The sequence below is a fragment of the Cyphomyrmex costatus genome, unplaced genomic scaffold (assembly GCF_001594065.2).
Source record: "Cyphomyrmex costatus isolate MS0001 unplaced genomic scaffold, Ccosl1.0 scaffold72, whole genome shotgun sequence".
NCBI lineage: Eukaryota > Metazoa > Arthropoda > Insecta > Hymenoptera > Formicidae > Cyphomyrmex > Cyphomyrmex costatus.
The window spans coordinates 174,373-246,461 of NW_017280289.1; the positions used below are offsets into that span (position 1 = coordinate 174,373).

At 36.9% G+C, this 72,089-nt stretch overlaps 4 protein-coding genes across 4 annotated transcripts; 2 read left to right on the top strand and 2 right to left on the bottom strand.

Moving 5' to 3' along the window:
• Nucleotides 1-5,654: 5,654 nt before the first annotated feature.
• Nucleotides 5,655-29,834, bottom strand: poe (E3 ubiquitin-protein ligase-like protein poe). The gene is made up of 43 exons (XM_018548460.1): nt 29,713-29,834; nt 29,439-29,536; nt 28,397-28,848; nt 27,675-28,199; nt 27,333-27,496; nt 26,100-26,337; nt 25,898-26,015; nt 25,280-25,458; nt 24,930-25,098; nt 24,573-24,799; nt 24,341-24,464; nt 23,849-24,075; nt 23,261-23,470; nt 18,475-22,986; nt 18,234-18,391; nt 17,985-18,128; nt 17,855-17,902; nt 17,261-17,462; nt 16,999-17,188; nt 16,537-16,920; nt 15,942-16,396; nt 15,685-15,807; nt 15,362-15,565; nt 14,504-14,680; nt 14,243-14,417; nt 14,025-14,175; nt 13,508-13,736; nt 13,275-13,424; nt 12,895-13,197; nt 12,576-12,802; nt 10,658-12,425; nt 10,402-10,563; nt 9,609-10,233; nt 9,330-9,520; nt 9,064-9,240; nt 8,505-8,921; nt 8,034-8,429; nt 7,818-7,952; nt 7,391-7,732; nt 6,721-7,175; nt 6,318-6,642; nt 6,080-6,239; nt 5,655-5,919 (listed from the first exon to the last, which is right to left on the bottom strand). The coding sequence occupies exons 1-43, from the start codon at nt 29,832-29,834 to the stop codon at nt 5,855-5,857; spliced, it is 15,903 nt and encodes a 5,300-aa protein (XP_018403962.1). The 3' UTR covers nt 5,655-5,854.
• Nucleotides 29,835-31,144: 1,310 nt separating this feature from the next.
• Als2 (Amyotrophic lateral sclerosis 2) lies at nt 31,145-38,122 on the top strand. Its single transcript, XM_018548339.1, has 14 exons — nt 31,145-31,485; nt 31,945-33,264; nt 33,344-33,913; nt 34,533-34,902; nt 35,011-35,212; nt 35,315-35,495; nt 35,660-35,826; nt 35,955-36,064; nt 36,152-36,363; nt 36,495-37,049; nt 37,144-37,320; nt 37,451-37,619; nt 37,718-37,900; nt 38,012-38,122. Exons 1-14 carry the CDS (start codon nt 31,145-31,147, stop codon nt 38,057-38,059), a joined length of 4,605 nt encoding a protein of 1,534 aa, XP_018403841.1. The 3' UTR covers nt 38,060-38,122.
• A 2,360-nt stretch (nt 38,123-40,482) lies between these two features.
• holn1 (CD2 antigen cytoplasmic tail-binding protein 2 homolog holn1) lies at nt 40,483-43,143 on the top strand. The gene is made up of 7 exons (XM_018548340.1): nt 40,483-40,955; nt 41,129-41,303; nt 41,443-41,606; nt 41,796-41,976; nt 42,041-42,228; nt 42,556-42,667; nt 42,791-43,143. The coding sequence occupies exons 2-7, from the start codon at nt 41,171-41,173 to the stop codon at nt 43,024-43,026; spliced, it is 1,014 nt and encodes a 337-aa protein (XP_018403842.1). The 5' UTR covers nt 40,483-40,955; nt 41,129-41,170; the 3' UTR covers nt 43,027-43,143.
• Nucleotides 43,144-50,626: 7,483 nt separating this feature from the next.
• LOC108780612 (protein artichoke) lies at nt 50,627-54,505 on the bottom strand. Its single transcript, XM_018548376.1, has one exon. It carries the CDS (start codon nt 54,503-54,505, stop codon nt 52,565-52,567), a length of 1,941 nt encoding a protein of 646 aa, XP_018403878.1. The 3' UTR covers nt 50,627-52,564.
• Nucleotides 54,506-72,089: the final 17,584 nt, after the last annotated feature.

The following is a 72,089-nucleotide window of genomic DNA, read 5'->3' on the forward strand; positions in this document are numbered from 1 at the left end:
TGCCTGGAGCAATGATTACTCGTATACGCTCTTCTTAAGACTCAAGATTCTGCTAGATCGCTCCACATCCGGCGCTTTCTCTCTCAAGCGAAACGAGACGTCGGTTTCGTATCAGGCCCCGGGCTTACAATCGCAAAGCGTACGTAAACAGAAACACGTATAGGTAGGTCAAGGCATGTAATCGATGTCAACTCGTGACAATACACACTAGGAATTCAATGCCTTCTGAAATGCCTTCCAAACGCGGCGTTCGGCACGCCAAATCAAGTATACAAAGAGGAACCGGACGACGGAGCTCTCTCGGTCGGTTCCTCGAGTTTGACTCTTTAACTGCAACACGTGTGATCGTTTTCTTTCAAAAAGACTTTCAAAAAGACTTTTCTGATGAGACGGGAATGATGACGCACAACAAAATATCACGACATTTCTTTAATGCGATCAAATATTTATCATTTCTACAGTCCACATTAACATACGTTGAATAACATATCGAAAGTATCAAATTAATTGTGAAAATTTCAATTAATTTCGTATTTTGCCTTTTTTGTACTCGCTTTCTCATCACATAATTCTCAATTATAAATCAGACATACGATATATGTACGCGCACAACTAAAGAATTAATAATTATCCGCGATTTCGTCGTTCCATTTGTTTCTTATCCCAAATAAATGTCTGTATTGAAAAAAGGTTTGGTAATAGCTATCAAATGTATTTTGTTTAATTAGTGCAACGTCGGATAAATATTATGAAACGTAATAATAAGAATAAGTAATCAGTTATTTATAATAATAAGAAAAATAAGATAATATTTGAAAAAGTAAAATTAGCGTTTTGTTCATTAGGTTATATTAACTAATTAAAATTACATTTCATTGAAATAATTTCTCCAAACTTTAATACGTTTTTTTAATTATTATTAGACTTTTTCAGTATGCATTTAAACAGCGATGAACGGATTGCGTGAACTGTTCACTTGTGTGATGTATTTCATCATGACGATCGAGAAATAATCGTGAATATACAATTTTCTCAACAGCGTTCCGTTTCGTTTTATGCATCCAGACAGACGTATCGCAGCATGAGTATACTCGGAATCGTTTTACATCGTTATCAGGACAAAGCATTTCGTTTCGTGATGCGATGCATAACAAAGAATGGCGATGCATTTCAAACGCGCGGAATTGTGATTGCTGATCAGAAACCGATATAGGTAGGATTAATTACATAGTGTAGTCGGATGTAAAATATATATAAACGAAACTTCGCCCAAGTTTTCGAGCCTTGGCGTACGAGATTGACGTTCACATTCATTTTAGTCGAAATTTAGTGATTAGGGATTTAAAGATCAGGGTAGTCATTTTGTGTTTTACGTGCATCTATAGGAAGAGACTGAAACGCGTGTCCCTCATCCACTGGGATCCAACCGGGACTGATTTCTGAATGGGAATACTTCGCTTGGCGTTTTTACTACATTTCTATACCATCGAAAGAATGCAAAACCCATCTACACAGAAATCGAACAATAGGTCTGTTCTTTTTAATTGAACTTGCACAGTTTATTTTTCTTCCTTTCCTTTTACGTTGGAAAGAAAAAGAGAAAAGATGAATTGTACGAGTTCAGTTAAAAAGGACAAATCTTATGCAATTCGCATATAACATCACGAGCAAATTCTTTCCTTTAAATCCGATGGAAACCATTATTAAAAAAATTACAAGATATAGCTGTAGAGTCGTTAACGATTTATGAGATAGAAGCGTATTCGCAGATTAAATTTATCTTCGGCTTAATTTCTCAAGTCTTTAAATTTTAACATCAATTTCAATCTCAAGCTCGGTAATCAAACTCAATTTAATCTCGAATGTCAAATGTTTTAATAAATTATCATCCTTCTATCGTTCTTTCGTAAAAATCATTTTTCGTGAAAACGGATAATCTTAACGTTTCAAATGCAAATTATCCTACAACAAGCACAAACTCGTTTTTGAAAGCCAATCGAATTATTCGCGATCGGAAACAGTTCCAGAAAATCTCATTAGTTCCTCCTTTTTTTTTTTGTAGCGTTGTACGATTGCGAAATGACGTCGCGGCTCGGTTAGCTCTTCTTTCCTGTCTTCATCAAAAAATCCGATGTGGTTAATTGATCGCCTTCTTGTAAGGAATTGATCCGTGATTTTATATCGATACGAGGAAATTAAGCGGCTGAACCGGCGGCGTTATTAGTTGTTTGTTAGTATGTAAGTATGTGTGTGTGTGTGTGTGTGTGTGTGTGTGTATTGTCGCGATTAATTAATTGCGTGACAGTACGTGCGTGTGTGTGGAAAATCCGCGTGTGTAATTAGTGTATCGAAGAGCAGCAACATCGTTATGAAAGAAAAAAATAAAGATAAAATAACGATCGCACCGGATTAATCGAGAGAATGATTAGCATACTTCATCGCATACAACGATTCGTCAGTAAAATACTGCCGCAAGCAGAGTAGTTCTTCTCTTATGTCGCGTCCGATGCGTAATAATTTAAGAAACTGCTATTTACCGATTTGTAAAAGTGCGTATATTTATAAGCAAGTCACCGTCACACGGCGGTATTCATAGCTCATCAAATGCCATCGCACTCTTGTAGATAACATCCTTACCGTCATTATTGTCATGCTATTAATACTACTATTAATTTCTTATCATTATTATAATTAACATCATTATTGTATAATCGACATTTGTTCTTTTTTGATCGAACTAAGCACACCTAGATGTCAAGGCTCTATAGCATAGCATAAGTCACTGCGATGTTACATATTCATCCCGTGTGTGACGAAATTCAATGAAATCCGCGATCAAATTGTCTCTAACGAATTTCTGAAGAAACTTTTTGAACCAGAGATTCACGTAAAGTTCTTTTTAAAACTGTTAACTTAGTCCAAAACGAGTATAATTCCTGCGTATATGTATATAATATATAATATGACAATAATCTTTCATTTCTTTAATAAAATCAAAAGAGCATACAGCCACAGCGCTAGTTATAATGAGCGAATGTCCTTTATTCAAATTATACATTAAATTTGTCTAGATATTTCGGTCTATTTTAGACCATCATCAGTAAAAACTATTACAATTAAAAATATTACAAAGTGATATTATAATCTCTAACGCAAATCTTGCATTAAATACGACTGAAACGTCTAGACAAATTTAACGTATAAAGGACATTCGCTCATTATAACTAGCGCTGTGGCTGTATGCTCTTTGTTTTGATTTTATTTTATATTCTAAGAGCCACATAACATATATTATTTTCATTTCTTTTTTTTTCAATTCTGCAAACATAATTGGCAAATTAAACGTTCCAAGAAAAAAAGTTGTTCGATTTAAACCCAATTACAATCTTTCTTTCGACATGCGAAATACAAAACGAAGCAACAGGTATCAGATTTAGACGTTACAATCACACGATATGCGATTGTTCAAATTACCTGCGTTCACCGTCTCGTTTAATGGCTTTTTGGTCTCGGCTAAACCGCACGGTTCGCTGCACGACGAATTCCACGCTTGTATATTACATTTGTTTATAAGATACGACGATAGTATCTCATAAAGAGTACGAAATATTATAATAATCGTTGAGGAAGTAGCCTTAAAGTAACTTATTTGAAGTAGATTGTTGACGTAAAGGTATAACGATTTAGACGCAGCAGCGCGTACACGTAGCTTGCCAGTACGAGTAGTATTAAGGGATTTCTCACGGCTCGATCTTTTGTATAATCAAGATATTTGAGACTCGAACTAACAAATATTGTTCGCTAAGTCGATACGAAGTACATTGCGAGTCAATATGACGAAAAAAATTGCGTACAACGCAGATTTGTTGTAAAATATGCCCTGTTAAATTCGAAGTCGCGAAAGATTAGTTTTTCAATTCGCAATAAAAGCGCGAGTTGCAAAAACGTTAAATAAATAATGAGTAACGTAACATACATCGGACATCAGCGTATATTAGTTTATAAACAATTGTTTATTTTGACGTGATAATTTTGTAATGGTGATAATCGTACATACATTGGATTTATATTAATTTACAAATCGGACGTCGAATGTAATATGGGCATATATGTTTGTACCACATATGTTCATCTCCACGTTAAGGGGTAACGCCACTGTAAAGCTCGAAAAAAAGATGGTCTTTTGATCATTTTTCACGGAGATACAATAAAGAAAATGGGAAATCTGTTTATAGGAGTTTATTATACATGTTCTGTGAAATAAATAAAAAAAATTTTTTATTAACATTTTTAAACAAAATGACGGTAATGTGACATGAAACTTGAAACTGCTTCTCGCCGAAGGCCTTCACGGCCGGATTCTCCCACAATTTTCAATCTGGAATAAAACAAATTTTTTGAAAACTATATATGATTGGCTATAGAAATGTGTAGGGAATTTTGAAAATATTAAATTTGGAAAAATAGTGCTTACCTGAAAGAAAATTCATTTTTCGGTAAAACAATTTCACCGTAAATTGTTTATAACGAAAAAAATTGACAAAATATCAAAAAAAATTCCTACGTACTTCTGTGTAAAATCTAATTATGATAATTACTGTCCAAATTTAGAATGAATCGGTCAAAAACTGTTTGAATTCTGTTTCCGGCAAACTCGAAAAACATTGTTCCGAGAAAAACGCGTTTAAAGTTTTAAGTACTAAAAAAAAGTATAAATTTTTTTCATATATATATCTCTAGTCGGCAATGCGCCTGCACCATAGATTTCACCTTCCATATTCAAGTTCTCCTGCTCTGTGCGTCTTTTCTGGCTGAATTGCTAGAAATTCGGGACACCCCACCCATCGGGTTATAGACCGAGCGGTGACGCACCGTAAAGTGGTAGTTTCGGTTTCAAAATAAATATTTAAAATTTTTTCCGCGCTACGGTATCAAGTGTACCTCATTTTTAAGACTAAGACATCATTTAAACACAAAAAATTCGATTTTTTTTTATTCTAGGGTAGCGTTACCCCTTAAGTGAAAGAAAATTTACTCAATTTTGATATTGTTTTTTACATTTCGCCTATGAAATCGGTTTCACTGCCAAAAGGTATAATATTACGCCGTTGCGTCGTGAATTTATTATTAATATTTGAGAGCAAAACCTTTATTATGAAATAAAATAGGGCGTACGAAATAAATTTTTCGAGAAAACGGAGGCTATACAACGTAGACAATAGTGTTAACAATAGTGTAAGTAGTATTTTAGCGGTAATGTCATTAATGGTATAGAATATAGTTATTATTAATAGCGAGCAAAAGAAACATTTATACAAATGATCGTGCGTTGTCCGATCGTACACCATTCCTATATAATGTATCGTAACAGTATTTGCTATTATATTAATGATAGTAAACAGGAAAAATTGTTAGTATTAAATTGTATTTTATTTTTTATTGACTTATCCCATCCTAATGACCCCTAAAGAAAAAAATGTAAAATGATATCAATGGTAATAAGTAATTTTAAAAAATCAATGTGCATATTTAAACACTCTTTTATTTAGTCGCATTTTATTAAAGCATAAGTTTTTTTCATATACACATTTGTCTACAAATAAAGATTTATAGCAGAAATGAAGAATAATTTATAATCTTTTATCACACATTATATTCAATGTTCACTTTGAAAACAGTTCCGATTGTGTTGGATTTATTATCGTTGAATCAATTTTTAATATAGAACACGAAAATCCTTTCGACAGAAAAGTCTTGAAAAGGATTATATCGATTGGATGAAAGAACAGAAAGGAAAACCAATTTGCCGGAAACAACAATGCAGTAAGCTACACAATGAGAATTTCCAGTATCCTCAAGCAAGGCGTCGCAAAACATCAGTAATGTATGCAGAAGGATTTCTTATATCTTCTAATAAGCCTGCAATGTAACATATTTACATTTCAATCGGATCAAAGATGAATTATTAAAAGATTTAATACAAAAATTAAGTCCTTACAAATCTTTTCGTTACAAAAAAATAATTTTGAAAATATTTTAGTTACTAAATTCTTCGATTTCTTATATTTACAAAACTTACCAACAATATCGCAAAATTCCTCGAATGATGTGCACGGTAATAATTCATCACGATACGACGAAAGCACACGTTCCGAGGCTTTTAGCATGGCTTCGTCATTATGCCTGATATATTCAGCCAGAACTGAAGGCCACTGGTCGTCGGATAAAACATTTACTTTCTGTAAACATGGAAAGCATGATTTAGGTAGAAACATAACTGTTATAAATAGTTAATAATTATTAAAATGACTTCGAACCTTGAAGAAGTTTGCATAAATAGAATCCACTAGACTGAAGAAGATTAAAATATTTTTGTAAATAGCGTAATCCTTGGCGCTTGGTTCCATAATAGTCTTCGTAGTGGCTGAAGGGGACACATAACGTTGATGTGCAAGGACGAGTAATCGATTGAGGTGTGTAAGTCTATGAGATTTCCAACGAGAAGGTGTAAGTAAAAGTAGCGAAAGTGTACACTGATACAATGGACCCTCTGCTTCGTAACAACTATCAAGCCACGTAGAGCCTGGCGGTACTTCTAGGTAAGTCATTAGAGCTTTATCCTCTCTGGTTGCTGATCGCGTTCTATAAAAACAAATATCAAAAAATTGATAACATTAATAATATAAAACTTTTATATTAACATTATCAAAATATACTCACGTATTAACGACATACAGAGCCATATGTATTAAATACGGTACTATGTGCATATTTGATTGAGGACCTCCACCACCGGTATCTTCGTGGAAACTCTTCTCCTGAGCAAATCGCAAAAGAAGCAGCTTCAGATCATGAACGGTTGATGAGTAAGATATATCACGATGACTAGTGCATTCTTGCAAATATGTATTATGCCTAGCTAAACAACTGGCAAATCCAGACTCTGTAACTTGCGGACCCCACAACGGCAGTAATCCATTACATTTCGTATTAGCGTTCTGTAACGCCGCACTTTCCCACTCGTCTCTAGCGCGTGCTAACCGTACCGCCGACATATGGCAATCTACGTGAACCACGTTGAAATGCGTGACGGTCGTATAGCCTACAGTTTTTCGTTGTTTTGTCTCAAATTCTTCTACGTTGCAGCGCTTCGTGAATGTATAAACACCTAACACCTGTAACAAAATAACGATAAAGAAAATCATCATTAAATAAAATAAATATGCAAAAAGATATTTGTTATATATAAAATGCTTCTATTAATATAAATTACATAATGCTGATATATTATCGTTAATAATCAATTCCAAATTTCTAAAAAAAAAAAAAAAGCAGTAAACATTCATGACCCTAATTCTAAGATATGTAATAAAAAGAATAAGATATATACCATAGTTGGTTTAAATTTATATCCTTCGCGACAGATGACACAAATCAATCCAGTCTCATCACCTAGGTCCTCCATCTGCTGAAGAATCGTTCCGCTAGCGGTGACTTGACCCTTATCATTAGTTTGCATACCAAGTGCGCCCAATTGTCTCTCACGCATTGCCATAGCTAAGCGTTTCTTCTCGCTGCGAGTGTGCTGTCGAGCCTCTTCAATAAGTTCGGCTACACGTTTATTGGTACACAATGCTTCTAATAAATTCTCAGCTAGTGAGCCAACGTGTTCGTTTGAAGACACTTGTTCTAATCGATGGATGATACTAATAGTTATTTGCGAAACCGTCAACTACAATAAAGTAAAAGAACAATCAATTATTTCAATGTCATTTATTAGTAAAACAATGATAAAGACATTATACTGTCTATATTACCTGAGTTGGCTCATGATCCGTAGCTAATCCTGTGAGGAATCGTAGAATATATTTTAGAGCTGGTTTGGATATAAATTCCTTCAATTCATCACTATCTGTGCGTAATAACGTAGGTTTAACGCATGGGGCATGCACCTGCAAAAACGTAGAAAAATATTCATTAACCGTATAACATATTCTTATACTTATCTCATACTTGTATCGTTTTATACTCACAGTGATGTACTCAAAGGCATCTTTTACTATGCCCATACTTATAATATAATCTTTCAGTGTATTTCCAATGGCATTTCGTTCGATGCCTTGAGTGAGTATACAGAACAGTTCTAACTTCTGTTCGTCCTCAGGCGTGTGTTCAAAATCGAATTTATAAAAGTTTAATACAGGTTTGAAGTAATCGCATAGGAGTGCCATTTTCTCTTTATTGCCGTAAGTCAACGCCGCCAAGACTCTCGCAAGGTGTGCAAGTACGCTAGCACTTTGCCTAACTGCTGTAGACTGTGTACAGGATAGGAGGGCCTTGATATGTTCAGGACCACCGAGAGTACGCGAAAATGCTTCGAATGCGCTGAATGGTTGCGACGCTGCATTCGCCAATATCGTTTCCATAATCTAAAATCAATGTCAAACATTTACGTATCGCTTATAGCAGTCAACAAAAATTATCTTCTTCGTCATTATACTCACGTCTAATAATTGCTCAGTAATTTTTGCTTGAGAATTTTCCGACTCTGTGACAAGACAACGTTGGAGAACGTCTAAAAATACAGTTACGGCTCCCAATTCAGGTTTGCTGAGAACTTCTTGATTTTTCTTGACCTTCACACACAATCTGAACAATTTCAATAACACTTGAAGAAGAGGTCTCGCGCGATTCACGTCGTGTATTGCCGCCAATCTGTCCAACATAACTTGAAGACCGCCGCAGTCTGCTAGCACATTAGCCATTTTGTAAACTTCCTCATTGTTCACCTCCTGTTCGCTATTGGCATTCAAAGTTTCGACAAATTCTTCAGTTGCGTCTCCAAGCAGGCCACGCATACGATATATTACGCGCATGGCATCACATTCACCGCCTTCTAGCACCCAAACCTTCTTATAAACCTGAATAAAAAAAAATGAAAATATTATAATCTCTCATACAATACAATATAATTCTTTTTAATTAACTATATTTTTTTGTATAAAGACAGAAATAAATATTTCAAGATGAATTTTATATTTTTTCCAAAAACTGTAGTCTTACCTCTTTGACAGGAAGATCCAGACTAATAATTTTGTTATTGACAAGAAGTTCCATTCCATTATCATCTTCTAAAAGTGCGACCAACTCGCAATCTTGACAAATCTTATTTTTTACATCTCTCATAAGTGGACCAAGGCCGGGTTCTAAACTGCTATAAGGATTTCCTAACATTCTTCCCTACAAAAGTATAAAAAAATAGAGATATTCTTTACATAATTATAAAGATTTTATTTGGAAATGGACACGTGGAAGAAATAGACACTTACCTGTAAGAAATCTTCCTGTTGTGGATCCTTCTCAAGCGTTAAGAAGAATTCTCCGATATCATTTTCCTCCGGATAAATAATCGAACATAATCTTTCAAATATGAACACTGGAGTACGAACATCTTGAGGATTCTGCTTTTGTATCGTTTCAACGCAAATTGCCATGAATGCCTTAGTTTCCTCTTCGGTACCTAATACACAAGACAAATATTTTATTCTCGTGTACACGAGCAAAGATTATTGAAAACATTTAAACGCAAAAAATGTCAAGATTATTACCGGTAGTCATTTCTTCTAAAAGTTCTAATAGCTTTTCTTGCGTATCATCAATTAATCTAGTGCGCTGAACAACGAGTCTCCTAAGTGATAGGTAACCGTTTAACACCGCACCGACTAGTCGGCCCTTATATTGCTGCTTGATATTCTCTTGTTCTAAGAAAGTTGCCAAAAGTTCCGTAAGCATTTTCAATGAGTACCCTTGAGCAAGATCGCTAGTTAAAGTAGTCTCCTCCAATCTGTGTAATTCTTCTATTTCTCGGGTCAAGAGATCCGCCAACAAAGTCATTACACCGCGTATTGCCAAGAATTGCTTCCAAGGCGATTGTCTAATTAAACTTTGATACAATGTAAGAAACTCTGTGCTACTCTCGCCGGCGACACGTAGTTCTTCCAAGTAACATGTCAGCAAAACCAGAACTTCCTTTTTTCTCTCTATGCCTTGGCAAAGGCTCTCGATCATGTTACATGCTACTTGGCGTGCCAAACGAGAACTGGGATTGAAGAGAACTTCCTTTAACCAAGCACCATCGGACAGTTTCAGCGGTTGAACGCCTTGATGTCTCATGCAACGCTGATGCCACCTGTGCCCGTATTTTTCCATTAGATACAACACGCGAGTCTCCTCCTGAAACAAAGAATCGATGAAGAGAAACAAATCAAAATATTTCCAATTTTTTTATCTTTTCGTGATGAAATCATATATGTAATTAAACAATACAATAATTATGACTTTATAATTATTTTATTTTCATTCACTGGAAGGTTAATTTAATTACTTTACTTTGCAACTAACCTTTTTAAGAGATTTAGCTGTTGATGGTTCTGTCTTCTTAGCTGGCATACGGCGAAGCCATTCGGAATATGAATGTTTGGGATCGCCGCTGATCCATTTACCTACATCAATACTGACGTCTTCCGGTGGCTGTACAGTTGCTAGAGATTCGATGGTTTTATCCTGCGATTGCGTAAAAATTACATGAAAAAAAAAAAATACATTACACATATTACAACAAAAAAAAGCTACGTGCTACATTCGGTAGAATACTTACTTTATTTTTTTTCGATACCGGTTGATCTGGTTTGATAAGGCCTTGTAAAATTTTCAAACACGGCAATATGATACTTTCCATTACGACAGGACTTTTCGATTCCTTACAAGCCATTAAAAATAGCTGCATGACGCATCGCAATTTCTGTTCCCAACATGAGTCCTCTTTTTGTACAAGTGCTGCGAGAAGAGCCATTTCGTGACGTACGGCGACCGAGAGATTGGGGGTAGCAACTCGTCCGCGAAGTGTTAATGTGATTCGATTAGTTAGAAGTGAGCATATTTCTTTAGTCGATTGTGCGTTATCCCTTGTAACGAGGCACAACAATTGTCGGACGTCTTCTTGCATCTGTACTGTACCCTTTCGCAAATTGTGTTCCACGAGCTCCTGGATTAATCCTTGTTTGCACAAAACATCTCTAGCTACACTTTTGGTAGCTAATGCGCGTAATAGTATCAGGCAATGTTCCGTTGCAGCGGAAGCACATCCATAACAACGTCCAACCGGCGAAACTATCGTTTCGTCTTTCATGACGTCGTTTGCATTGGCTCCACCGTACGACAACTGCGAGCTACTTTGACCACGTTGATTTCTGTCATACGCAACGAGCTCCCTGCGACAGGCTAGAACGCGTTGGATAATTTTACTCAGCTCTTCGAAAGACGTCTTGCACTCGCCGCAATATCTTTGAGCAAGTAGCTGAATCGCTCTATTCACTTGAGTACTGCCAGATACTTGTATACCGTCTTCTAATGCTCGATCCAAACGATGCTCAGATATTTTAACGAGAAGCATTTCCAATGTAGGTTTGTTAGATATCAAAGTTTTATATACTCGATCCGCTTTTTCTAATAAAGTATTAATGGTTGCCACAGTCTTCTTTCGATCGTCGTCGTTTTCTATGGGATCAACGGCGCAGCACGGTCTGCCGGTCAGGGTGTAATCGAATTTCGCGTATTTGCAGAATCCGCAAGCGTGACATAAGAACGGATCTTTCTCATCATAATTAATCGCTCGACACTTGTGGCATTGGAATACGTTTTCACCGCAGTTCGCGCATATACCAGGATTTGCCGGTACGCTAGCGGAACATCGCGGGCACTGCAATGTTTCGGATGATGCTTGAATATTCTCGTAGAAATCGGCATACTCGATCATGAGATTACAAGCGACTATTGGCAGCGGAAATTCCATTTTGACTTCCGTCTGTCCTTGGGCAAGTGTAATCTTCTTTGCCTTGTGCCACATGGCCGGTTTATTTTTTAATTCTACGACAGCTTGCACTGACCGATTGTTGTAGTACACATTGATGGTACGAACCATTTTCGTTCTCTTCAGATCGCCTATGCGGAGAGTGATGCGACTGATGGTATGACTGCCGACTAGTTTCACAATCTGTGTCGTCGTTGTAAATTTGGAATCAACTTTAATTGACGACAGCTTGATTGTCGCCATCGGTACTTCTGGATTATTACATACAAGACAAGGTTCACTCTCCAAATAATAGCCATCTAATTCAACGAACTGTGCCAAATTAACGTAAAGATTTGCGTTAGGATGTCGCGCGAGTAACTGATTCTGCGCGTGTAAAACAGAAACCGCCTGCTCCATGTACGTGTGCATCTTCTTTCCAGCATGCGGCGTTTTCAAACAGAAGTAACCAAGTAAATCAACAAATTGTGCTGCTTTTCTGCCATAAGCTGGGACCAGAGGCCACAAACGCCATAACAGATCCAGCAAAACTTCCTGATCTGTTGGTCCACAATTTCTAAAATTAAAAAAAAAATTCATTTTTTTAATATTTTCTCTTGCAACATTATACCCCATATTTTTCATATCTACATCTATTTCACTTCTTTTGTTTTATAATTAAATTTTGTGAATAACAAGATATAGATGTGAATGATTGATAACTTACTTATAAATTGCTAGGATAAGAGAATGAGCTTGTAAACGAACGTTCGTATTATTCGTTTCAAGAAGGAAAGTTTGTATAAACTTCATCAGCAATGTGGGATGCACTTGCTTTTGAATTTGCTCGACTAAAGTCAAACATTGCGCTTCTTCGAATTTAGCCTCCGTATCAGAATCTTCTGATTTTTCCCGTTCACGCCTCTCTTTCGTACCAGTCGTTGATTTCGATTCCTAATTTAAATTTATATAGATATTAACAAACATTGAAAAAAACTCGTATTATACGATCGTATAATTTAATAAACATTTCGTTACAGTGTTACCTTTGATTTAGCATCCTTTGCTTCTTTAGATTTGTTATTTGAACAAATAGCACATTGCAACAACTGAAGCACTGTAGGACTCACGCCTTCGTCCAAAAGTGTTGAAATAGCAAAGAGATACGATAGAACTGTATTCTGTTTTAAACAAAATCGTTGCCAGTTTCCTGTACGACTGGTAGCAATCTCCACGCAACATTTAAGATGTTCAATCAATTCCACCAAAGAATCGTATGGTAGATTGATGGAATGCGGTCGAGCATGTGGCGGATCGTAACCACCGGTAGTACAACACTGTTGCACAGACTAGCAACAAGAATAATAATTCAAGCTTAGTTTACAATATTATTTTTGCTTAATATAAAAATGTTGTATAAAATTACCTGCACATGAGATATGAGGGCGTGAAGATCTCGTAATTGTCTGTATTTCTCCTTATTGCCACATATAAAGAGTAGTAATTTACGTACTTGTCGTCTGACGAATGGCGTTTGATACGACATCATGTATTCACAAAGATAAAAGTACCATGGCTGCATAAATTAAAAATAATTAATCATTTATTTTTGCAAATAAGGAAAAATCTAGTATTAAAGAAAAAGTTATTAGCAATTACCTGTTCGAATGCAGGTTGCACCACGGTACTTTCTGCATATTTGTGTACCTGATACGGCAATCGTAGAACCATTTCCGTCAATAATTGAGGATAAGGTTCAAATACATCGCCAGCATGGCCTTTAACGTATTGTCTCAAAAAGAATGGTGACATATCCGGAGGCGATGTGGTAAGATGTTCTTTGAGTAATTGACCTCCGATCATAGTGCCAGACTCTTCAGTATTAGTACTAATAACAAAACACATTTGTGAAATTAAGCTAACATAGGTTATATTTCCCTATCATATTCCCTATATGAGGATAAACTTGTAATCAACAAAACTCGATTGAATTCAGTGTTTCAATTTTAAGAAAGTGATTGAAAAGTAGTGAATAAAGAAGTATGAGAAATGAATAGTTCATCTCAAAGACTCATATTTCAATAATATTACGAGTAATGTACATATAAAATATTGGTATCAATATTATAAATTATAATTATTATAAAAACATTCATACGAAAATTGTAAAACTTACGTTTTCCAATAATCAAGTAAAGCCTGTAATAAAGTTAGACAATAGTCGATAATACCAGCTTTACTTAATATCGCAGCAGTAGTTTGTGAAACAAAGTTCGGGTTATCCGAGGGAGTCTTTGCTGCGTATTTCGAACGAGACATAAGCACGCCTAAGAAATAAAACAATAGTAATATGTACAGTGTATAGTAATATAAACTTACAGATAATTTACTTACTTAGTAAGCGCATGATAACCAAATGAACTTCCCTCTTGTTACTACGTTCGCATATGTTGTTTGTATCAGGTTTATCCATCTCCAATTCTTTCACAAGCATTTGCAACAAACGTTCTACACATGCTTTGTCTCTTTCATCTTGACCATCAAGATCAGCAGTTAACATTAATACAACCTAGTGATAAATAAAAGCTTTGATACAATTTTTTTTCGTTTAATTTTTCTGATTACATGCGACTTGTAATATGATAATAACCGTACCTGCATAAATGGAATGGCGAGCACTCCTCGAACATTTATTAGATTAGGCACAAATTGTGTAAATTTGTCCAACAATGAAAGCCGTATAGCATGTAATTTCACAGTAATCTCGCCAGTTGTATCACTTTCCTGTTCAACGCCCTGTTCTTGCTCGGTACCTTCTTCTTGCTCAGTGATCTAATAAACAAACAATAATCCATAAATATAAAATATATTCGTACCACTCATTTGAGTAGTTTCTCATGTTAAAATTTCTGAAATTCTAATCAGTTTTAGACAGAACCGATAAAATAACAAATGCATTCAAATAATACATTTTAATGTAAGAAAATTTATAAAGAAACATACTATTAATGTGCGATGATTACATAGTCATAGTTCTTTTGATAAAAAAATAAATAATACACTAGTCTCAAATAAAATTACTTAAACTTCGAAGTCTCAACAGAATGCAATTTATTTTTATTTTTTAGTAAAGGTTTATTTACTTATTTAAAAAAATGTTTTATTCCTATTATATTGTTCATACACAACTCCAATCTCTCTTAAAAATTTCAGAATTTATAAAGTCAATGGGACCTATGTTACATATTATATTCCATTCAGACTTCGACGATTAAAGGGATTCAACGAAGTCTTATAGCGTGTTATTAAAAATGTTATTTAAAATGTTTAACAAAATTTGTTCAATCGTATAAGATTTGTTTTTAAGATTATCATATAATAGAAAAAACAAAAGATTTTTATATAAAATATATTTATATATCGAATGCATTCACAGTCATTGTCGCTGTTTCTTCTGATTTCAAGAACATATATAAATCTGCTATATAAAATTCTTGAATACACGAAACTTACAGTGAAAGTTGTAGGTACATCTAGAGTATTAGTTTCAGAGCGTGGCGCTTGATTGACTCCAATTCCAATCGGAGGCATAGCACTGTCGGGAGCATTGTCTCCATATGCAGAGCTCCTACCAGAAACATTGTGTTCCCCTGTTATGCTGTCAACGGCGCTGCCTCCACTATCGCTTCCACCGCTCTCGCTACCCTTGCTGCCACCCTAACATAAAATGTATCCCAAGCGTTACTATAATATGTGCAAACGCTAAGACTCTGTTGATCCACATCCGCATATTTTTCGTGAATAATAGTACCAAGGCAAAATATATGCACTAAGACGTAACTTACTTGTTCGGCGGGAGACGTTCGAAGGGTACTACCATCAGTGGCAGCGGTTGATCCCTCATCATCGGAACCACCTGCAGAAGCGGTCGTATCAGAATAATGTCCACCTTCTTGAGCCTAATTAGAAAAAAAGTAAAGTCCATAATTATTAATGTAAAAAATTTAAGAGAGAGAGAGAGAGAGAGTATCAAATAAAATCAGAGTAGTACTTTATAAAATAATTTGTACATTTGATATGAAAAAAACATTACCTGAGCAGCGTTCGGCACTTGAACCAATCCCTGCACAGCTAAGTTTTGCAAGCTTTGCAATGTGGAACCGCTTAAATTTTGAAGACTCTGTATACCCTGCAAATTAGGAAAACCTTGCTGGAATCCTTGCCGCAGTGCTTGCAGATCTGCGGCTCCTTCGTGGTCTTGTAAACTGAGAGCTATCGCGAGTTCGACCATCGCTTCATCATCAGCGTCTGGCGGCATATCAAGCAATTGCGGGAAATTACCCGCACCGAGTAACGCTTCTAATGGATGATTAACTACCCTCGCAGCAGCCGAATTTTGATTGCCTTCGGCGCCAAGCATGACTGCTACTCTATCCACTGCCTCGACGGCTTCAATGTCAAACTGTTGTTCCACATCGCGCTCCACTGTGTCTTGAGATGCTTGCGATGGAACGGACGCGGTTTTTTCTTCGGTTTCTGCAACTACACCTACAAAAATATCGATAACAATGAAAATAAATAATAAAATATATAATCAATTCATTAAGTTTTCATTCAAATTATGGAGAATTTTCTCTATAATTCTAAAACAATTCTAAGAGATTTTCTAAATCATTTCAATTTCATACCTGGAGTACTACAGTTGGGTGGACTCGGTATATACACCCTCCTGCGTCTATATCTAGGTTTCAGTACTCTGATTATCGCGTGTTTAGCGCTAAAACTAATGGTGGTATCTGAAGATAATAATAACTGTAGATATAATTTAGCAGCTATCGCGGTATTATTTTCAACATCGCATATCGTGAAAGCATGAATTATCTCCACAATTGCGTGAACCGTTCCCTCAGTATGCGTAAGGCCCGGCATGACTACTGGAGCAAGTGCCATATTCTTAGGATACGCCATGTGTAGAGACCACAATATTTCCATTAATTGGATGACTAGATGTTGATTTACATCAGTCTTCATATTTGAACGAGCATCTAAACGGTCTTTCTCGAAAACGGGTACTAGAAATAAATAATTTCAACATTGTACACTTCATTCATTCGTTCATTTAATATAACGTCACTAATTTATAATATTACCGGTGCTTTCATCAATTGATTTATTTGCATATTGTTCAGCAAATTTCGCGAGATTGTGTGGGCGAGAAACGGCAATAGCACGAACAATAAGTACAAGTCTGTAAAAGTTCTCCGCATCTATATCTGCAGGATCATTTGCTTCTCTCATTGATTTTAAGGATTCAAGTACATGTGATAATAATGCGTGATCCTAAAATGTGCGCAGAAAAATATGATATATGTAATTATTAAAATCGTTAACAAATAATTAATCGTCGTATACCTTGTGAAGATGATAAGCCTGCTTAGTGCTGTGAAGAGCAGCTAACAAAGCTGTTGTATGCATTTGTACTGATGGAGGAGTAGGTAATATTAATAATCGTGATGCAACATCGATAGCTGTGGCTTTCAGTGAAGTTTTATTGTCATCATGAGAGGATAAGATAAATGAAGATTCCAAGACTTCAAGAATGCTGGATATCATCCTGTAAATTAAAAAAAACATTTTTTTATTAATTATATTATAATAATAAATTTATTAAAAACTATCATTTACAATTGTAGTAGATGTTATATTTACTAATTAAGATGATATATCTATTCTCTATTTATAAATTAAATACTTTATATATATGTACATATATATTATAAATACAATTGGTGATACAAAAATAATTTACAACAAAAGTAAATTTAATTAAAACTTTTAATAAATTGTTACCAGAACGTGTTTCCCAATCATAGATAGTCAGGTACAAATTTTTTATAAAAAAATATCTAATATTTATAAATTGTTTGTGGACTAACTGGTAGCACCAATTGTCAAATCTATTCCTCTACTTGTTTTCACAATAATAAAATTATGTTATATCCTTACCTTTCCATGTTAACCGAACTATCCTTTGTCGTTCTGATACAATATATGCTTGGATTAAAGAATACTTTCTTTATATAAAATAATTAACTTATGTACTTCATATACTTAAAAAAATATTCTATTAACGTACTTGTTCATTGAGGATAATGGCGCAGAAACGATAGTATTATCAGTTTCATTATTAACTGTTGTCACTGGTGCGGATGCTGGTGGACAAGATTGAATTTCTTCTATTTCTTCAGGCCATCCAAATACATCTTTAGTTTTACCATATCTATATAAAATTTAGTAATATGTTAATAACAAGATATACATTTATGTTAAAAAATTTTATGTTTGCGTTTAAAAAAAGGACATCCAATAATATTGTCATACTAACATTTTGATGGAATCGACCATAATAACACCCTCTTGATCTTGGCTTGGTCCAAAAGTGATTGTCAATTTTTTATCAGCTTGAAGACTTTCTTCCCTCGTTAAAGGTATGTCGAACCATCGGCTTCTAGTTAGCGTAGTCCGAATACTTCTGCCAAATACCTTTACAGATATAATAATTAGAAAGCTAATTTGAATTATAGAGAGAAATCTTTACATATTACAGTAAACGTTTCTCAACTCACCTCAACATACAAGGGTGCCTTTTGAATGTCCTGATTACCGAAAAGCACTCTTATTCCCGTCATTACCAAAATCACGTCGTTATTTGTAACTTCCACATTAAAGCCCATAGATTTCGTGGAGACCACATACATTCCGGTGGTGTTTAAACGATGTTTGATTTGTGCGACATTATAAATCTGCAGTAAATCGTTACCGCCGAACTCGACGTCGTTCATCACCTGACAATGTTCGAAAAAATCAATGGGAAATGTGATAGATCCTGATGGTTTTCCCAGCTTATTAGCTTTCTTTTTCCGCGTTGGCTTGATACCAGAAGGAGAACTAATTGGTTGTACAGTGGGTGACATCCAAAATCCAGTTTGCTCCATACCGGCCATATAAATTCTCAAGCTTCCATCTTCGCACAATAATATTAGTGTTGTGCGATGCTCAGCGTTCGAACTTGGATGTCGAATCGCGACCATATCCATGATTTTTGCCTTCGCGGGCATAATTTTGATCTCTTGTATCATGATTGTATCGGGCTTGATCATTAGTATCACTGGATTATTGCTGGTCTGCAAAATAGAGCAGACTAATCCAGGATGATTCGCCACCTCGCTCCATTGACACAATGGTTGCGGCTGGTTATTGTTAGATTTATTGCCGTTCGTTTTGTTACTGGCGAGATTAATTTGGAATACCACAGTTATGTCAGAGTCAGAGTCCATGTGCTTTAGCGGCGCTATGAAACTCTTGCCACAAACATAACTAAAGAATAATAATTGTAGAGCATGAGAATAGTAAATAGAAACACCTCCACCGCACACTTGACCGGTGTCTTTTATTTCCGAATGATAAACGTCTAGTGTATTTGTCACATAGAAAGCACCATGCTTGGCTTGACTTTCCTCGTCCATTACTTGGCTGTAAATGAATCCTGCAGAAGACATGAGTAACATGTGGAATGTACCGTCTTCCGCATGCATAAATGTGCAATCTCTAATTTTTCCCGTTGGCACGAGGAAATAGTATTGTGGACTTAAGGCGTCTTTTCCCAAGTCATAAATTTTAACAAAGTCTGCAGTGACTAATGCCAATTGTGTCTGTGCACCAGGAAGCCACAGTGCCTTAATAATAAAGTTTCCACTTTCGAGCTGTGGATGTAACACTAGATGATCGGACACAGTTCCAGAACTGTTAAATGTAAGCACGTGACAATCCTTGAAACCACAAACAGCCAAGAAATCCTCGTTCCATTGATTTCCAGTGACCGAAAGAACGGTGAAAGGTACCGGAGCCGAAGCAAGCCTTGTTAGAGTTAACTTTCTTTTAGAAGAATCTGCTTGCTTTAACAGTGCGCTAAGTTGTAGCACTGTTATTTTGCCCTTTTCATGTGAGACAGCTAAATGCTGTCGTTTGCCATGCGGAGACGACAGACAACACATAGCAACACGTCGTATCATATGAGCGGACAATAATTGTCTAATCGTTTGACCCTGATCTCCTGAATAATTCATTCTGACGTTTTCAAACGCGCCTTCCTGAGATCCCAAAGTTGGTAACATAAGCTGATCCGTATGCTCAAACTTTTTCTCCAGTGTGTGTAAGCGTTTAAGTGCCAATTGGGCTCGTGCATGACAACCGACTGGTGAATACCGCTGGCAAGATGAATCTACCGCAGGTACCAACACGCGCATTAAATCTACCAATGAAGATACTAATCCACTTTTCGATAATTGAGAATATATCCAATCCTTAGATGATTCTAATTGCTTCGCTAAATGTGTTTGTTTTTGAGTATCGCGTCCGCTTCTCTCGTGCTTATCGTACAAATGCACAGGACTAGATGCTCTTCGGCGTAAGCTGCTCGTGAGGAGCAGATTACTATCCGTGGGTGCACCAGCATTGTTATATGGCATGTTATTGCCTACTTGATGTTCTGAACTTTGTGGACTACGCTTTGTCAATGCTTGACACGAGCCATCATCTTTGGCACCACAATCGCAGAAGAAATTTCCGTATTTGGCATATGTAACATCATGACCACGATGACAGACGCGTGCGCATACTGTGCAAACTCCAACTCCATCGACCATGTTACATGTATGACAATGGTACCAGTGCTGATTCATAAACTCCTTTTGTGTGATCGTAAAAGTGCATAATTTGTTGCAGAGACTGTCTTCATCCGAATCTTCAGCCGCGCTATCATCATCATCATGCGGAATTTCATCCACCCAATCGCTATCGTTTAAATCGTTACTTGGTACAGCACCTTCCCATGGTGGGCTAATGGCTCGATCTTGAGATTGCGTCTGCTGTGGGCAAATCGCGCCTACTATATCAGCTATGTAATTTAATATACAACAATCCGCTTCAATATATGGCGACGGCTTATCAAATGACTGCGGATCCTTGTTCATTATCTGTTCCTTGCAAAGCTCGACCCATTCAGTTGCAGCTTTGAACAATAATGTATGTCCTTTTTCTAGTCCAGCATCAGCTAATGTAGACATAATATGCATTAAGTGTACAAATCGATTGCCTTCAATGGTAGGAGATAAAATATGGTATGTTAATGGTATAAGAACTTGAAGAATAGTTGTAGAAACGTTCGCACTAAAACTGCTTTTATCTTTTACTATATAACTTGTAAGTGCCCGCAAGAAGCGACTATTTTCATGGATTGTAAGCTGTTCATCGTTACTAGTTGCAGGCTGATTGTTAGAACCATCAGAAATGGCCCAATGAGCTTGTTCGTTATTAGATGCATTGTTTCTTTCATCTGGTTTTTGACTATCTTCTGATGTGCCAGAAACAGTTACCAATGTATTCGCAGTGCCGGCTGTAGGTGTTTGTACATTTGTTGTAGAAATAATCGCCGGGACGTTAGTTACTCCCAATATAACGTGTCTTAACCACGTTTGTAGTTTCTCATCTTCGACATTAGCAAAACTAGCCACCGAATTGCAAAGACGATCAAGCGATCCGTCACCTGGTTTTTCAGTTGTTTTGAATAACGCGCTGAAAAACTGAAAAACGTACGTGCTAAATTGTGATGAAGCTTGAGATGATGTTATAGACAATAACACAGATACAAGACTACGATTCGAGTCTGGAGCGAAGAACAAGTCTAAAGCTTTACATCCAAGAGGTTTTTCCAATAATCGCTCCCAATATTTTATACATTGATCCAGGATATCTTCATCAATAACAACTTTAATAGATCCATCTGTATTATCGGTATACTCAATTATCAGATTGTAGGTATGATTGAGTACAAACAAGTGTTCGCGCAAGAGTCGTGCCTCATTATCATTATCCTGACCTAATAACTTGGTTAGAGTACTGGTAGCCATCTCTCGTAAATAATCAGTACGAGCATCCATTGACAATGAAATAAGAATATCCACTGCTTGAGAATGTATGTCAGATTGTGGTTCCGGTGCTGTTGCAGAAGTGATGTATTCCATCATAAATGAGACTAAACAATATAGCAAATTCTTCAATGACGGATTAATAGAGAACGTTGGATGTTCAGATAAGGATTTGACATGGTAATTCACAGTAGTGAAAATGTAGCTCTCTGCTGGTATTATATCATTTGCATATGTATTCGAAGCCACAGGAGCAAACGCAATACTCTTCCATTTGTCCAGTGCGGATTTAACGCAACTTGGCAAGAACGAAACTAATGTCGATTCCGTTTCCCAATTTGCACCTGCCATTGATAAAATGTTATCTAAAATCAAATAATCCCGCATACCATATTTTTTATGTTCTTCAACAGATTCAAATGTATGATACAATATGTTAGATCGACATGATAACAGAATGGCATCTGTCAATGATAAAATATGTGGTAGAATTTCAATTATCATTTTAGTCCTGTTTGAAGGCACAGAATCCACATTTTGCGTACTCTTGGAAGTTTCAATATTTTCAGTAGAATTTTTCGATATGCTCTCATTCATGAGAACTTGTAGCTTTCCTACAACTGCAGCCAGTATACACAATGAACCAAGTTTTGGCAACGATGCTTTCGGCATTATTTTGTCAGTAGCGTTATATTCAGGTTTAAGTGAAATAATACAATTCTTTGCAAGGGTAACGTCATATTTAAGAGAGTTTACGGTGGATGATACTGTTTTTAACAAATTTTCCGCATATTGCGTATACATTCCTTGCTTCACTAAACAGTCTTTCATCCAACCAGTGAAAGTTTTATATGCAGCTCTTGGTCCCCAAATCAACGAATGAAGCAGCATAGGTCCAGCTGGTATCTCCTCACCAAGAGCAAGTTTATTCATGTAAGGAGTCGAGGGAGGTAACATCAATAATAAATCCCAACATATAGAAAAGCAATATTGAATTGCACACAGTCCAGTAAATGTAATTTTTTCTTTGTTATCAGCTCCGCTTTTTCTGTGCATATCAGTTTGATTGAGTACATTTAAAATATCAATTAATGCATCAACTAAGAGGGGATATTTCATTTTATCTGGTGTGCCCAAAATAAAGTTACAAGCCTGTAAAGCATAATAAATATATTTTACATTATATAAAACTTTTATTATAGACACAAAATTCAATCTTGTTATACAAAGTATATGTATATATTATAATAGTCAAATAATTAAATTTTGTATTATATATTGTTTAAATTAGATTTTATCATAAGAATTGTTAAAAGTTGCGCATCAAATTAAAATAGATAAATGTACAATATTATTTGTGTGAATCATAGAAATTACTTCCATAAAATAGATTTTTTTAAATAAAGAATCCAAATGTAAAACGTACCAATCCATCCAACTTTGGTGCGTCTTGATTATTAAAATCAGTCCTTGATAAACTGTAAAAACGTGGTTTCATTGAGAATTCATCTTGTGAGCCAAATTTACGATAATTATCTTCAATTTCTATCCAAGGAGTAAAAGCCCTAGCAGTCTGTTTATTTCCATCTTTTGTATCACATACTAAGCTTGTTGCAGAGAATAGATTCCATTGTACCTAAACAAAGAGAAAGAAAAAAATTAATAAAAATAATAATCATTTTGCAAAAAATTAATTATCATAATTAATAGAATAAATGTACAAGATGTTTACTACCACTCAGGCAGCACTTATGCACTGGTGGCCCAGATATCTTGCTACCTCAATTACACTGAGATAATAATTTTCTTTAGCATTTTATAAAATTGTCATTACAAAATCATAATGAAATATTACAGATAGTAAGTTATTAAATAAATTAAAACAAGTTAAACATATTTAATAATATTTTAACTTATTTTGTTTAATAATTTACTCTGTAAAATAATGACAATCTATATATATATAAAATGCTATTTATAAATATGATGCAGAAATATGTAACAAATGTCTTACTTGTTCAAGCAATACCGGATGCGCATCATATAGATGCTTCATCATATATTCAAGTAATAGTAATAGTCGGGATAAGTGCAATAGTTGATAATCTTTCATTGATGTTTTAATTGCTTCGCTGCAACGCACTGCACCACTTCCAGTTACAAGTAATACAGATTTCTTCTGCATTAAATTCAGAGAATGAAATAGGAAAAGAACTAACTGGGCATGTTCAACGTTCAAATCTGCAAATGTACATTAATATTAAGTACATAACATAAAGTTAATTAATGAAATATTCTGGATAATATGTTGAAAAATTCTTTTAACAATTATATTTACTGAAAAACAAATTATATAAATAAGTACAAAACTAATAATAAGCTAATTAATTAATTAAACGTAGTTAATTAATTAAATTTAAAAAATATTTTACTGCTTAAATAGTATACATATATATAATTATTTATAATTATATACATATTAAGATAAATTTGAAATATATTCTACCTTCATTTTCAGCTTCATATGTAGTCTGAGGATTGCATACATTCTCAACCATAGTTGTTACTAACCGATGCCATATGCTTATACACGCAGCTTCCCTTTCCAATTGAGGTTTAAGCAACAATACCTAATTATAGAAATTTTTATAAATATATACTTGATATATACATTAAAATTAGACATTAATTATTCTAAAGAATTTTAACGTAAATGCAGTATCATTAAATCAATGCACCTGTGCTAGTACGCTGAGAGTTCGTGGATACACTTGAAGAGGCCATGTAGTAGAGCTATTACTTTCTGTAGACCAAGGACTTACTCCCAAATGTTGAAGCAAGGTATTTTGCAAAGATTCACTTAGTGTATTCCATGCGAGTAAGTTGTGAGTGTAACGACTTAAAGCTTGAGAAAACTCTGAATACATAGCGCCCAATGTAGCACCATAAAATGCAGAAATTGTGCCTAAAAGTAGAACTTTATACTATAATACTGTTAATGTAGAATGTAAGAAATAAAAAGTAATAAATCTAAAATACAAAAAGCAAATATTTCAATATAAAACATACAAAAAACGGTAATTATATATATTTACCTGTTTCTGTTCTAGCTGTTTCATGATCCAGATCTCTTATAATTGCTGCCAATATAACCATTTGTTGTTCAACTAATCCATTAACTACATATTCTCGAACATATGTACTTCTGCTACCGATTAAGTGCTTATTCATAAATTGAAATATTTTTGTAGCAAGTGAAATATACTACAAAGAGAAATAAATAATTAACTTATTTGCTATAATTGATAGCAATTATAAACATTAATATGTAACGAATATAATATGAATATATAAATAATATATTCATATCAAACATTCACATTATTATCTCATAATATATATTTTTATAGATTTTTAGAAAATAATCACAATTATAGAAACATACACCATGTGGTTCTCGATTATCAGGAACTATGGTAGTAATGGTAGTGCGTTCCGCACTTGCTTCGTTATTTGTTTCTTTATTAGCATTTGTTGAAGTCTCGTCGGATGGAGCAATGGTTTCTTCAAACCATAATCCCAAAATAGGTTCGCTGTCCTCCTCTGCCGACATAATAGTTTGTTCTATATAGCGAATATATGTATATCAGTATATTAATAAAATTACTAATATGTAAACATTAATGTAAGCATTTTGAAACTGCATCTAAGTATACATATTACATATGATTAAAAATTTACAAAAATTATTTTGAAATTAATTTTTACACATTAATGATAGCATGTGCATAATATTTACGGAAAATAACTTTTTATATACATTCGATAAAATAAAACGATAAAACATGCATTAAATAGCACTTATATGTTCTAACATTCCTGCTGGCAAAAATAAAAGAAAAATTGCGAAAAAATAAAGATTATTTTGTGGCACGCGCGTGCGCTGCTGTATGTGCGCGCATGTGTACATGTATTCTAAATATATTTTTCATAATCAATCTACATAGTAAAACTAAGCTCCTACAAATATTGTACATTATAATAGAGAGTTGCACAATTTTACCCTCATCAGTAGAGTTTTCTGAACAACTCAAAAGATCTTCATAGTACGTAGTAGAATCTGATTGACTCAACGCATCTCCTTCTAGAGGATGCTTTTGTACTCTTTTTAATGTACATGCCTAAAGTAAATAAAATACATTAATGATAAAATATCATATCGATGTTTTAATATTAATGCAAATGTATATAAAATAACTCGATACCTTTCTATAACTAATGGTAGCCAGATAAAATAGCAAATGATTCAATGGCACTGCTTGTAGGAACGTTACTGCTCTTTGCAATGCTGTAGCAGTAGACAAAATATCCAGCGGTGCTGGTTCAGGAACTGCCACAATCACGTCAGAATTAGCTTCAATAGATACATCTTCCAAAAGAGCACTCATTAAATTCAATGCATGGGATGCTAATGCCACTGATAATACACCAAATCCTTGTTGTCTAGTTACATAAAAACGTTGTATTAATAAATATGTATATATACACATTTATGTATATGTATATACACACATGGATATATACATAGATATATGTGTCTCGGTACTAAGTGCATAAAATAATATATATATACGACTGGTTATTAAAATTATAATTTCAAAAATACAATATTGATGAAAACTTATAAAACAGCTAGATTATGGCAGAATATAAAAATGATTGCGTTTATCTATACAAATAATCAAGATCTAATCATATATACATATCGTGCATGTGTATACAAGGTGTGACGAATTTAAATATCAAAACTTTGAATGTGTAAGGGGGCGATAAACTAAGAAAAAAATCCTTTAGAAGTATACTTATTTTTACTTCGTTTTAGAATAACAGTCAGAAAAGGACACATGTAAGTGCTTTGTTTTCGCATTACCTCTAAAGTAGTCATAGCTGAAATTGTACATGAAAACAATAATATTCCGTTTTCTAGTGAAAAACTTTGTTTACGTTTCTGCCTTTCGCCTAGTCAGTTATTCATCAGAATGAATTACCTATCGAGTGAATTGTTTACAATATACTGTATACATATTCTAATGTTAAATATGCTAATATGGTTTTTACGTATGATTTCTGCCACGGAGGCGGTGCGAGAGTATACGCGCTGATTTTCAGACTGAAGAATGTCAGAATGGCGATTTATTTCATTGACCAGATCAATATTTGGCTGCAACACGAACTATCCATACTGAGACATTATCTCCAGATGATTAGATCATAATTGTGTGTATAAAATTTACATCTGTACATATACACGCACACATACATGTAATTTACTAGATAAATATCGTATTATATCTATAATATCTGATATTTTTTTTGATATTACAATTTTAATGACCAACAATATATAAAAGAAAATTCAAAATATAACTTTAGAAAAGTGTTGCAATTAAATCCACAAAGTAAGATACAGTATTATATATAAAATATGTAATAATTACACTTTCATGAGATTTACACGTCCACTTCCATCACGAACTTTACTTGGAGATTTTCCCTTTTCTTCTTTTCCTTTATCTGCAGCACTGAAACTGCTCACAGTTAATTGCGCTTGTAATCCAGCGACTAGGAGCCACACTCCAATCAGTAAATGATTTTGCAGAATCTAGTATAAAGATGTAATTATATAAATAATAAAAAATATAAGAAGTGTATATTTATAAATTAAAATTATCACTAGAAAATAATAGATTATAAAATATTTTTGTTAATTTTAATGTAAAGTAGATAAAATGTAACTTTTACAATATCAAAGAAAAATAAATCTCGTAGAAGTTACTTACATGTCCTCCTGCGCGCGTGCTATTTTTAATAACATTTGATACTTGGCCAAATATTTCTAAACTCTTCTCAACAACTGTAATTGCTAAAGAATCATATTCCTCGTCAGTCGTTTTTGTATTCTGATTGGTTTGACTATTCGCTGTAGTATTTGTACTACATTTAGGTGAAACTGCATTTGTTATGCCAACTATACTTGATGCTGTTGCATTTGCAATTGAACAATACAGACAAGACATAGTCAGCAATGATAACTTTTCCAACTTTTGTGGTGTTAAAGGTTCCAGTATCGGGAGAGATATCACATTATGTACAATATTAATGTCACTAACAACAGAATGTAAACTGTGTCTTATTGTATGCGCTTCTGAGGCATTTGCTGGTAAGCTGAATCCCTTTTTAGATAAATAAGCTTGATACTTTTTAGTATAACGCGATAAGTGTGGAAGATTTAAACACATATCTAATAAGGTATCACCAGCTCCCATATTCTGTAGTATGCTTATGTTGTTTGCAATAAACATCATCTGCAATACATTTTATTACTTTATGGTTTTAAATTAATTCATTTCACTAATACCAAAATATTATAATTTTAATAATTATTATTACATATGTACAATAATAATATAACAATACGAATATGACTAATTACAAATAATAATATAATCATAAAATAAATATATTTTGGTCATATAAACATTTATACTTTATTGGGACATACCTTAGTGTCAGAATGTGTCTCGCTTGAAGTGACATTAGTATTTTTGGTCGTACTATCCACAGAATTTTCATTAGTTAAAATTACAGATGATGAAAAATCTTGCAATGGCATTGTCAATTGTTCGAGAATACTGGTAGACAAATCACAACGAGACCGCATAGATTCTTTTACAGGTTGCTGAGAAGATTCCTTTTCTTTTCCACCTGGCGAAGTTGTTGCATGAGGTGGTAATTTTGAATTTTTTATTACAGAAACAAGAGCAATCTCTTCTGCAGATGTAAGTAAAGATTGTCCTGTGCATAGTGCACGTATCGGGAGTAGCAGTTGCTTCGTAGTTAAAACCGTTGATGTAGTATCTCCAGATTGTGCTTGTTGTTGTGGCAACTTGTCCACAAGATACGCAAGCAGCACTTTGCATGCTTGACAAACAATAGGTATTTGACTTTTGGCAACTGAAAATCATATTTTATAAAACTTAATATGTATTTATACCTAGTCAAAAATATATATATATAAATAAGCCTATATATTGAGAAACTTTAAAATATTTCAAATTATTCTAGTATTCAGAATAGTTTCAGAGAGATATATAAAGAGAATAAGAGCGAGCAACAAGAAGCAACAAAAAAAAAAGATAAAATATTCTTAGATATTTTAGGTAACATACTTAGATACTTCACCTAACACATATCTAAGAATATATTTATCAAGAATTATCTAAGTCATTTGTCTAAAATATCTAAGACTATTTTATCTAAATTATTCAAATACTTTACTCAATGAATAGCTATTATAGCTAAAAATTCTTAGATATTTTGCTTAAAATACCTCAATCTTTAACCTAAATATTTTTCTCAAATATCTAAAAAATATTTTACAGTTAAGTTTACCTTCTTTTTCTTTATATATCTCTCACGACAATTATTGAATAATGGAACAATTTTAAGCACATCGGAATTTTAAATAAATACATATAAAATACTTTTTGGTCGTATAAAATATTTTTACAGTAATTTACACGCGGATGCGCGGTGCTACTTACATGTATTTGCGCAACCACTAATACAATCTGCCGACAAGGCAGCGACCGCCGTGTAAAAAGTATCATATTGATCCTCGTGAGAGACAAATTTGTTCTCGCTGAAACAACAGAAGGAAAGGGGTGGATATTGTTGCCAAATGGAATAAAAGGTCGGACGAGTTCTATCCGTGACAGGCGGACATCCATATCTGCTCCGCTAAGGGGAACATGACTCTTTTGCGTCGAGAGGAGTGTATTTTAACACGGTTGCTGAACTGCAACAAATTGTACCTACCTTTTAACGATGCTTTTTATGACATCGATAACGTCATTTTTATTAAACGAACGAGGCGATGTTCCTAATATCGGTTTCATTACCGAGGCCCACTCATCATGACCACCACTCTTCGCCGCCATTTTCGATATACTGAAGTATCCGAATGATGCCGAAGCTAGAAGCTCGTTAAATTTTCGTTCTCATCATATCAACATCTATAAGACCGCGTTCATACCGTGACAGAAAAGCAGCAGCCAATCAGAACTCGTGCCGATAATAAGCAACCCAAAAAGCTGAAATTGTCGATTGCTGATTGGTTGCTGCTATTCTGCTTTCTGCTGTGGTGTGAACGCAAATTAAAGGTTTGTTCTTTCCTTGTTCGTTTATTTCTTTTCTTCCTTTTGTTCTTTTCTAAGAACATCTGCTGTATTCAGAAAAATCTTTTTATTTAAAAAAAATTTTATTATTTCGTTAATAAATCTTGAAATAAAATTTACGAAAACGTACGATTTACGAACGATATTTAAAATTTTTTTAATTTTATTTATAACTATAAATTTTTGAAAAATAAGATAATCAAATATAAATTTTTGGACTTTGAAGGGAAAAAAGAGTTAGGTCGTTCAGTAGAATAATGCAGCAGTTTCTTCTGTATTCTTGTCACCGTCGTTAACAATGTCAACAATTCAACATCGCAGCCAATACGTTAGTAAGAATCTAATAACAATCTCATCCAGCAAGAATAAACAAGCATTGTGTATTTGTGTGCCGCAGGCTCAACTTTATATGTTTTTTTGTCTTTCTCTAGTTCTAAGAATAAGTAGAACAAAATTAATTAAATCTAGATTAACGTTAATTATTAATAGAAATGGGGGGGGACATTTATTGTTAATTAATTTTTTTTGCGAACAAATTTCTGTGCTTAAAATCCAGTAAAATATAATCAGCTATTGATAGAGGAAAAAAATAAATCAAATTTAAAGAATAAAAAAATTAGTTTGACAAAGAACAATTAAAAAATTGATAAAGAACAATTCAAAAAGGTGCAATTTAATGATGAATTTGCTATAATTCTAAAATCTCATGTGAATCGGTCTTAATGAAGCAAGCATGACATGCAGACGGATGTAGACCCGCATGAACGTTTAATGATTCCTCCCCCATTTCTCCCAACCCACATTCCCATTCCATGATACATCTAACAGCTGATATCTCAGTCATATCAGTACCAACCGATACTTGCCGGATGTTAATCACTGTGGAGAGATCGTACGTGCAATTATGCCGCCCTGCAAATCCCCTGCGGCACGTTTACGGATGTGTTTAATGGAGGAAACATTATTGCAGATAATATGACAAAAGAATCAATCACTGACAGTTAAACAAAGGTTCGTAGGGCTCTTGCGTAGGTTATGCAAGCCTCTTTATCTGTCAGACCACGTATAGTGAAATGGATAAGCACATGTATTTATGGAGAGGCGCCGACAAATTGTCCTTTACGTTCGGCGACAAGCCGAACGGCGTCATTTGCAAGCTCGTCACCGTCAAAGATCGCGTTTTCGCAGCAACCACGACCAACAACCTCTACCACGGGGAAGTGTCGTTCCGCGATGGCGCCTCTCCGACGCTCGTTTTCAAACGGGCCCAAATCGACGTCGTTGACCTAGCATCCAATTCCGAACACCTGTTCGTCGTCAATACTAATGGGCATGTTTTGAAAGTAAATCCTCAGGACATGAGTGTTGTAGACTCAATAATTCTCAAGGAAGAAGTAAAGTACTGTAGTCATGGGTACGTACATATCGAAGGATACACTTTTTCCACAATTAAATTTATATAAACCTGTTCTTTTTTGTTTTAACTGTTAATTATTATTTAATTCTCCCATACTCTTTTATTTATAATAAATATTTAGACTATTGTTCACTTGATGCCTTTGAAACATTCTTTTATTGATTAATTAGTAAAATTCTCTCTTATAATTGATCAATTAAATGCTTTGAAGTTGGGTACTATACTCTTATTTCTATATAATCTTTTATTTAATGTATAAAATATAAGATATATTTTTGTGTATTCTTATATAGACATTCCATCACTTACAATAAAGATATGGTATAAGATTTAATCCAACACACAAATAAATTTATTTAATTTTTGAACTTGTTGAATGTTTTATTGAGTGCTGTGTTTATCACTATTAGTAAGCACTTATACTTGATTATAGGAGGCATTTTATTTTATTTACAGATACAAAGAAGAAAATGAAGTAGTAAAAGTTAAATTTATTGCGGTTAGCGATCAAGCAGCATTATTTGTTACGGACAGTGGACAGCTATGGGCTAGTGGTAATCAACCACAGATAGATGTAAATAGTATAGAACCAAAAAAAGTTAAATTTTTTGAAGGTAGAACAGTGTCTGAGATTGCTTGTGGTTCTAATTTTAATGTGGCTGCTGTGAGGAAAACCACCAAACTTATGAAAGATGATACAGATAGTGAAAACGAATTGGAGGAGGAAATCTTTGTTAATTCTTGTCCACAATGTCTTAATAATGTTATGTTAAGTCCTGGAAGTGTAACATCATCAGACACATGTCTCACTGGTCTTCATGCACAGCAGTTCAGCGAAGATCGTTCGACAAATTCCATCAGTGCCCTGTCCACTGCCAGTAAAGAACATATTTCTCTGCCAGAAATGGACAAAAAAGAACAGCCAATTGAAATTGTTGCAAATGGCGAGGAATGTCTAAATAATTTAACAGATTCTGACAAAGATGAGAAAAGAAATGTTATATTTATAAACACAGAGACTGCTCGACAATTTCTAACTAGGCAACTATCTTGGGTTTCATCTTATGGAAGTGCCAAGGAAGATATACCTATGGAAAGTGTCGATCGATCAACGAGGTTGATAAAGCAAAATGTCTCGAACATGGCAAACTTAGTGTACGAAGGAGTTAAAAATGTAGGAGGTAAAGTTGTAACCTTGTCTAGACATATGAGCGGTAGTTCTGATATTAATGAATCCAAAGCTGATAGTAACGAACACTTAGAAGAGCAAGGGGATACTTATATAAAACCTGCAACCAGTTTGGCACTGAGCTTACGTTGTGAAGAATTTCCTTGGTCATCGAGTACTGGTTCCTCTGAACATGAATTATCCCAACATGGTTTGAATGAAAGGATTAATACATTATCTCGTACTGGTAGCAACATCCTGGCAACAGAACTTTGGACATGGGGTGATGTACAGTATGGACAATTGGGAACGGGAGATATTATTAAACGACCAAGACCAGTATTAGTAACAAAGCTTAGCCATACTGGTATCAGAAAGATATCTTGCGGTGCCTTCCATGTACTTGCTTTAACACTAGATGGGAGAGTATTTGCATGGGGTCGTAACAACTTTAAACAGGTGACTTTGCACACTATAATAGACCAGAGCGCTCCTCAACTGTTTACCACAAAATTATCTTCTAATGAAAGAGCTATTGATATGGCAGCTGGCAATTTCCACAGTTTAATAATGATGCATCATGGTTTATATTTTATAGGACAATCGAGGTAACTAAAACATAAATGTTCTTCTTTAACTAATTATTTTATTTGTATTTACTTGTAAATTTATGTATTACAATTTTAGTAAAGTTGGCGATATGTTTCAACTTGATATACAAAGCAAAGATGAATCAAATAGTCCGAGAGAGATTTTCAGTTCTGGACAATACAGTTGTTGTTCTGTAATAAACGAACCAGCAATAAATGTATCAGAAGATTTGATAAATGATCAAATTTTTTTAGAAGAAATGTTGACTGTTTATCAGAATCTTATCAAGCCGTTTCAAAAGAAAAGCGGTGTGACCCAGGAAGCTAATGTATATGAAACACTGTGTCGTTGTTATGCAGAGTTGATGCACTTCAGCGTTTTAAATGTCATAAGTTTGTGGGATTATTTTAATCATATTGGAGAAGCATATGAAGTCGCAATTGTTGCCAATATAGAGGAATTTACTACTGTATATAAATACTATTTGAATGCTATTTGCGATGTTATATCTCTCAGTGGTTTTATGCATATTGCAAAACTTATTGAAGTGCCACAAGTAGTATCAAATTTATTTGTACATAATTTAAAAATTGCTGATGTGGTAAAGCACAGCAATGAGATTGTTATAACAATGGCATTACAGCATCCTTTATGTAAATTAAATAGGTAAGTTTATATGTGTGTGTGTGTGTGTGTGTGTGTGTGTGTGTATGTGTGTGTGTGTGTGTGTGTGTATAAATATTATATAGTTTATATTGTTAACTATTATAATTTTGACTATAAGTAATGGCTTTCAAATAACAAGAAAATCAGGCTAATGAGAGCTATTCCGCGGTTATTGGTGCGACCATATATAAGATATTAGAATGTGAATATTATATACCACGTAAGTAGTTCCCCCCCCATTGCGCGCCGAACATCCGTCGAACTTAAAACGCAAATCTATTAACTACCGTAGTAATATCACAAATTTTTGATGCTTATAGCATCTAACAAGATCTTAATAATATGTTTAAAGACATATTAAAATCTTAAATTAAATATTAAAGAAAGAAATAAATTTAAAACTGAGAGAAATAAGAAATTTGTGAAGAATATCACGAGTTGGCGTTTCGTCCCGGCTTCCACTACTGGACTCATCAGTAAGGTAATGTAGGTAGGCGTCTAAGGTAGGCTCCCACTACATTACCTTACTGATGAGTCCAGTAGTGGAAGCCGGGAAGTAATGGCTTTGTTATTAAAATTTCTATAGAACAATTCATATCTAATATTTTATAAATTATAGATATAAAAACATGATTCATAGTTTAATAAAAAGTAATGGCACAAAAATGGGTGTAGAACGATTACAAGAAGCTCTTATAAAATGGGAGCAAGTGCACGATGAACAAGATAAACGTCAAAAAGAAGCGGAAGCTACAAAATTATTTTGGGAGAATTCTGGAAAGCTAGGAGAATCGCTCAGATCTCCCAGTAGAAGGCTCATTCGAGAATCAAAAGCATATTCACTATCGATACTTAATTCTGGTAGATTTTCATCGCATTGGTTTGTTTTATTAACAGATATTTTCATACATGTTACGGGCACTACACATACAATCCATCCACTTCAAACGTTATGGGTAGAACTCTTACCAGACTCCGAAAATGTACAGGTATAAAATGATTTTTAATAAACTTAATCTGATTATTTTATATTTTATTAATAATGAAAACTATAATGATATAGCATGTGTAACTAAAAACAACTCTTCATTTTTTAGAATGCTATATCGGTTGTTACACCAGAAGATAATTTTGTATTATACACTCCTACTCCTTCCGAACGAAATGAATGGTTACATGCCCTACAAAATACTATAAAATGCAATTTGCAACGAGTGATTGGAAATGTACCTCCATTAGTACGATCGAGCTCATTCTCTTTCACAAAACATAGTGTTTTTAAGGATGCAAAATATGCTGGTTTGTAGAATTTACTTCCATATTAAAAGATATTTCACTAAAGAAATGTTGCATAACAAAAAATGTTATATACATTTATAATAAGTCATCACGAATTTGTAGGACGATGGTTGAATGGTAAACCACATGGTTCTGGGAAATTAGAATGGTCAGATGGTCGTACATATGTAGGTCAATTTCATAAAGGTGTTATTCATGGTACTGGAAAAATGGAAATTCCAATGCAAGGTGTATATGATGGCCAGTGGAAAGATGGTCAACAAAACGGATATGGAACGATGAAGTAAGATTTATAATATTTCATGAAAATATATTTACACGGTTATTAGAATTTATTATTTTATAAAGCGATCACGATATATGTATGTGTGTGTAAACTTTTGATTCTAGCATATCAATTAATCTACAAATTATTCATAGAAAATTAATCATATGAGAATATTTTAGATACATCAATGGAGATTTTTATGAAGGATATTTTAAGGATGGATTACCTCATGGTCATGGTGTTAAAAAAGAAGGTCATTTTATGGCATCAATTGCATCTGTTTATATTGGAGAATGGGCCGCTGGTGTTAAACAAGGTTATGGAATAATGGATGATATAATGACAGGTACATAAATAAGTTAAAAGTAAACTACAAATGAAAAAATTTTAACAAAAATATGACAGTAATTCTATATAACTCTTTTCTTAATATCAAAATTACGTGCATATTATTAATAATTCATGGTGTTGTAGGTGAAAAATATCTTGGGTCATGGAGTAATGGTATGAAACATGGTAATGGTTTGATTGTAACACTTGATGGTATTTACTATGAAGGTGTTTTCACGCAAGATGTCTTGACGGTGATTATATATTTGAATGTTTTTTTTTATGTAAAATGTTTTTTTAAACGCGATATAACTTAATAATTTTGTTATTATTTATTAAAGGGTCATGGGGTAATGGTATTCGAAGATGGCACACATTATGAAGGTGAATTTAAGTCTGCAGGAATATTTTGTGGAAAAGGTACATTAACATTCCGAAGTGGCGACAGATTAGAAGGTAACATGAATGGTGCATGGAACGAAGGTGTTAAAGTTATCGCTACATTGCATATGAATAAAGCTAGTGGAACTGCGCAACCTAATTCAAAACCAGCGTAAGTAACACTATATATATTATTATACAATAATATTAAATATTTATATAAAAATTGTTTTAATAGTAGCAAATAATTATTAATAGTTAATTAATAAGAACAAATTTTTACATTATTCTTATCATTGTTAGATCTTTTGGAAAACTATGTGTATCTCCGGATCAAAAATGGAAAGCAATATTTAAACAATGCTATCAACAACTTGGTGTATCTGAATCAGTCACCAAAAATTTCAATTACAATGATAAATCTGTAGAAACGCAAAAAATATGGCAAAATGTTGCTAGTATAATAACAAAATCCCATCAAAAAACATTACAACGAAAAAAACTATCTACCAATACTTCAAATACAAAAGAAAGAAGCAGCGAAACTATAGATCAACTGGATAAGATACCAGGTTTTGGACGAGATAAACTCACTAATCAAACTTACAATGAAGTTCACAAGTATTTAGTGAAAGCTTTTGAAAGTCCGCATCATCCATTGGGCGCTCTGTTAACAGAAATCGCTGCGGTATATACAGCTACTTATGGTGGAGTAAGAGTACATCCGTTATTACTTAGTCATGCAGTATCAGAGCTTCACAGTGTTACAACAAGAATATATGAAATTATACTCCTTCTATTCCCGGCTCTTCCACGTTGTGGCAAAGAGTATATTCTTGAAACTGATAGTGAAGAAGAGTATGTATTGTAAAATTTATAAAAATTATATCTAAGATTATTTCAAATTAGTAACGCACACACATACTAATTTAAAGATATTTATACTTTTTAGGCAAGTCATAAGCGCTGCCACAATACTTCATCCAATATTACTGCCACGTGTACATTCAGCACTTTTTGTATTATACGCCTTACATAATAAAAAGGAAGATGATGCATACTGGGAAAGATTGATGAAATGGAATAAGCAACCTGATATAACTCTGATGGCGTTCCTTGAAATTGATCAGTAAGTAATAAATGTATATATAAATTATATACTAATTGAACAAAATATATTGTCATACAGAAATACTTTTTATACTAATAAATTTTTATTTAACTTTTACAATTGCTTATATTTTCTTACGAAATTGCAGGAAATTCTGGAAAACTACAAATGTAATAGGCATTTCAGACAATTCATTACCATATCAGCATGAACCATATTTCAGTGAGGCTATAGAAACTTTACAACAACTTAAAACGACTTTTTCACCTTTAGAAAAGCTATTAGTGGTCAGAAATACATTTGAACAAATGACACAAGTACGAATACATACACGATAATATTAATATTGCTATTCATGTAACTCATTTAAATAAATTATTTATATTAACACATTTTTCTATGCTTTTAATAATAGGCAGTACAAAAACAATTAGGGTCTACATATTTATGGACAATGGACGAACTATTTCCAGTATTTAGTTTTGTTGTAGTCCGCGCTAGTGTATTACAATTAGGAAGTGAAATACATTTTATCGAAGACTTCATGGAGCCGTATTTGCAAAATGGAGAACTTGGCATTATGTTCACTACTCTTAAGGTTAGATATGATTGTAACGTATAATATAAAAAATAAGAACTATTTAATAAATTTCTTTATACTTTGCATTGCAAAAAACGAGCGAAATCTAATTAATTAATTTTATTATAGGCATGTTATTATCAAATATTACAAGAAAAAACGAACATGGGTGATTAATGCAATGTTTCCACAAATATATGGTACAATAAAATGATAAATATATACGAATAATCAATGTATATGAATAAAATACATATACATGAGAATAAATTATACTCACGGAAACACAAAACAAGATGGACATATAAAAAGTATGTATTTATATTATAATAAACAAAAGTGATAATTTGCATTTAGGATAAATAATAAATATAAGCTTTAGCATTATGATTATGTAAAACCAAAATGTGATTTTTTATCTCAGATGAGATAGGAAATGGCATAACATATCAGTTCGTTTTGTCGTTATAAAGTGTATAACGTTTACTATTGAAATTTAATTATCATTAGTTAATTCGATGTTCTGCAAATAACGCTTACACATATGAGTCATAGAAATTAAACTTCAATACTTCCAGTTATCTATTATTTAAGGATACCGCGCATTAAAAGCCATAAAAATGCGTAGCTCAATATTGTGATAAGAAAAAAAGTTGGAAGTTACCTTTATTTATATATCGCACATTTTTCTTTTCTCCATTATAATGTTAACTTATAGAAACACTTAGAGAAAGCTTTTTAACATTTACATATGATTGCTTATCATATTTCCTAATTTGTAAATACACTTTTAATACAAATTCTCTTTTATACAATTTACACACATCCATATTCATTTTAATATCACTTTCAAGATTTATTTATTATAATTAAAAAATTAATTATATACATGCCATATATCGTATAACTATTGTAATACAAATTAATAAGGGAGGAAATTACTATTCATGAAATAATTTAAATTGTTTCTAATATAATCCATATATAAAGAATATATTTCTATCTTGTAATTTGTAAAAATACATACTAGATATATCTTTGTTAACAAATTCCATATATAACCCATTGAAATATATGTATGTATAGTATTGTAAGAGATGTAATACATATATATATATATTCATTAATTAATTAATATTACATAATTAACATATATGTTAATTAAAATTAACGTTATAACTTGTTTAAGATATTTACAATAACTTTAAATAATTAATTATTTTAAACCATTTCACAGAATATGCATATATCATATTAAGAAAATTTTATTTACAAATGTTTAATTGTGCTGTTATGTGTTCTATAAATTGCCTCTTTATTTTTATTTACATGTGATACTAGTTAAACAAAACATTTCCTAATAACTAGCATGTACCTGAAACATATTCTTTATATTAATCCAAAAGAGCTCGTCTATTCAATATTTATATTTATTATGAATGTTAGTTATTTTATCTATTTTTCAAAAAATTATACAATATTACAGAGAATCATGCGATAATTAATTTTCTTTTAAATTACAAAAGACAGAAGATATTTCTAAAATGTTTCAAGTTTTTAATGTAGATTATCATTTATCTACATCTCAGCAAGATTAATTGCACTGGCTCGGATTAATATTATGAATATATATTAATTATTTCCAATATGCTGTACAAGTTTTATAATACGTTTGACGAAGCCAAAATTAAATCAAAGTGTTATTAGCATCAAATAATATATGTATAAAACATCAAATTCACATTCGAACGCATTTAATTAAAATATGGATCAAGTACAATTATATATTAGTTATAGTAGTAAAAGAAATTTTATTCTTTGGTATAGTAAACATTCCAAATATTCAAAAATAGTATACATGGAATAGTTATTTATTTATATATAATAGTATTCAAAAAATAATATAAGTAATGTAATACTAATATTGTATGCCATATTAATATTACAACAAATAAGATTATTAAATCGATATATGTTGAAGATATATACTTTTAAGTTTTTATTGTCAAAACGCAAGTGTAAAGCGATTAGCTTATCATCAAAAGCCCATTAGAGAAAAGTTTGTAACAATGATATATAAAATGAATCATGTTTTCTAAATGACATAACAGTGTGAAGGAATATCGGCAATTATTTTATATACTAGTAAAAATAGTACACTTAAAAAAATAATAATTTGTACTATTAGAAATAAAAGGAATACGATCATGCAAATATAAAACAACGTAATAAAATCTATGCATGATCATTAATGTGTGTTAGTTTAAGTAATTATATTACTATATTATATGTCCAAGAAATTTATTTTTAATGTTTTTTGGCAATATATGAAATTCTTGGAACGCTATGAACACTATGTATCATGAATTTTTAAATAAATAAAGACAGAATAAAAATTTTTTTTTAATAATTTGGAAAATATTCCATTATTTAACGTGAAATAAAAATAGATTATAATAGATTTGAATATGTAATCGATCGATTAATGTTAACAATTGTTTATTCATCACCATTGTAAAAAAATATAAAATGGTCAAATACATGAAAATACATGTTTTTTTATCATTAAAAAGAAAACTACTCCATACACACATTTCTCTGCTCCGACCCAACTTTACACATCCTTTCGGCACATGCGTGGTCACGTGAGAATTGATAGAAATCGTGAAGTGGTGGACTAGCACACGCAAAACAATTGGGACTATTGGTAGGGATAAAGATAGACGATAGAACTGGTCACTGGATACAATTGAGGCTGAACAGGAGAGAGTGAATAGGACTAATAGGAGCAAGTGCTAAGCAAAATGAAAATCCGATTGTTGTACTGAGTACAGTGCTGTTTTGAAGATTTTACGATCCTCACGATAAATGTCAAACCCGGATCATAATTGTAAATAAAAAAAACGTTCGTAAACGAGTTTTGTGGAGCAGTATTCTTGTAACGGACAAAATAACGGACGTCTGGAAATTACGTCGCAATATAACCAGAGTATAAACTAACCTCTTGACATCGAGGCATCTATCAAAACACGAAGGAATTTTCTACAGCACGAAACGTTTACTTCTGGAAAATGTATGTAATATTCAATCATTGTAAGGATATTTTAAGTATCTTTAGTTGTACTTTAGAGAACAAGTACTTAACAATTATTATATATTCTTAAAATACATATATTATATCTTAGAATACATGATAATTATATATTTATAAGTCGCAAACTTAAATAACGTTTGTTTTTAATGTAGAAGTTTGTCTTTTATAAAAAAAATCACTGGCATAAAGAAATCATGTCGAAACGTAAATTTGATGATATGGAAGGTGCATCTAAACAACCACTTAAGAATTCGCTAGACTCTGATGAAGATGACGACGAAGTAAATGAGGATACCTATAATGTGATGAATGAAGATGAATTTGAAGGTATCTTGAATTGGATATGTAATGTTATAGATAAATCATATGTTATGTTTATCATTATTATCATTTTATTGTTGTCACTTTTTATTTTGTACAAGTTGATATATAACTATGGAATAGCTTAATTACATCTATTTAACAGGTACAGAAGATGGACCCTCAGCACCAGAAGCAAATGTAGGATTTACAGCATTTAATATGAAAGAAGAGTTGGAGGAAGGTCATTTTGATAAAGATGGCCATTACCTTTGGAAGAAAGAGAAACAAATAAGGGACAATTGGCTGGACAATATTGATTGGGTCCAGGTAAACAAATATATAAAATTTGCTTCTGAGAGAATTAACTAATACACTGTATAAAAATGCAAAATTCTTATTTTGTACAAATTTTATATTATTTCAAGAATTATATTGTGGAATTTCAGTGTTTATCATTTCTCAATAATTCAATGAATTTTAAGTATTCGAAAAATTTTACACACATTTTTGTCATAGGTCAAACCTAGTTCCACCACTAATATACAAAAGAGTACCAAGTCAAGTGAAAATTATGGATTGGGAGATAGCGATAGTGACGATGAGGGAGATATTATGTTTGATCCTATTCCATTGTATAAAAAAATTTTAGAATATCTTAAACCTGGCGAAACTGTTTCAAAAACTTTATGCAGACTTGGTAAACGCAATAGAACATATGTTCAAATTATTGCAAATAAATAATGCTAATTGTCCCAATTCAGGTAAAGGGAAAAAGAAATTGACTACAGCTGAAAGATGGAAAAAGAAAAAGGAATCCAAAACAGATAAGAAAGAGGAAGATCCAAATTCTGTTAACATAACGAAGTTAACGGAGCTGGCAAATGAATTATTAACACGCACTGGTAATATGGACATATATCAAGAAAGTTATGAACAAATAAAAAAGAAGGTAAAAACATAACATATATTATATATAGTATATAGATTATTATCTTCAATCCTTATAGTACACATACAGTAAGTCATTTATGTCCCTGGTTAAATTTTATCACTTTTAGAAATATGTAAAAATATTATTAAATAATTTTTTTATATATCCTTTAACATCTTTAGAAAATATTTATAAAGTTATGTATTTAAAAAATGGGAAAGCTAGAAACTATTATTTTGTCAAGTGCTCCTAGTATTTCAAAGAAATGTGCAAGACACAAATGACTCAATCGTGTGTATTAACAATTAATTATAACACAATTATAAAATTTTTTATATTTTATAGATTGAACAAGCAGATAAACATGCACACCCTTCGAAACAAGAAGCAGAGCTGGATATGTATGCTGACGATTTTGATGAAAAGGAAAAGGCAAAACTGGATGATGCTGATAATGGTGGGTAATATAACTTATTAATGACAGATATTTTCACGTTATTATTGTTACTTTTCATTCTTGTATAGAAATTTTTGTTATCTGTATATCATATCTATACATAATATGTATTATATCATACAGAAAAAACAGCGGAAACAAGCAACGCGGAAGAAAATACACTTCTAGAAGAAAACGTAACATGGGATTTAAAATGGTCACAAGATGAAAATGCAGAGATACATGGGCCTCATACTAGTCAGCAAATGCATGCGTGGGCAAAAGAGGGTTATTTCAAAAAGGGTGCCTGGGTCAGAAGAACCGGACAGCAAAATCAATTTTATAATGCCGCTAGAGTAGACTTTGAACTTTATCTGTGACATTTTTGTCTAATATAAAAAATATGAATAAACAAATATAAAAATTGTCTAAAAATTTGTCAAATTACGCAAAACTTCTGTGAAAGTTACATATACGATAACATTAATAGATGTTTTTACACGAAAAAATAATAGATTATTATAAAATATATCTAAAGTGATTATATACAATATAAAACATTATATTAATATATAAGTGGCTCAAATTATACATTTTAATTATTTTAATAAAATAGCAATTTATTTTAATTGACTACATTTTTGAAAGTTTATTTTATATTTATTTGCAAGAAGAAATTCAAAACTCTGAAGAAACCAAATTATTCCAGAATTAATAAATTTATATATATGAGAAAATTTTTAATTGATAAATATAACGTATAGACACACGACATAAAAAAAATTTTCAATTTATAAATAATTTATTTTTTATTTAGTAAATCGCGGCAATCATGGCGTAGTTATGTGACTGCTGTTTGTACTAAAGATCGGGTTCAAATTCATCTAGAATACACATATTAAATTTTATTTGATTATCACCTCGAAAGGTAAACCGCTAAGAGAAGTATCTTTATCATAATAACCTCTTCTCTAAAGCCTTGTGTCCACGATGCTAGAACTCGGACCGAGTTCTCAGATGAAGGAAGAATTGACCAATCATATTGGTCACGTGACCAATGTGATTGGTCAATTCGTCTTTCGGTCCGAGTTCTAGCATCGTGGACACAAGGCTTAATAGGCCGTTCAAAACTGTAGGTTTTGGTATATCAGTTTTATATAGTATGTGCTGAAAAGGTCACCACGTCTCTGACAAAAGGCAATTTAACCGAAAAAGATTAATTAGTAAGTGAATTAATAATGTAAAGTCAATTAATAATGATATTAGTAATAATGTATATATGAATAAGATGAGACATTAAAAAATTCGGTATGCTTTAAAATTACAAATTGATTCATAAATAACCATTTCATGTAATTTTAGAAAAGTCTAATTTCAAAATACATAACTTTATAATAAGCGATATTTAAAGACGTTAATTTCATTTCTTCGTAAAAGTGCAATGTCCCAAATTATATTTAACCTATTATTTTTTTAAAACTATACGTTACTATACAAATGTTTCCGTAAGTTATTAAAAACCATCTGGTACTTAAATCAAGATATAACTAAACTCATATACTTCAGAGACTCTTGCGCATTCCTAGGGGAGTGGGTCGCTGAAATTTATGGTCCTCGAAGCGTGGTATTTTTAAATAGGATTTTATATCCCTAAAATAAATCTATTTGTACCGTACACACACCATACACACATATATACAGTATAGCCGTACATCTTTATTTATCTAGTAGAGCGAAACTCTTCCTTGATTCTTTATATTTATTTTGTATGTTCCAGATGGGAAACGCTTCCTTGGAGCAAAAAGTAAAGTATCTTGCCAGAAATAAAAAGAATATGATAAGACTGGAAACTTTTGTATTTATTTATTATGAAAATAATAAATAACTCACCCTTTTTATCTGTTATGTAGGCACATCTAATATGTAGATGCAATATACATATATATAGTTGCTCAATCTTACATCGAGTTAAACGAAAGGAGGAAGTTACATGTATTTTGGCTAACACACAGACCACGAGGATTGTGCAAGAAAACTATAATCTATGAGACGGAAAGAGGAGTATAAGATAGAAAGTAAGAAAGTATATCTAAATAATAAAAGACAAGCGATATTGCATCATAATGATAAATTACAAATTGAAACTATAAGCTTTTATTGCGTGTGTGTAGATAATTGGCACGTTTTTTTTTTTTTTACTGAATATAATTTTATTAAACGTTTTGAACATTTTTCTTAGCAATGTACGAAATTTTGTATACGTAATTACTTAAAATATTATTTTAAGTATTTCGTGTTGACGCAAAAATCGTTCAAACACGAATATCTGAGAGTACACGTGTGCATGCATATATATACGTATAGATTTGTATATGTTGTACATACAGAGGAACTGTTCCCAATTTTGCGTCACTGCTCCACCGAGACTCTTTGATTAACTCGAGTTGATTTTTTCCCGATGAAAATTACATTAGACACCATTCGCGTCCACAATTTTTCAACGTTTAATAATAAACAAACTCGCTGTAACGTAGCTTTTAATTAAAGTTTTATTCAAGTAAAGTTTACTTGAAATTTACTGAAGCGCGAGATTTTAACACGTACTACGTGACTGCAGTTCAGTTCGAAGAGACTCTTTAAATTTTAATTGTTCGCGATATAATGCAGAGAACACTTCTCTATACGTTAACGTTTTCTCGATATTTTTATTAAAGAGAAATTGATTTTTAATTGATTTAAATTTCGATTAAATAAGAATCTCGCTGTGCGAAGCGTACTTGGGGACACCCTGTGTAAGCGCGTACATTTTCGTAAGTATAAATCCGTAGCTCATCTTGAAAGGTCAGAAGGACTTCAAGCGCGAAGTGTTAAACTAGAAGTCCAAAGTGTCTAGACTAGATTACAGTAAGAACTATGAATCGACACTTTTTCTTGATAACTACACGAGTCGATCTTTTTATCGGGAGAGTGGGTCTAAATATGACTACGTTACTAAAAAGTGCGGTGATACACATGCAATGTACAATGTACCGTCGCTCATTAAAACGCAATGTCTATCGTGCATCCAACAAGTTCATTAACAATTACATGCTTCTCTCTCGTAATCAAGATAGAAAATATTCATTAAACTGGATCGCTTATGTGAATAACATAAATAAATAGAGAAGCACCAAATACAACACGGTCGTGGCTGGAAAATATTTGTTCTTCTCCAAAGTCACACTTAACGATAAAAGAGAATTTCTTGCTCAACATTTTTTCTTCAAGTAAACCATGTTATTCGTTGTGTTATAGTAAAGAATATTAAAAAATTCAAACATAAACAGAATGGCTTGCATAAAATCATTATTCCAATTAGGAACCTTTCGATCAGCGATAGATTATTATTTACAAATGAAATGACGCGTTCGCGTGCAATTAGAGCAATAAATGTCATATATGATGCTACAAATGGGATCTTTAAATTTCAAAAATCATATTATACTTGTATCATTGAAAAAGATAAAAGTAATGAAAATAAAACTATATAATAAAACGCTAATTTTAATATAAATATATCGTTAATAATAAATAGTTATAAATAACTATAAATATAATGTTTAATTTAACAGCAAAATAAACGATTTTCCGTTTTTTTATTGAAATTATTAAATATATTATCTCACACATTTATAAAAAAAAAAGAAAAAACGCTTGCGTAAGATACATTAAATTATTCCTAACTCCAGATTTTTAACGCGTAAAATAAACTACAATACAAAAGTAATCGTGATTTCTGTTTTCTTTTTTTTCTTTCAGTTTTTCATCTCTTCAATCGGCACATCGATCAACGTTCTGCCGAGAACGCAAGTTATTCAGATTTGCTACGGAGATACGGAGAGTGCACGAAGCAAAGTAGTGAAAAGGTGTACATTGCATTATCCACGCGACGAGGGAACGGTACTTTGGTCTTCTTCTTTTTTTTTTTTCAAGCTTGAAAGGACGCAAGGCAATCGGAGAACACAGGGGGACGTTCACGGACGAGGGCGGAGACAAGGTAAGAACGACACATACGAGCAATACGAATCACGTGCCGGTCTCATAACGCAGAGACGAGGTGTTTCCTCGCGCGAACCATTTTCCGTCGGCTTATTTTTACCGCGGCGACTCACCTAATCGCCTTTATTCCTATGGTCTCTCGAATGACCCGAGTTCCTCGAGTTCGAGTCGCCGGGAATATTTCGGGAACGATGGTATTGCCGTTATGAAACCAGCGCCGTAGAACACACACGCACGCACGCACGGGGGACAAGTAAAACGGGCACTCGCATGTGTACGTTTACGCACGTGAGGGTACGTCGTGATTTATCGGCGTTGGAACGGTTCGAATACTTTTTTACTTAGCAGGAAACTTTTCCGTATAGGCTTACGGCTGTCTGTAAATCACGAAGGTGATAATAATAAGGTCGTTATAACGTTTAAATGCGTAGTGCGCACGCGGTGATTTATCGGCTGGGGATCCGTCCTTATTAATATTTTAACAAGCTGATACACCTGTTACTGTACTTTAATTTACATGGAAATAAACTCGAGAGAGATATTTCTTACGGAACGAAAAAAAAGAGAAGTTGTTTTCGACCGTTCTGACGCCAACATATACATCCGACATATTACACAGGTTGTATGTACGTACAAAAATAGCCGCCGTGCAGCAGCGGCACGCCTCAAACGCATCGAAGTCTCCGAAGTGTGGTTTCGAGGGGAGAAAAGGGGGATACTCGCGGCTCCGAGAAGAGGAAGTGGAGGAAGCGAGGAAGGACGCTTGCCGAGGCCTCTATCCCTCTTAGGGTAGCTCTGGTCCCGCCAACCCCTCTCGGAATGAAGCGCCTCTCCACCTCCCTCGTCTCTTCCTCTTGGTCGTTCTCGAGACGAGATGTACGTAGCATGACTAACTACCATGACTAACGAGTCAGGCGAAGTGCCACCGAGGAATCTTGGCTAACCGAGTGAAAGAGAGATAGATGGATAGAGAGGGGTAGATAGACAGAAAGAAAGAGAGAGAGAGAGAGAGAGAGAAAATACTTTCGGATCGAATATTTCATGCTTCGCTCAAGGGGTGGTCTTCTCCTTCGTATCCTCGAGAGAATTCTTGAATTATCTGTATGTGTGTCAGAGATGAATGAATAGATGAATGGCGCCGGAGATGTGATTAAAGGCGCGAACAACGTGAGAGGGCGACAGATACTAAAAATAAAAATTGTTAAGTCACGTGCGTTACTCGAGCCGCGCGTTTATAGACCAAAGGTTTGCAATGTATATGTATAATTAAGTAATTACTATATATAGGCTCATATATATATATATATATATGCATATGTATGATATAACTCGCACCTTGAAGTTCTCAGATCTTATACATTTCCGACGAGTTTTACTGCTGTAGATGCTCGGAGAGCTCCTCACAGTTTATTCGAGGAAGTTGAGATTTTATCTGCGATGATTACTTAGAGAGACCGTAGTTTATAATCGTGATGAAGTGAACCTCAGGATTTCTATCTACGAAACAAACGTATAAATGGAAATGCCGATAGAAAGGATCTTAGTCGAAGCTTGAGCTGCATGGATGTATCGCGGATACTTGCTCACGATTTACGCTTAATCACGCGATTTGAATAGTAGAGAGAAAGCGCGAGCGAGAGAGAGAGAGAGAGAGAGAGAGAGAGAGAGAGAGAGAGAGAGAGAAAGAGAGAGAGAGAGAGGAGAAGAAAGAGAGAAATGCACAGAGATGAGATAGAGAAATGGATGGAGATGAACATCTAATGTCGGTAATCAAAGTTGTAAATTGGATCGGATTTAATTTCCTTCTCTATTCTTGTTCCTTAATGTTCAAGTGACAAAGAAACAAAGAGAGACGCGACTTATACGTTCAATTAGAATTTTAATCTTCTTGATTATCTTTCGTTGAAAATTAATTTAGTGTTCGTGTACACAAAACATTTTATTAATCATTGAATGCGCAAATTATTTTTGTTGAAATCTAAATGACTCGCAAAGTAAATTGTGCATGTATAAAAATAATAAAAAAAAAAATTTAAGGATGTAATTACGTTGATAAAAATATATGAGGAGAAACGAAATCCGTAGATTATGTCTCAATATGGTCCTTTTTTATGATGCTTGAAATTGATCATCTGCCTTAAAATAAAATCGAAGGTTCAGAATTTACTGACTTTTCCTCTCCTCTCTTTCTTCTTCTGCCTTTCTCCTTTTCGTTCTCCCTGTTTCTCAGTCGTAAAACTCCTCGCATAATCAAAGAAGTAGAGTCGGTCGCCGACTTCCGAGTTAAACTACGACGATCGATTGCGCATTCCACGTCGAAACTTGAAGACTTAGCGAGCCAAGAAGAGCCCCGTTTCGGCTACCGAAAGCAGGAAGGCTCGTAATGTAACTCGCTAGGTCAGTGGACCGCGCACGGAAAGCACGTTAACAGGGAATTTTCATTCAAGCTCCTCTTCCTCTCTCTCTCTCTTTTGCTACGCTTCTCACTTTGGGGTGGAATGAATTTTTCAGAGCGCCAAGCGCGTCCCAGGACGAAAGGAGGCTTACGAGAGAAGCCTGCACACGAGAACATGAGCTCTGAATGTTTCGTTCTAATCGCATTAAAGCTAAACGCTTTTACGACCTTCGTAAATATAGTTTCACCGGTTTTCTCCTTCCTCTGATCCTCTCTTTCCTTTTCTCCACGCAGTTGAGTAACATCATTTTTTTAAACGGCCGTCAGGCAGCCGTTCGGCGCGAATAAACGTTGATGCGAATCGACAGAGATTGCAGACTGGGAAAACCGTGAACGTTCTGAACAGGAAGAGAACGGCGGTTTCCATACATTTTTTATGACACTATTCGCATATCGAGCGACGGCCTGGGAATGAGAATCATCTCTCTATGTTGTCTCATTAGAACTACTCCGTGTAGCTGTGTATCTCAAGGAAATTGACTTTCCACGATCCACGAAGGAGGATAACTTACATTTCGCACAAACTATCCTATGTTTCTTTAATATTTGCTGTTAGTAATTTCTCGAAATTTATGACACCCAATGTTATTTTGATAGCTACGAAATTAACTCCGCTCTATTTCCTTATTGATGTTCCCCGTCGCCGGATCAATACACATATAACGAACTTCCTTCATCGTGATAATAACGTCTACTCATTTATTATTGAAAAATTAATCGTACGGAAGAATAGAATATGTGTGTGATGAGATTAGGAAAATATTATCTCGGTACACTTTTCTGACGCTTCCATTTTAAAGTTTATCGTCTTCTATTCACTTCGAGATTCACCAAACAAATGTTGACGATTTAAAAAAGCTTTAATTTCTCTCTCTCTCTCTCTCTCTCTCCCTTTAAATTCTGTCATTGTGAAAGTTCAAGCTCCCGACTCGTAGTAGGAAAATGCGATTCAGTAACGAGACTTAATCTCTGGATGCTGCAAACTACTACTACTACTACTTCACTACTACTACTACTACCACTCGAAGTTGCCTTACAAGCGGATCCAATTAGGAAGTTTTGCATATTCCGTTAGGTTTCGTGAACGCGGTGCGTTTGGAGGCGTGCGCAAATATTAAAAAAAAAAAAAAAAAAAAAGGAAAGAAATACACATACAAATAGGTTCTCAGGATCGTAATCGCAGATTCGCGTAACGATTGCCTTTGTCGTTTACGACGGGGAATGCACGCACAGATGGGTGCACACGTACCTTTATCGGTGTGTAAAACGGAATCGCTATAGCGAGTCGCGAGTACGAGCCTGTTCGATGATTCCTATAACGGAAACGTACGCACTTTATTCGTACTGCATTGAGTATATTTTCGTATTCAAAACGTAACATCTTTCTTTTCCAAACTTAACATCATAAATTAATAAATAAATATATATATATATTTATATTTATATTATTTATATTTTTCGTATATTTTATATTTGCTTATGCTTCGTATAAATGTGTCCTTTGTAGTTTTATTTCCTAAATATATTCGGTGTGTAATGTGCTTACAGAGTAAAAGGTCGTAATTATTATTGCTTCAATTTACAATACTTCGTACAAACGAGGGATCCCTCCCTCTGTCAGTCGCAAAAGAGGGAAAGAAGTCGAATTCGCGACTTATAACGTAATTTGCTCCCTTAAGCGTGTTTCGTGTGGAGAGGAAACGTGTTAACGTAACTTTTCAGCAAACAACTTATCGCTCTTTTATTAATATCGTTCTCGATTGGAGCTCAAATTTGCAAACTTCGAGCGCTCGAGTATCCGGATATTCGTTCAATTTGAATGCGGGAATAAAAGATCAGATATATCTATGGATAGCAAATGGACTTTCAATCACTAATATCGGAGTCAGTTTTTATAGCCAGCGCTACATGTCAAAAAGTTGAATAATTTATATTTACCGTACATTTATTATTCGAAGAAATAACTTGAAGAAATTCGTGTATTATAAGTAAAGGTATTTGGATACCGATACTCAAATACTTACGGATACGTATATATACGAAACCGAGTCCGAGCTTAAACGAATATTTCAGATACTTCAGTATCCGAGGCTGGGACGGGAGAAGGGGGATAATAAGAGCTGTGTATGAATCAACCCTTACGGTTGTGACGTAACTGGCGATAGTTTAATTGTGAACCCCCGAGTCTGGAACGGAGAGTATTAATTTCTAGATATAGCTAGTAATCTCTAAGAGAACCTTTAATCGACTAACGCGACGCAGCTTTGATTTGTCACTACTTGTTCAAACAGATCCGACAAAACGAATGCTCGCCGGGCAAAAATCGGGCCACTGCATTCGCACTGAGCCAGCGGATTTCGAACTCGCAATCCTCGCAAAATAAATACGGGTCCCTCGTGTGTTCTCTTTCCCTTTCATGACCCGGCCGGTACAACGCACTCTTGCGCTCCCGCACAATTTACATTCCGAGTCAGATTGTGTTCCCTCAGTGAGAATGCATCCTGGCTCTCTCTCTCTCTCTCTCTCTCTCTCTCTCTCTCTTTTTCACTCACTCACTTTCTCACTCTCATACTCTCTTTCTCTCTAGCAGCGACGCAACTATCTCGGAAGACATTTCATTTTCACTCGTCCACGGTTGCTTCTGTTTGTCCTGGGGGGATAATTTCAGCGTGTTGCGCGTCGTAATCCCGCCGGTTTCTTACGAGCCAAAAGCACCACCCGTTCTCGTTCGAGCAACAGAATTTTGGATAAATCGCTTTTCCGACGACGACGACGACGACGACGACGACGACGACGGTATCGATCATTCTTCCAACACCAAGTGGAAAGTAATGTCCACCCACAATCTCGACGCCACTCTTGCGTCTTACCGCGGTACAAACTGTGTCTGGAACACGGGATGTCGTTTTTGTTATCTTCTTTCTCTTCCCTCTCCGTACTCATCCGTGCGAAAGGACATTACCGTTGCTCAAACGTTTAGCCGTGCTGAAGTGCACCTGCAGTTCGTTGGTTCTCGTATGCAATGAGACGTAGTGTGACCGATAATGAGAATTAACACGGGTATATAGGGCCGATGCAATCGTTTCTAAACGATATCGTACGTCGCGTGAACTTAACGGTCGAATGACAATTCGAAGTGTCGTGTAATAAACCTTTCGTATTTCTCGTGCCATTCTCGCGGCCACTCCAAGTACCAACGCACACACCCTGGTCCTCTCGACACACATATATACGGGCGGAACGCCTCGAGTATCAAGACGTCGCGCCGAGGCAATAATCTCGAGACAGTTTCAGATAGTTAAAGGCCCGTGATACGGAGTCGACGGCGTATCTGGTTCCACCCAACGACTAGACTATTCCCAGATTCGCTGATTACCGCCGCAGCTGGACCCACCAGCTTACGTATTACGACCGCCCGACTCCCCTCATACAAAGACGACGTGCGGTTTCTCGGATAGCGGTGGTGGTGGCGACGGCGGCGGCGATGGCGGTGCCGTCGGCCCGTAATCGTAATCGTACTCGTAATCGTAACCGTAGTCCAACCGTCGTAGAGCGTTCGATCTGGCGACAGGAGGACTACGTGCGCGATAAAGCGATAGCACTTCCGGAGGCTCATCCCGCAGATCTGTCACGTCCGCTACTGCGTACACCCCTTCCTCCACTGGAGGCTGCTTGCCCGGTAACGTAGGCTCGACGATGTCGCGACGTCCAGGGCGCGCGTACCGCGGCGTCTCGTAGATGTTCGTTTCTCGCGATTGCGGGCTGTAATCCGTCGTCGTCGTCGTCGTCGTCGCAGCCGCCACTTTGCCGCGTGGCGAATCGTACGAGATGTCCTCGTTGTTTCTGGCCAACAGTCGGCGGCTGTACGACTCGGCGCTTTTGTCCAGCCCGTTATCACTCCTACCGACGTAGACCAGAAACTCGGGACGATTCGGCGCCGCGTACGCCAATGATTGTCTCTTCCTCTTCGCGCGAGTTAGCCGCGCGATCACAGTGAGCACGGCCGCGGCCAGCAAAAAACAACCGGCGGCCGACAGCGATAGATACAGGGGGCTCAAACGGCACCGCAGGGAGCCCTCGGAGAGTGCGATCAGCGCTCTGCCGGCGAACTCCTCGTCGCTGCAGACGATGTCGTGGGTGTCCAGCTCGAGCCGTGTCTCGTTCCGACGTTCCTCGGCGCGGATCACGTTCCACAGCCAATGCACCGAACAGTTGCACACCAAAGGATTGCCGCCGACTCGTAGATGTGACAACCCGTCGACGGGGAACTGCGTCGGCTGCAGAGTCGCCAAACTGCATCGACGTAACGAGACCCACTTGAGGTATCGAGCTCCATAAAGAACTCGCGCCGGCAACTCCCTCAATTCCCGATTGCCGTCCATCGAGATGCGCTCGAGATTCACGTTGTCAACGAAGGCCCGCGCGTTCACGTTTGTGATCATGCAGTCATTCAGTTCCAAGATTCTCAGCTCGAACAAATTGCGAAAAGCTACGGCCTCTAAGTAGCCGAGAGGATTCGTGCTTAAAACGAGACCCGTCAGAACGTTCAATCTGGCCAGAGCGGCCGTAGGCACGGAAGTCAGATTGTTCCCGGATAAGTCCAGATACCGGAGATCCGGCAGACGATCAAACGCAACGTCGGCGATGTACCTGATGACGTTGTTCGACAGATTTAAGGAGATTAGCGATGGTAACGATGGCAATGAATCTCGATCGAGCTCCAGGATCAAGTTATCCGACAAATCTACACGCTCGAGGCTTGGCGCCAAAGCCAGATTGTTCGTTGGCACTTCCAACAGCGAGTTCTTGTTCAGAATCAGAGTCCGTATTTTATGCAGGTTCTTCAACAACTCGTCGGATAAACTCGTGATCGAGTTGTCGCTTAGATCCAACACTTCCAGCTCGCTGGTGGACCTGAACGCCTGCTCGGATATCTCCGAGATATTGTTACCGGCCAAGTTTAATTCTTTCAAAGACGTCAGTCCGTCTAAAGCGTTCCTCGCCAAAGTGTGGATCATATTGCTGCTGATGTTAAGCGTGATCAGATTCTGCTGCATGCCGAAATTCGCCAAACCCAACGTGTGAAGGAGATTCGAGCTCAGGTCGAGGCTCTCTAGATTTCCGTAGAAGCCGAAAGTGAGGTGGACGTTGGTCACGCGATTGTTCGACAGATCCAAGTGGCGGATCTCCGGGTTTAACTGGATCGGTACGACCTCGAGACCGGCGTAGGCGCACGAGACCCGTAAGCTCTCGTCGTCGCATCGACATCGTGCCGGGCAGAGGCCACTAGCCACGACTGTCATCACGGCAGCCATCGCTATCGCGATCGGCAGCGTCGACGGCGACGACGATCCTCGTGATGCCATTCCATATGAACTTCTTCTCTCGGACTGGAACTGCCCTGCGACAGAAACGAATTACGAGATTATTAGATTACCGTCAACGAATATATACGAATATTAGAAAATACTCGAGTAGAATATGTGATAACCATAACTGGAAAATAAGAAAAATACTTGACTTATATTTTGCCTCAGTGGGCCTATAATTCTTGGATATATCTATTACCGAAAATAGAATTCGAAATAGTTAAACCATTTTTGAGAAATCTAGCGAACGGACCAATGCTATAAAATTATTGAGTAATTTGTTATGATGTATTACTTAATAATTGATATATAATATGGTGCACAAAATCTCATGTTATTTACTTTACACGTAACACATTTATCTTTAACAAAATTGATACAGAACTGGTATATAGAGTTATTTACCTAAACCTGAAAAATGAAATTAATTCAACAGTTTTTATCATCTTAAAAACTATTATATCAAAGAAAATACAGTTGTGAACATGAGATATTCATTACAATAAGAATTTATCTGAATATCGTGACAATATTTATAGACTTGCACCTCAAAGCGTAATAGAAATTGCTGCGTCACATCGCGCAGCGTTCCAATTATCTCTTTAATGACAGACAGTTTAATGGTATTAATTGCGTGTTAATTTCGCGTTTCGAAATACTCTATCAAAATTCCACTTCTTCAATCGGACTGACGGTAGCACTATCATTACAACCAACGAGGTCGCGATAATGTGAAATAATTTAATTGTATGAGAAATTTAAAGGGACATAAATCAAACCGAAATACGTCGAAATACGAGCACGCACGTTTTCAGCCGTATCCAGGCAATTAGAAAACATTTATTACACATCCTATCGTGTTTGTTCGCGCAAACGCGGCAACATTCTTCGCGCTTTATACACTACATACCGCGGCGTGATTATACGAACGATATATCCTTGTATCATGAAGCTGCGGTAAATGTTTCGAATAAAACCCGCCGTTAGCTGAAAGACCTTTGTGAACGCCGGGTAAACTCGGCGAAAGCGTAACTACCTTTTACGTTCGCCGGTTTGCCGCACAAGCTCGATGCAAGTTTATTTACGGACACCTGCACGCTCATTCGCGTTTAGATTTCGCGCTGCCTGCATCGCCGACTCCTCCCGGGACATGTCCGACACGGCGCAGTTTGTACGTCAACTTCTTTTTTTTTTTTTTTTCTTTCTTTCATGTCACGCGGAGGGTAAATAACGCCACCCACTCGTAACAAAAAGAGGAAAATAACACAACTGGCTGCGAAAGAGGAGTGAATATTAAATTTGCGCCCATACATCCTGGCTAAATTTATTGCACTCGGCTAATTAAATCGACAACGAATCTCACCAAGCGCGCGCCGCTTTCACCTGGCGACTTTTCACCTGGCGTTTTCGACGCGATCGTCACCTGTCGCCAGGGCAATCAGGTTGATTAGTTCAAATTATCGCGAATTGTCTAGAACGCGTTCGCACGTAAAAGATGAAAAGGCGAAATTCAAATGTTCAACATGGTATTAATTATAAAAAATTAAATTCAAGTTAAAATAATTTTATTCAACGTAACTACGTGCGTGTGATCGATAAAAGCCATTTATTTTAATAAAAATATCGCGCAATATGTTATATTAATTAAATAATTTTATTATGTACAGTTATTATATATTCTTTTAATATATATTAACAATACTTCTCTCTTCCGCCTCGCATTATTTTATATATATCATTGTATATATATTTTCCTGGTATTATATCTTCAGACGAAGAAACAAGTGCAACTATCCTTCAAAGAAAGTTGGAAGTAACAAGAAAACGATACGTTTGCCAACGGCGCGTTTATTTCTTAGGGCATCCTTCCTTAGTAAATTTATCCGCAAAACAAGCAATTCGACGAGTTCGTATTTCACGTGAAAGTAGAGCGTGCTTGGTCTATTGCGATAGAATTAAGACCTGAAATTTACTAGGTGACGAGATAAACAATGCCCGGGGCCATTAATATTTCGTTAGAACTCTTACAAAGGTACAATGTTGTAATTTTATTTTAAGCATTAGTACAATTAATTTACAATCTCAAGTAATTTAAGACGTATCGAACAGAAAAAAAGGAATGTTAAATATTTGATTGGTCTTTCATATTGTTGACGAGTATCATATGATACGTGCGATTAAGTGCGAAGTAATCTTTAAATAGATAAATGATTTTTGCGAGAAAAAAAACTGCTCTTTACAAATCGTCTATATTTTTTTCGTCGGATAGACATTTTCTAAAACGAAAGGCAAAGCGCTCTTTCTCGCAATTGGTTCTGAAATTCCCGTCTAACACGCATATAACTTGACCGTCGATTGAAAATCGATACTAGATTAGCCTATCAAATTAACCGCGAGTGCTCCATATAATGTATGTAGCCCCGTAATCGGATGCAAAAGTGCTCTATACGCGGAAAACACGGCTCGCGCTGAGAGGTACCCCGGAAACGTTACACATGGCCGCGAACTAACAACAATTTGCGATCGTTAACCCATGCCAGCGTACGAATCGACACGGGGTACGCGTGCATCGGAGAGCGGGATATTACGCATTGCGCCAACGATAATTTCGATCCCTGCATCGCGAGATTTCTGCCAAGAGATTCTTTCCCCCCCCTCCGCGCTGCCCAGAAATTTCCCCAATATCCTCGTTTCAGTAAGTGCTTGCCGCGCCCTCCGGTAATTTTTCACGTCTCTTTTTCCGCGCACCGTCGGGGAATAACAAATGGCGCTGATCTCACTGTCATGTATAATGCACAGATTTACAGCATCCCGCTATCTGGCACAGAGCTATACCACGTCCAAAGCCGCTGCTGCTGGGCCGCCTACCCACCCCTCACGCCCCTCGTGGCCACCCATCTCGTCGCGTCCGCAAAAAAATGCAACGGACGTTAACATCCGCGGCAAGTAATATCCCGTATGGCGGAGCGCGTCATTTTCTCCGGGAAATCGGGCGTCCCTCTTTTTTTTTTCCTACCTCGCAACGGACGCGCCAGAATAGGGGCGTTTTTCGGCTCTGGAAATATCGCCGGAGGAAGAAAGTTGTGAGGAGGGTAAAACGAGACCGACACGGAAAGAAGGGAAGAAAGATGAAGAGAAGGCGGTGGAAGGAGAAGGGACTTGATTGCGCGGGGATATTCGAGAATATCGTGCCCCGCGGTAAAACTGACATCGCCTTGATAAACAACACTTGTCTACGAGACCACCAGGATGATAAGAGCAAAGCCCGGGAATTAGCTCAAGTATCGTAACTTCGTATCTAGGTCAGCGGGAAGTTTTTATTTCGCTCTATCTGGCAACTCGTTAAGGATTTACATTTACGAGACTAACTATAATCTAGTTCTGTGCATCGTAAGTTTCGTGTAAGCTCCAACTCAACGGGCGATTAAGTACCCTCGAAGCTACCCTTTAACAGCGTGCTGCAACGATGAAATATTTAGTGCAATATCAAAGATCGGTAATTGTTTCTAAAGCTACAGCGGATACCTATCGAGGTAATCTTATTGCGAGAAGTAAGATTGTGTTATTATAAGAGCAGTTCATTCCGGAGCAACGATAAGCAATGTATTTAGAAGTTAGGAGGATAACTCTATTAGCGAAGAAAAGAGATCGATGTTCATTATTATATACATCTATATATTGGATATAATACTGATCGAGAAATTATTTTATAATCTATGCGCGGATCAATGTGCCATCTTCGTGTTAGAGATTATAAATATTATAATTAGATATGTATATACACTTCCTTACTTCAAAAGTAACAACTAAAAATATATATGTGATTTGTTACCACACTGGAAAAAAGTTAGCTTGGTTAAATGTATTTAGTATCTGCAGTATGTGTATATTTAGTTCAATGTACGTGAATCATGTCAACAAAATCTTGTAATTATTTGTTCGAATTAACAAATATTTGCTTGGCCGCTGCATTTAGTTGAATCAATTTTTTTTTTAATCATTGAAAGTGAACCAATTTAAATTCAAAAATAAAAATATAATCGTATGTATCAAGTATATATATATATATATATTTAATTTCATCAAAAAAAGGATACTATAAAATTATCGAAATCGTCATTACTTAAAAGGAGTGGCTTTTTGAAAATTGTGAAACGCAAATGACAAAAATAACATTCAATGAAGTAAAAAATATATTCCTTTCGCTAATATTATTATATTTAATTCGTCATTTTTTTTTGTCAAATTAAGAACAATATTTTTCTCCTTTTCTATATATAAAACTTAATTTTCTGAGTCGTGTTTGAAATAAATGGACGTTATTATAAAACGTAATTTATACATATAATTAATATATATACATAACCTTATTTATCGTATCATAATATTTTTCATATATTATATAAGTATTTTAGAATCATCATCATTTGTGTAGTCTTCCCGAGATTCAATGAATTAATTTAATTATCTTGTATTACTGAAGCTTCTCTCTCATCATGTATCGGTTTATTTAGATATAGTTCTGCACGCGTATCATTACCATTGATATCTTATTACGTTGTAATTTACGTGCTACGTGATATTTTCGTGGAAAGAATTCATAAATAATGTTCGCACATAATTTGCACGACGTGTTTGTAATGAGCTCGCACGGCACTGTTGCGATGCGAGAGGAATTAAAAGACTTCATACGGTACACAATGTATATGCGATGTTTCTCGTCTCGATATAAATTGTGAAACGAGCAATTCTGGCTGAAAAATTGATATAGTCGTAGCACAGTTTAATTCTCGGTCGCGTGGGATGAGAAGCGTGTCGACATTCTTAAGATAGCCAAGTTAAGACCGTCCGTTTATCGGCCAAAGAAAACGTAAATAATAAATAAGGCGATGGTTCCCCCTCTCGTCGCGGCAGAGAACGAAATTTGCCCGGACATGCATAATACATGTGGAAATGGCAGTCGGGTAGTAGCTAGGCAGCCGCGGGGTGACTTCTTGTCTATAATAGAATCTGCGCTCGTTCGCCCGATTCTACGCGGCATAAAGCAAAGAAGTCTCGGATAACGTATAACAGACCAAGTCATTCAATTTGCGGAATCCCCTGCCCCTTCTCTCCCCTCACCCTGGAGCCCGTTCTCGTTCTCTCGATCCAACTCGACTGAAGACGAGCCAAAGTCATACCAAACTTGGCTAACCACCGAATAAACGGCCGAGCTGCAACCTCTCTAGCGAGGAGCACGAACCACGCGCGAACTATAATTTCACGATTTACCTATCATATCGCTATAATACGCCATACCACGAAAGTAATACAATTTCGTGATAATGCAATTGGTAAATCACATGCACGATATAAAACTTTTCCCGTCGAATATATTGCTTTCAATTATACTATTCTCTCTTCGGGGAATTAATTCTGAAAATTGTATGCAGAAAGAGTTAATTAATTTTGTCGTATGGTTATTAAAATTACGGCAAAAAATTAAGCTTGACAAGTTGAACAAATTAAGTTGCACGTTTATTGTATAAGAATCGTGGAAAAATTTTTTAAAAACGGTTGTTAAACATATCTCTCTCTCTCTCTCTCTCCCCCTTCGTGCTTTCATACACTGCACATCCATCCCAAATTAAAAGTGGTGACATTGCGAGGCTGCGTATAATTAATTTCATTGCTCCTGACGGGGCGACACTGCACACGTCCGCTGCAACGAAGGCACCAGCAGCAGCGGTAAGAATTACTTGCCGTTATAAATATTCGAGGACGGTAATTAAAACCGGTGCCCCCCGCGGGTACTACAGTAGCCAGATCAAACGTTAATATCACCGACGCGCGCGCGTTCCACGCGCGAGGTATCCCGAAATTAAACCAAAAGCTACGCTCTAAACGAATTGCACGAATCGCTGCATTGAAATGCTAATTCAATTAGTTCTTCGGGGTTAAAAACTTGGCGGTACCACACGTGCGGGAGTGCGCGGGCCGCTGTGCCGAAACGGCTAATTGGATTAGCATATTAATGCGCGAAATCGGAAAATTCGTTAAGCCGAAAGTTTGCTCTAGCCGAGTCTCTTCCCGCCTTAATGAATAGACCTTTCTCCCTCTCTCTCTCTCTCTCTCTCTCTCTCTTTCCCTTTCTTCCTTTTCCAGGCACGATGCAATTGCCGAGCATAAATTATACGGACCGAATGGTGGGGGCGGGACCCGTATACACGCCTCCTGTTTAATTTATGCATTTCTTGACCCGTATCAGCGGACTCGGTTTCCTACCTGTTGGTCCGCGTCTGGCCTGCCACCTGTTCGAAAGGGATCCTTCCTCGTCCTCCTTCTCCGCGGCGAGGAATGAAAAAAAAAAAATGCCTAGGCATTTACATTACTTAACAGCCGGTCGACGCGGCGCGACGGCTGGGATCTTCGGCGCGCTTCGTTATATTTCTGGCCTCTGCCTGAGAAATGACGCTTACGGATTTAACGCCGTTTAACGATGCCGAGTGGGCTATCAATTCTCGCTTCACCACCCCGCGTGCCCACCTTACCCCCGCTGTAACGTCCATCCAGGACAGCTGTCGTTCGTTCTAATCCGGTTCGTATCGCGCCAGGAGGATCGGGAGGGGTCGGTCCCCATGGTATATATATATATATATATATTCGTGGACAAGCGACGGTAACTTAAGACAGCTGGCAATCAACGTCCGAATATCTTAAGGAAGGGGATGGGAGGAAAGTTTTAGACGATACGATCGATAGGCCATATATTATCGACAGAGCGATACTCGCCGAGATTAGAGATCTGGTATCGTGAAACTGTCGTGAAAACGCGATCGTGAGACAAAAGCCTTTCAACTCGCTCGTGAAACGTTACTTTCAGATTCATCGTGAAATTTTCCCTCGCTTGTCTCAAGCCCTCGCTCGCTTTCTTCTTCCGTGCGAAATTATGCAAATTGAAGAAAGGATTCGTTTTTCGCGTGCTCAAGTGGGAGGGAATCTCCAGTGAAAGGGGCTCGCGAGTCGGACGACGATCACGAAGAGGAACGGAGTTATATTCAGGGTGCGTAGAGGATTAATGCGGTGGTTACTGTATAGCGTCCGGTTCGTATTTCCATCGAGGGGGAGATGGCACTCGATCGGTCATCGAGCACGTCGAAACGATTTTAACCCTCCCGGTCTTCTCGGGTCGTGCGACCAAAGCTTGTGTATCCGCTCGAGTAAAATATTGCTTCGCGCGGAGGTCGTAGCGACACAGAAAGGAGAAAGGAAGGAAAACGGTGGCTCAAACGGGGAAAAAGAGAGGGAGCGAGAAAGAGGACTCATTCGGTCGGGTACGTGCAGAGGCACGAGGGAAGCGAGTGGGAAAAAGCCCTCTGCAATTGCAATCCGGACAAATATCCGGAGCCGAGACGAACGACGAACCAACAAAGAGAAGCGCGAGAGAGAGAGAGAGAGAGAGAGAGAGAGAGAGAAGAAGAAAGAGATGAAGGGCGGGTGGTGTAAAAGGCGGAAGGGAAACAGAAAGGAAAGAGCGAGGGAGAGAGAGAGAGAGAGGCCCTGGTAGCGGTGCAGAAATTGTTCGGGCTACTGCGAAACGAAACGAAACGAAACGAAACGCTTCTCCCGCCACTCCTATATATATGCGGCAGTCGATAAACCGCGCCTGCGTATAGCTCAAACACACGGAGGGGCTATACCCCCGTCACAGTACGACGGAGGCTTAGGGGGCTGCTTGCACGCATACCTCGGCTCCTCGGCAAACTCGCGCGAGCGCAGGGGTGTGGATTAAAGATATTAAAGATACCTAGACCGTACATATACACGGTCCGTCTGTTCTTCATCATTCGCCCCGTCCGTATTTCCATCTCGATTGTTCGTAAACGAACACTTTGGCCGTTGTTCCTTCTTCTTCTTTTCATCTTTGCCCCTCGTCACTCTCGCTCTTCCTGTTGTCACACGGGACGCGCGTATTTTCGACTTACACGCTCTTCCTTCCTTTCTCTTGTCAGCCCGCGACGACGTTTCCGTCGCACCGAAAAAAGATTCGGATTTCTAAAGTTAAATCGTGTCGCGCGACTCCGCTCTCGAGAGAGAGAGAGAGAGAGAGAGAGAGAGGGGGGGGACCGTTTTCAGTCCCGGGAGTCTCCGAGAGGTACACCCGGGCTTGAGCTCTTTAAGAAACGGTGTCATTAGGATTGAACGATTGTGTGGCGCACCGTGTGTTTCCCTCGGCATTGCACGTACATACATTGTACTACCCACGTTGCGGCACCCACTCCATCGTTAGACCTCGACGTTACCCACTTTATCTCGCGCCGCTTTTACCGCACCCGGTTCATCAGTTACGACCTTCCTGACTCCCCCCGCTTGTATACCTTTTTCCCAATGAATGCTAACGTACCACGCGGAATGTTCGTTTTCTCTCTCTCTCTCTCTCTCTCTCTATGTTCGTTACCATTGGAAAAAAGCAGACACCTCGATTCTAGATTGCTCCACGTTTTGCACACCGCGCCGTCTCTTTGCCAGGGACATTCGATTGTTCCAAATTTAAAAGAGCTCAGTTTGACGACGCGGACGCCACGTCACGGGAACGCTCCAGTAATATATATAACACACGGCGCGTCTCGCTCTCTCGCGCCGTTCGATTCCGCCCGTCAGAGATATTGAAATGCTCCTTGGATCGTATGTTACACACACCACTCCTTTCGATCGTATCCCATCGGACGGAATACATAGTCACGACCATCGTCGTCGCCGTCGTCGTCGTCGTCGTCGTCATCTTATTTCAACGTTCCGCACTTTCAGCGACCGCGTTTCTCATAAAATCTCCCTCGGGCTTCATAAAAATCGTCCGCCGATAAATCACGAATGAAATTCCGCGGACATCTGTAACCACCCCGCGCTCTCTGATCCACGTCGCGATTCGCTCGAGCTTTCGAGCGAATTACGGCCGGCAGGGAAAATTAATCGTTTAAGTCTCTCTCTCTCTCTCTCTCGGCGTTGTGTCAACGCATGGTGCCTCTGTGCATCTCATATCCACGCGCTTTCCGCGTGTAGCAGAGATATGAAACTAACTGGACCGCGCACTTTCATCTACGTGCACATTCCTCGGTCGGACTGACGGCTGACATTGTGCCTTCCTTCGTTCGAGCCAGCGTAGATTACCCGGTGGCTTCGTAACGGCGGTATTAACTTGCGAAAATTTATGAACGATCAAATTAAATGACTTAATTCCATTAATTTTCCCACGAACGTATACTTTCATTTCCGCCAGTCGCCTGGTAATGCAAAAAAAAAAAAAAACTGGCCTTCCCGTTCGAAACTTCGTGCCCGCTTTCCGTACGTATTTGCATATTAACATCGGTACGATGTAATCTGATTTATATGTTGCGGTCAATACGGAATTAACTTCGGGTAAATCCAATACAATCCTCGGCGTATTCATTACGTGTATGTACAGAATTTATAACGGAATGTCTCGCACGTTTCCTATTAATTAAGTATTCGATTTGTCAAAGTTTCCTTCGACGGAGAGTCTAATTAAAGGATAACTTTTGTCCTTTTACATTCTTTTGTCAATATTCTCTTGTCGTCAAATAAAAATTTTATTATAATTATGTAATTAAATAATGAAGACGTATCTACTTGAGTCTTCGAAGCTGAAGTAATCGATATCTGAATGTAAAATATTCACTTGATTAGCATTATAATTACTGAATGCGAGATATGCAATAAACCTCGATCAACTTTCACCTGAAACAGTATAAATTGGAAAACCGTCAGATAATTTATAAGAAAAAAAAGTACGTTATATTTCTGATACATCTTGTACATTATACAGCGTACGTACATTGAAATATTATCTTTGGTAAGATAAAACCATTAGAGAGAGAGAGAGAGAGAGAGAGAAATGGGGAAGGGGGACTACCACAAGTCAATCGCGGAATATAGATAAATATACGAGCGATACAGTTTATATATAAAAGCTCGCGATACGATAGTAATTCTAATTTACAATACGCGAAATATATCAACGCGCTTGGCATGTCAACGTCCGAGCTATGTATTCTCGTAATTCCGTATCGACGAAGCCACAGAAATATCGGTCAGACATATTAAAACATTTAAAACATCCCATTTGTTCGCTATGCGTCTCCTCTGTTCTGTATACCGATAACTATCGGTTATTCTCTCCACCTGTCCTTCACTCGAAGTTACCGTATGTTTGGGTTGCGAAAATAGGCGAATACAGAGTGTGTACCACCGCCGTGTATGTACGTATCTCGATGTAACTGTTTAAGGGAGAAATCACTTGTTAACGTTGTATTTTTATGTATACTTAACGTAAAAGAATGAATTATCGTTTCACGCGCGCGTAAAGTGAAAAATATTGTAGTTTCGGAGAGCCCCACCGGTTTTTCTTTTCTCTTAATTTTTTAAGTGTAAAATGTCCGTTCGCCGCACGTTAATTTATTCACGCGTGTCTGGCGTGGCTATATTTAACGGCCAAGATAATAACGACGATCCAGCTTCGAACGAAAAGCACAGCAGCGTAGTCGCGCTAACAATATTAAACCTGTTTAGTCGTTCGTTCCAGTACGTCGGCTAGCCGCTTCCCTTCCTGTCCTTTCTCTGCCACGTTTCCGGTTTTCCAGAGAGTAACGACCTACTCTCGTGCTTCCAGCTTTTCCACGCGGGATTATGACGTTACTTGACAAGGAGATGTCCCAGATCCAATTACGGCTGTATCGGGCCGTATATACCATGTATAGTAGTATAGTGTCTCGCCAAAATAATAAATCTCGACCCTCGCGCACGCAGACGGCATGTCGTGAATGTTACATCGCTATATAGCTCCAGCGATGAGAGCTGCAGCTCAACATCGTCCAATTACATAATTGAGAGGAAACAGGTCCCATAGGATGATCGATCAAATTCAGGCAATTAGCCCGTTTCTTTCTCTTTTTCCGTCCGATTATTTTTTCAGCTATGTCTCGAAAACGCGGGTTATGCCCAGCATTCGACGCCGTGGAGACCTCCCTCTTTTTACCACGCGAGGCGGCGATGCGCGAAGGGGAAGATTCGACGGCTCGAATGACAGGCGCACCTTGAGCCGGCAGCTTGCGGTCACGATAATCCGCAACGATTACCTCTCTCGCTCTTCAAGCCGCGTGGTTCTCACGATCCTCCCTTTCCCGACCGGTGTATCCTCCTCTAATGATCTTTTCACTTTCTCGTGCGTTTGCGCTCGTGGAATAGATGTTAGGTATATGTATAGACGGTTTAATCAATGAGGGATACCGTTGATTACCGAAGTGAATCCCCCTCCCCCTCCCCCCCCCCTCGTTCATCCCTTTCTCCAATCTCGCCAGGGAGATTGGAGGTCCACCGCCAAGTAATCATATTGTTCCAGTGCGTTAAGTGCGTGCCGCAATTCGTTTTCCGTGGTTTCACTCGATTATTGCGACGGACAGCCGAGACAAAAGAAATTCTCCTCAAGTGGGTTTCCTGAACCGTGACCTACCACCCAAGGGGAGGGGGATTGGGACAGGGGTGCCGTAAACAAAGGCGACCGACAAACAATACCGGTTACAAGAGCAAACACGATATCCGCCCTTCATAAAGCGTCACGCATCAAACTGAAGTGCAAGGTACAAGTTCACCGCGAGAAGAGTTTCCTTCTTCCTCCCTCCCTCCGCCCACCCTCTTCCTCTCCCTTTTTCTCTCTCGACTCCGCAAAACTTAAATCGCAAGGGATGTGTATCCGTGGGAAGTAACGGTGCGAGACACCCCGGGCGTTTAACGTATGTGTACGTTTTATACGGCAAGTTTCGCTATAAATCACCTCGTTTCACCGGCTAAGTGTGTGGCACGGTCGTCCGCGAGCGCGAGCGAACTACTTCGTAACCAGAGATAAGTGGCCACCGGGAAATCTGTCATACTCCGTAAGTGACACGCCACACGTTGGTCTAGTAAGAATGTGACATTGATAATTCAGGACGAATGATCGTACACGTTGACTAAGAGATAATATAAAGAAACGGACACTATAAAGGTACACTCAATCTCAAGAATCAAAGATCTTGGATCTAATTTTCGACCTAAGCCTAGAAACTGCCAACCATTATTACAATCCCTCTCTCTCTCTGGCATTCCGCAGGGGAACCAAAACGATCTTTGTGTGACGTCTAAGTGACGCTGTCCTTTGTGCTTGCCGATTAAATGAGTTAGGTCCACCCAAAGGACAGCCTTAATCTTCATCTCGAATCTCATCCTCTATCTCTCATCACTGGAATAATAATTATACTCTCGGCAATAATTGGCAGCGCGGAGCATGCATGGTCGGAAATACGTTATAAATTAAATGTTTGAGTAAATCTTGTTTCGATACCGTGTCACCTCGGCTGATTTGTTTTATCAATATAGCGTAAAATTCACTTCTTTCGTCGCATATACGTTTCACAAGATGCAAAACGACATTCGTGCGAAAGTTCGATGCCCCATGTATTTTCTCATCGAGCGACGCGTTAAAATATCGTTTTTCCCAGGGAGAGGCAGAGGGGACGAGGGTTTTCTATCGAAACACTTCTCTGCGAGTGGCGTACACGAGAAGTAATACAGATTCGATAAGTCGCCGCAGACGTTTTACGGGCGAAATGGAAAGCGCACTCCCGCGGCATCGAGCGATCTACCCTTTTCTCCATACTACTGAGGGGGATGGTGGAGGGCGCTTTGCATTTCCGATGTTTTTTTGGACAGAGAAAATCGACACGAGAGGCAAGGGAAGGATGGACTTTAAAGAAGCGACGAAACAGCTGCGAACCAACCTCGAAGGAGCGATTCGACGACGTATAGGGATAAAGCGGTTAGCCGGGCTACCACCGCGTCCCCCTTTCCGCGCCGCCGAAACCGTGGGAGATGGGTATCTCTGAAAATAGGATTGGTGCGGCACGCATTGTGCCGAGGACAGTGTCTCTCTCTCTCTCTCTCTCTCTCTCTCTCTCTCTCTCTCTCCGCCTCCGTGTCTTTCGCCCGCCCTACCTTATATACCAGCTCTGCTAGCCTCTCTCCTTGTATTTATAGCTTTCGCCTTTTCCATCCGTTCTCTTCGCGCGCCCCTAACGCTCCCGCGCGCTCTTAATTCGACCGCTCCGTAGAATACGCTTTTCTCCAAGCAGCGGAGGTAGGTAATCCGGCGAGTGTGCGACGGGCGAATGCATCCGACCTGGCGTGTGTGCAGCGAGGGACGCCAGGTGCGTCCTGATTTATCACAACCGCTGGAAGTTGACTGGAGGGCGACCGGGAGGAGGGGCTGCTACCGCCCGCCACCATACCGTTGCTGGTGCCGCCTGCTGTGGATCTCTACCCGATCGCTTTGTGGCTTATTAAAATTTCTGACGGCGCGCGTCCTAACGCCTGGCGGCAACGTCGATTGCGTATACGTGCGCGTATTTGTTGCGTCGAGAGCTTTTTACGGCTTCGTTTATTATCGATGCGCTTTTTCTCTCTCTCACTCTCATTTTCTTTCTCTCTCTTTTTCCCCCTTTTCCTCTTTCGCAAGCGTTTTCTATTGGGAAAACTGGTACAGCACTAGGTTTCGATAAAAACTGCACTGCAGTAATAATAGTGCGAGTTTAGCGATTTAATTCAGCGAAATTATATTACATTATTCTCAGTTATCCATTTTGTAACTTTAATAAAATGGTTGATTTTATAATAAAACGTAATATTCGGATTTTCATTTATTTAGTTTTAAAAGATTTTAAAATTTTTTAACATCGAAATGTTATCGCGCAACTGTTATCTCTTTGAAACTTTTAAAGTGAATCTCATTCTGAAGGGTAAAATCTCACTTTTAGAAATTGAAAATTGAGTCACTCTTTTTCAAGACTGTTCAGACAAGATTAAAAACAAATAGAATAATACATGTATGTATAATATCGAACCCTAATGTAATATTATATTTAAAAGCACAAATATTTTACTTTAATTTCAACTTGCACTAATCAATTGAACTCAGTGTAATTTCTTGCACAATTTTTATTAGTGGAACATTAAAAATTTGCTAGTTTTTATAATGGAACAGTGCAAGTACATTCAGTGTGCACCAGTGTTACACTAGTTTTCCCAATAGAGAACGCAGTAAGAGACCCCCGCACATGAATAAATTAATCCATGATGAATACAAGGTGTTATGTGGTTTTTACTGTACATAACGGCGGGGGGGATATAATTTTAAGATAAATTTCTTAAGTAATACATTTCTAACAGCACTTCTAACAACAGTTCTATACTACTTGGCCTATAATATTTTGAATTAATTTTCTGATTAGTCATCGATTGCGTATCTCGAGAGCGAAACACCTTGTACATATTTTTATACGATATGAATTGACCGGCCAACATGCGTTGTACGAGCTCGGTTGGAAACTCTGGTGAAACCGCGGCGCTTTTCTACGGGCGAGACGATGTAAATACCGGGTATCTATAATTCCCGCGTCATTCACGCCCTGTAAGCTTTATGGGCCGCTTTATTATTGGAGAGCGGAGCTCTCGCCACTTGCGCGGTTATTGTTACGTTGGAAGAGCACGAAATGGGAGAATGTCCAAAAGGGGGAGAAACGCGGAGTGCGTAAGGGTTTAATATCTCTCGTGCATATCGCAGAATTTACGATTGGATTTGACGTAAGCCCGGCGTGTAGCGTATAAGCAAGATTTACAGTTTACTTAATGACTCGCGGCCGTAGCCGCACACGATCCCGGATCGGCATTGCTCGCCCCGGTTTTTGCGCGAAGCCGCGCGCGTCTAACACGGTTCAGATGTTCCCACGGCTAGGCAAGCAGGTGTTGTGGCGAAACCGACGATTAATTATCCGCATCCCATTTAATAGTAGTACGGACGGGTCGATTAATCACGGTACGGCGACTGTTATAACAGATAAAAAGTCTCCTATACCCCCGGAAATGCGATCCAAAACCCTCAAATTGATTTTTGATAGATTATTACGCGACACGCGAGCCGATAATGTGTATTAACAGAGAATATTCAAAATAGAATCGGAGTATTCGTGTCATACGTGCTCTCTGGGTATAATCGATTTAGGATATCGCGGCTCGATTAACAAATTTACGTTTTATTCGCGTTTTATTCTCGCTGAATAAAACGGGAAAAGAACGACACTTTTTTTTTTTTTTTTTAATTCAATCTCATATTGCAATGGATATCGTTGATTCTGGCTACGTCGTTTATATGCTCGCGTGTCAATAATATTTTGCAAACAGAATCTCCGCGCGCAATTCGAGCTCTGAAAAATTGCGTTACATTATTTTATAAACGTATCCGCGTAACATATGCGATCTACAATTTATGTGGCACAGGATATTAACCCTCGAGCATTGTATAGAGCGCTGTATAGATTTCTTGAGCGAGATCACAAATCATGCAGCGGCGATACGGTTTTACGACCGCGACAAATCAACCGTTATGAAACTGGATAAGTTTCCAAATACACACAAAAGTTCCTCGGCGCGCATTATTAAACGTTGAGATCTACTCGCCGAGTGAAATATCCAACGGATCGGGATGAGTCCGGACGTTTTGTGCGTACAGGCATGTGAAAGTAATTACGATGTATTAAACCGTCGTAATTCTCCTTCGCAAACTTCGAGTCATTAAACAGAGCCCCTCGAAAAGGAAAAGTAACTTCCCCCTCCGAAGGAACGTCAAAATTTAATACCGTCGGCAGACGTACGTGCTAACGCGTACTTAATACCAACACGCGGTATAAGCCGGCGTTATTAAACTTGGAGAATATTTCGGGGCACTTTTCATCGGCTAGAAAAAACAATACTCGATGCGGAACGAGAAGGGTGCATTTCATTACGAGCTCATTCGAGAACCCGACAGCGTGAATTCGTTGGGATTAGGGATATCGGATAATTAATTATAAAGCACCACGGCGGAAGAAAGCATCATTATATATGTATTTACTTGCGGAGACGTGAGCGATTTAATTTGTTTCGCGATCTACGAATACGTGCTTGTTTTATTGACTTTTGCGGATAAACTTTTATTGTACAACGCATCTTACTTTGTGGCAAGTTTCTCTCTCGCCGTCTCTTTTTACGAGCCAAAGTGTGTCTCGCGAATGTATACAAAATGGAGAGAAAATCACCATTTCCACGTAACAATATTAATAAGAATGCAGATGAGTTCGACATTAGAATTTTTTAATAGCAAACTGTGTTATTTAAACTTGAAAGAGAGAGAGATTATAAGTATATACGAAACTTGTACACCTATTTGGAGCTGAATATTAATAGAAACAGCAACTCCGAGAGACTCGATACTCTCTGTTTGATTTAATCTTAACATTCTACAAATGCAAAAGAGCCGAAGAAGAAAGGAGAATTTAATAGAGAAACAGCTTGGCTAAGAAAAAGCTAAATGGCTTTCGAGAATAAGAGTGCATAATGGCCCTAAAAGTCACTCAGCTCCCGCCGCGCGGTCGTGCACATTTAATGAGAGCTTTATTTCATCGCACGTTTTTCGTAAATTTGTAAGCAAGCGAGAGGCGCTCGGGCTTCGTAAATCAACTTACAGCGCGAGTCTATAAAAGAGTATATACCCCGTGTATAAACACGGGGCGATTAAACGCGAGTCAATGAAGCCCTATTTTAAGGGCAACGCGCGCCAAAGAGAATGCATATTTAATCAGTCTACCGGACGCGATCTCGTGATACAGTGTGTGCCGGGGCACACAACCGGTAAACAGCTGACCCGAGAAATCCCGTGAACCAAGAGCCCCGCTTCGGCAAGCATCGCGCTTCCAGCTGACTTATCGCACGGTGGGCACGCGTGGTGACTCACGGTCGTATATACCGGCGTTCGTGTCGTCCGTACGTATTTAGGGGTGGATTCGAGGTAAAATGGGTGGACGAGGGAGTGGGTGGTACTTACACCGAGCGAGGCCAAGTGTCGGTGCGTCTCCTCGGACCTGTGCACATCGACCCGCGGATTTCCTCCACGCACTTCACCACGTCGTAGTCGTGTGTGTACCGCGGTCACTCTCCGCGATCCGCGGACACCGATAGGCCTGTGATCCACCAGTGATAGACATCCGCTGACGATCAGACGGCACGCACGCACGCACCGTGACGTGCCATGTCTGGACTAACGAGACTCTCCGGATTCCGCCGTCACCGATCCACGTGACTCCACGCTATAATGAAGACACCTGGAATCGGCGGGATGTGTTTCGCCGCAGTTGCGTTTCGCCCGTATCCATCAATCGTGAAATGAATCACCGTTATCGAATCAGAGAGTTCCTGTCGCGCCTAATAGTCGCGTGCGTGTTGCGTATGGCGCGAGGAGAAAGAAAAGTTAAGGAGGCGCCTCCGCGCGCGCGGGTTGAAGAGAACGCGCGCCGAGAGTAGGGAAAAGAGAAGACGGAGACTCTATATACGAGAGCGGGGAGACGATAAATGAAGATGATGGAAAAATGAAGGTACAGAGACGAAACAACCGGGTTGAAGAAAAAGTGAAGAGAGGGTGGGAGGGACAGAGAGAAAGAGGAAAGGAGAGAGAGAGAGAGAGAGA

Excerpts from the sequence above, each read along its gene's own strand:
- poe (XM_018548460.1), bottom strand. The coding sequence starts at position 29,834 with ATGGCGGCGAAGAGTGGTGGTCATGATGAGTGGGCCTCGGTAATGAAA. Across the intron at positions 15,566-15,684 it reads CCGCCGAACAAGTAAGTTAC|GGTGGCAGCAAGGGTAGCGA; the intron begins GTCTTAGTGCAT and ends ATTTTATGTTAG. Across the intron at positions 14,681-15,361 it reads ATGTACCTACAACTTTCACT|ATCACTGAGCAAGAAGAAGG; the intron begins GTAAGTTTCGTG and ends TTTGTTTATTAG.
- Als2 (XM_018548339.1), top strand. The coding sequence starts at position 31,145 with ATGGATAAGCACATGTATTTATGGAGAGGCGCCGACAAATTGTCCTTT. Across the intron at positions 36,065-36,151 it reads TCACGCAAGATGTCTTGACG|GGTCATGGGGTAATGGTATT; the intron begins GTGATTATATAT and ends TATTTATTAAAG. Across the intron at positions 37,321-37,450 it reads GCGTTCCTTGAAATTGATCA|GAAATTCTGGAAAACTACAA; the intron begins GTAAGTAATAAA and ends ACGAAATTGCAG.
- holn1 (XM_018548340.1), top strand. The coding sequence starts at position 41,171 with ATGTCGAAACGTAAATTTGATGATATGGAAGGTGCATCTAAACAACCA. Across the intron at positions 41,304-41,442 it reads GAATGAAGATGAATTTGAAG|GTACAGAAGATGGACCCTCA; the intron begins GTATCTTGAATT and ends TCTATTTAACAG. Across the intron at positions 41,607-41,795 it reads ACAATATTGATTGGGTCCAG|GTCAAACCTAGTTCCACCAC; the intron begins GTAAACAAATAT and ends TTTTTGTCATAG.
- LOC108780612 (XM_018548376.1), bottom strand. The coding sequence starts at position 54,505 with ATGGCATCACGAGGATCGTCGTCGCCGTCGACGCTGCCGATCGCGATA.